The sequence below is a fragment of the Apium graveolens genome, chromosome 10, assembly GCF_009905375.1.
Source record: "Apium graveolens cultivar Ventura chromosome 10, ASM990537v1, whole genome shotgun sequence".
Classification (NCBI taxonomy): Eukaryota; Viridiplantae; Streptophyta; class Magnoliopsida; order Apiales; family Apiaceae; genus Apium; species Apium graveolens.
The window spans coordinates 159,149,809-159,217,937 of record NC_133656.1 but is presented as its reverse complement, the minus strand read 5'-3'; the positions used below and the strand labels follow the sequence as shown (position 1 = coordinate 159,217,937).

At 36.9% G+C, this 68,129-nt stretch overlaps 3 protein-coding genes across 3 annotated transcripts; all 3 read left to right on the top strand.

The window, feature by feature from the left end:
* The first annotated feature begins 45,205 nt into the window (after nucleotides 1–45,205).
* On the top strand, nucleotides 45,206–47,463 carry LOC141691215 (putative LRR receptor-like serine/threonine-protein kinase At1g07550). The gene is made up of 3 exons (XM_074495953.1): nucleotides 45,206–45,272; nucleotides 45,913–46,465; nucleotides 46,905–47,463. Exons 1-3 carry the CDS (start codon nucleotides 45,206–45,208, stop codon nucleotides 47,461–47,463), a joined length of 1,179 nt encoding a protein of 392 aa, XP_074352054.1.
* An 11,012-nt stretch (nucleotides 47,464–58,475) lies between these two features.
* LOC141691214 (putative LRR receptor-like serine/threonine-protein kinase At1g07550) lies at nucleotides 58,476–64,083 on the top strand. Its single transcript, XM_074495952.1, has 3 exons — nucleotides 58,476–58,671; nucleotides 62,176–62,725; nucleotides 63,531–64,083. The coding sequence occupies exons 1-3, from the start codon at nucleotides 58,476–58,478 to the stop codon at nucleotides 64,081–64,083; spliced, it is 1,299 nt and encodes a 432-aa protein (XP_074352053.1).
* A 1,878-nt stretch (nucleotides 64,084–65,961) lies between these two features.
* On the top strand, nucleotides 65,962–67,706 carry LOC141691213 (putative LRR receptor-like serine/threonine-protein kinase At1g07550). Its single transcript, XM_074495950.1, has 3 exons — nucleotides 65,962–66,028; nucleotides 66,343–66,892; nucleotides 67,139–67,706. The coding sequence occupies exons 1-3, from the start codon at nucleotides 65,962–65,964 to the stop codon at nucleotides 67,704–67,706; spliced, it is 1,185 nt and encodes a 394-aa protein (XP_074352051.1).
* Nucleotides 67,707–68,129: the final 423 nt, after the last annotated feature.

Here is a 68,129-nt window from a genome sequence, read left to right as displayed (position 1 = left end):
ACCAATTTTGATGACACTGTTCTCAACTCTAAGAAGATAGTCAATGTATTTCAATATAAAGCTCTTTACTTTACCATCCCTGAAAAAGTACAGAATCTCTTCTCGGAAATCATTATCATTATCTTTCTATAAAAGATCTTCACAGCTTCAACTTTCTGAAGGTGTGAAGGAGAAATTCTTTCACCAAGATTCTCTGTCAGAGATTTGTATCCAGCAGATCAGATCTTAAAATCTCCATATCAGAATGACCAATGCCTCTTCTGGTTCGAGATTTAACATGTTAGGTCACACACACTGTAGAAGGGGGTTGAATACAGTGTTTATCACAATCAAATCGAAATAAAGAACTCAAGTAACAGAAAACAGACTTTATTCAATATAATAAACTCTGTTACAATATAAAACTGTCCTCTATCAGTGATGAACAAATATCACGAGAGCTGCTAGGGTTACAATGAATATTATTCTCAATAATGATAACACATATAGTGTAAACCCTATGTCTGTGTTTATATACTACACAGTTACAAGATAATAGCTAATTGATATGGAATATAATTTTGCTTCCTAAAATATATCAATCAGTTATCTTTTTTCCAAGTATTCTATTCTTCATAGAATTCCTTCTTCATGCATATCTCTTCTTGCATTTGTCTTGATCTTCTTTCCTTTCAATCAACCGCCTTCCTTATCCGAAAGTCTCCTTAAGTCCTGATATTATCTCCTGATAAATATCTCCTGATAACTTAAGTTCTGACTACTTCAGTTCTGACTTCAGTATAAGTGCTGATTTCGAGTTAAGTACTGATTTGTCCTGTTTAAGTAAGATCTGAAAACTAAACACAAATCATATTAGACATGACATTATCAAATATATCTAACAATCTCCCCCAACCTGTAAATTAGCATAATATACAAGTTTAATCGATATTTGATGATGTCAAAAACATTAAGTACAAATGCATGAGAATTTGACTAGATAATTACAACTTACAGTCCTTAAAGCTTTACTAACTTTAACTTCTGATAACAGCTTCAGTCTGTAAACAAATCAGAATTTGAGCAGTTGTAGATCTTGACTTGGCTTCAATTACTGATCTCTTTGATGTCAGGAGTTGTTCTGAGATAGTTCTTTAACAAACATCTCTCAGCATATTTAAGTTCATCATCATCTCCTTTTAGCATTCTTCAATTCAACTGTATCTTCACCAATTTGAAAGATAGCAGCCCTGAGATCATTTATTCTGGCTTTCCTTATGTCCTGATCCAGTCTGATCAAATATGCCTTGTCAGACTCAAGATTGAATTCTACAGCCTTATATCCCAAAAAGGTAGTTATAATCTTAGCAGAGTTAGGCTTCATCTCAACAATATCACCTTTGTGATCTCTGTACTTGGGACAGTATATGTTGTCTGATTTTACAGAATAAAGCTTCTTCTGTCTCTGAATTTGAGTCTTCAAATAATTTGCAGCACTTTCTGTTAATTTGTTCTTCACTTGAAGTAAGAATAAAACATGTTGTAGTTCCTCAAAATACTTCAGTGGTATAGCATTCTCCCTTATGTGGTAAACCCTTCCATCTATCATGAAATATAACAAGATGTGTTCTTTCAAGAAGGTATGGTAAACCATCTGTACAGATTCAAGCTGATTCAATCTTTCAGGAGTTGCTCCAACACCTGGTTCACTTAAGGAAGTTGGATCATTGGTTGTGTTCTGCACTCTTCTTTCATCAGCACTACCCAATCCAGATTTATCTCTTGCCTTTCCTGTAACCACTCTTGCTTCAAAACCATGTTGGATTTTTAAACACAGCGGGGCGTGGAAAAAACTCTTTTACACATACAAAATCCAAATAAAAGCATATAAATCGTGAATAAAAATTCGAGGGATCGAATCTAACCTTTAAAAATAATTCGGAGACAACGATCAGAGATCCTTAGCAGTTGCTCCTCAAGTCTAACCCAACATTCCGTATAGTTGAATCAGTCCCCAAAGGCCCACGGCTGTAGCACGTATCGACCTTTAGATTTATTTAATGTACACATCTCTATGAAATAGACAAGTATTTCTTATTTCGAAATCAAAGCCCTGGCTGTAGCACGAACCGACAATGATTCAAAAATAAGAACTACTTTCTATCATGTTGGAAGGCTATGACCGACACAAGCCCGTTGTATCATTGGCCAATTACTACTTGATATTATTTAATTTTAGAGGGATTATATTACATTACAATCATAATCATATTATAAAGAAATTCTTCCTTTTAAATTAAATATTTCAAATCAATAATCAATAATCAGATGATTCCCAGATCGGGTGGAGCATTGTCAAGAGGCGTCACTTAATAACCCTTCTTATAGATAGAAATCTGTTGTTGACAGAATCATCCTTTCTCTCATATCAAAAATTCATATTCAATTACGTGTTTCACAAATACAAGAATCTCATGATTGTATTCATAATATATTCTTAAGGTTATGAAACAATTTCACTATACTAGGTTGTCTAACAAACGCCTTATGTTTATTTAAGTTCACCTAAATCTATCATCGCATGATAAACTAAGCATATATCACATATATCAACATGAATAAACATCAAGGTAGGCATGTTACAATCTAGCACATTAGTCTAAGCATTATACATCTCTATGTATCACATGAAGCATTTAAAATCAATTAAAACAATCAAAAATAGCTTTTAAAAACACTTCATGGAAATATAAACAGTTCAAAACTTTTATATAAACTAAAATTGATCACTCCATTAGATCTGTCTCGGAAAAACGAATCCAACGGTATATTGCACGCCTAAAACGGAGTTACAAAACTCCCAGAAAATCAATTTTAAAATCAACAGAAGGGCTGTAACGCATTACAGTGATGCGTTACACCCCTTTTAAGCCATTAAAGGGTGTAACGCATTCCGTGAATGCGCCACAGGTGTGTAACGCATTCCCGGAATGCGTTACACCCGTATAATTTATTTTTTTTGTTTTTCAGCCGCCGCCTGACAGCTCGCCTCGAACTCCGCGCCTGACAGCTGTTCCTCGTCTTCCGTGCATCACAGAACAAGCAGACAACAGCACAGAATACTTGCAGATGTACAGATATATACATACAAACAATTCATATATATATATAATTATTTAATTATGAATTTAATTGATACAACTTCAAAAATTCATAATAAAAAATCTATACATCATAAAATTATGAAAAAAATACCCAGACGATCTACAACACTTGTAGAACCCAGATCAACATTCAAAATTATTCTAAGAAACAATTTCTCATCAGACAAAATTAAACCATGATATAACTTGTAAAAATCATAATTAATTCATACAAGCACATAAAATTCTGAAATTTTTACAACAGATCTATATGCATACAACCTATGCTCTGATACCATTGTTGGATTTTTAAACGCAGCGGGGCGTGGAAAAACTCTTTTACACATACAAAATCCAAATAAAAGCATATAAATCGTGAATAAAAATTCGAGGGATCGAATCTAACCTTTAAAAATAATTTGGAGACAGCGATCAGAGATCCTTAGCAGTTGCTCCTCAAGTGTGATGCACTCCACCGGTATCCACCAAGAAAACGATGTTAAGGAGGAGGAAGGAGGTGGAGAGAATTGGGTTTTCCAAACTTTTTGGGTTTTCGGGTTTGATGTGAGTTCGAATAAAATTAGGGTCTATAATAGTGTATTTATAGGCAAAATTTTCAGCTGAAATTTTCCCATAAATATTATTATATTATCCCATTTATTATTCTCATTAATAATTAAAACACCTTTTAATCATTAATCCTTTTTCTAAACACTTTAGAAATAATTCTCTCTCTTGATTTAATTTCCAAAAATTAAATCCTTTAATTAATAATATTAAGAACTTTTCTTAATTAATTTATAATCAATTAAATCTCATTTAATCAATTATTAAATTTGCCAATTAATTATTTATTTCCTAAATAAATAATTATTAGCCATTATTAATTAATTCCTCCACCATTAAATCATTCTCTTTTTATTGTGACCCTGTAGGTTCAATATTAAGCGGTAGTAGAAATAAATAATAATAAAACTATTTTATCACTATTTATATAAATTCTCTAATTTATTAAATATGATTAATTAATTAATCACATTTATTCTACATCGTGAGTGATGCTTCTCAACATATCGCGACTATCCGGATAATATGAATTCACTGCTTAGAATACCAAGAACCTGTTAGTGAATAGTTACCGTACAATAAACTCCTTCTACCCTACAATGTCCCGATTAAATACAAGGCATGGATCTCGTGTCAAGCCTATCTAATTCAATCACTTGCTTACCATTTACTATGCGTAGTTCTATGCAAATTAGAAACTCCTTTCTAATTTCATTTACTCTGGCCAAAGATTCCTGAACTAGCATAAGTGGATCAGCCTTGAACATTCGCTTCCTTCACTGGAAGGGGTAGATCCTTTATTGATCATACACTATCTTCGTGTACAAATTCCTATACCCAGAAGAGCCCTAATAATTGTCCCTGGAGACTAAGAACTAAACCAAAGCATAGTTCAGTGTACACAAGATGACTATGATGACCTCAAGTCCAAGGATACTTGTACAACTATCACTAAGCGAACAACTGTTGACACGTGAGTGAACTCCATCAGTTGTTCAGCTAGGCGAGTCATGTTCAATGAACTTATTCTATAATAAGCACCTACATACTAGCTATAGTGTCACCACACAAATGTCTATGAGAACAGTCATCCTTCATAATGAAGCAAGCATAGTATGTACCGATCTTTGCGGATTATTAATTACCAGTTAGTAATCCTATGACCAGGAACTATTTAAGTTTAGAGTTATCATCTTTTTAGGTCTCACTATTATGATCTCATAATAATCCATAAAAAGCTTTACTCCAAACTATGGTATATCTTATTTAAACACTTAAATAGATAGAGCCCGTAATAAAAACAAAACAAGTCTTTTATTAATATCAATGAAATCAAAACAGATTACATAAAAGTTATTCCTAAATCCTAATACATGATTGGACTTAGGACATTTTCTTTTCAAACCACTTGTTGCAGTCTTCAAAGATTGAGTTTGTTTGGCTTTAGTGAATCCTGGTAGGAGTAACCTTGAGGATTTAACATGAGCAATTTCAGAGGTTTCCCTTAACTTATCTTCTGATATTAAGCTAACTTGAGCTATGTCAGAGGTTGCTTGCTTCAGTGTCATATCAGAACTTACTATATCTTGACTCTGAACAACTTGAGCCATGTCAGAGGTTGTTTGAGAAATCTTCTTTGAAATCAGAGTAGGATTAGCATCTTCAACAAATATTTCTTCATCCATAGGAGGCACATAAACCTTTACAGGTTCACCAACTTTTTCTTTGCCCTTGGACCTTAGATCTATCTGCATTTGTGATTTGGCCTTGGTTGCCTCAGGATTTGCCCTTTCTTTTATCACAATGCCTTTAGCCTTAGGAATTTTCTTTTCAACAACAGAAGCTTCAAATTTGGAGTTGACTTTTTCTAAGTTAAGTCTAGCTTCTTCTTTTTTTAGACTCTCAAAGTCCATTCCTGGATTTTCTTTTAGAAATAATTGTCTTGAAATCTCCTCATCAAGTTCCAGATGTTTATCAGAACTTATCCTTTTACCAGTATCAGAAGTTATTCTTCTCCCAGTATCAGAACTTGTTATTTGACTTGTAGTTCCAGCTTTACTTGATGAAAGACCTTTACCTTGACCATGATCTCCATCCATTCCAGAGTTTCCCGGGTCATCTTTTCCATCATCCTTTCCCTTCAGTGTCTTAATAGGTTTGCATTTGGACTTAATTACTTTCTCCCCCTTTTTGGCATCAGCAGGTAATAGAAGAGAGACAAGCAATTCCACTGAGGATTGGATCTCATTGAGTTGATTTTGATGAGAAGCTTGATTCTTCAAAATTTCATCAATCTGAGACTGTTGCTTCTCTTGAGTTTTCTCAATGTAGGCAATTCTGTCAAAGATAGGTTGGAAAAACCTTTTCTTTTCAAGTTTCAGATTCATATCTTGCTGGATCAAGTTTTCTTGAATTTTATTCACCTTGTCATGAGTTATTGAGTGTTGACCTTGAAGGTGCCTTGTACTCAATGCAGCAGTAACTCGCAGCTGTGTCTCGAAATCATCATTTATCATCATTTCATTAGCTTTTGCAAGATGCTCAGCAAGAATCTTTTTAGAAGGAACAAAGGTAACTGTGTTCCACTCCTTAGTCCACTCCTGTCCTCTAGGAGTTTTACTCCAAGATACTGGTGCTTCCCCTGTAACAAACTTCTTGACTATCTCAGCTTTGTGAACAGTTTGTTGAGGTGCATGTCCTGATGGACCAACTGCATCAGCATCTACATTTGTAGCAGCAGCTTCACCAGTAACTTCATCACTAGCAGCATCAGAACTTATAGAATCAGCATCAACAGCATCCTCTGATAAAAGAATAGTATGAGAGGCTATGGAGGCTTCAACATCATCCTCTAAGGACTAATCTTCAATTAAGTTTTGATCAACATCCATATTCTGATGGTACCGTGCGCTGGATTATGACTGAACGCCTCTAAGTCAGAATCCGGGCTAGATTTAGATCAGAGCTAAAAAGGTCATCAGAATATGGTTAGTATCAGGATTTAAAATGTCATCAGAATATGAAACGACGCAGAGACAAAATTTTGCAATAAAGTAAAATTTCATTAATATATCAAGTTAATACATTTCATGAAACTTAAATTACATGCATAAAATTACAAGATTGCCCTAGTCTAAAATGCCTAACATCAACAACTTTAGTCCTAAGCTAAGAAGCCTAACGACTAACTCATTCTGCTGCTGACGAAGAGCACTGCAAGACGGATGATCCGTTCTTGCTGACGGAGAGCTTCTCTCCTTTCTTCCCCCAATCTATCAAGATGGAGATGATACTCCATTGATAAAAACAAGAGTTCGGTGTGAACCTCTTGTGGAACCAAATCCAGAGTTCATCAGGAATGGGCAGTGACATGCCACTCCTGCTGCCAGTCAGCACAACTCAACTCAATAGTGAAAGATTCATTGTTAAAGAACATGTTGAAATGAACCATTTTTGGTGATATGAATAAAAAGATAGTGAGTTTGTGAGAAAGTGAATGATGTTTTGGCTGGAATGAATCATTGGTTTAAATAACCAATAGAATACCAAGAGACGCAAGGAATATTAAATAGTTACAGGTAAAAGTAGTGATACCTCATCTCTCTAGACTGATGAGTAATAATGACAGCCATTGGAAGCTTAAAACAGGAGTTAATGAGCACACGAAACCAGTAAAACTTACTATCCATTTACGAGTACCACTAACCCAAATTATGTTGACTGTTAATATCTCACCCAAACATATTCTTATTTTAAATATGAGTATTTCAGATTTTAACCACAAATAAGTCAAGTAAAGAATCAGGATTTAATATCAGAACTTAGACTTATATCAGAACTTAACAGTCATCAGAACATGATTCTTTAACTCGAAAGGTGAATGCCTATTTCTGTAATTCTTCACACAAATTCTAATTTCGTGTCTTCAGAACTTAATCATCAGAATTTCCATCATTACTTGTCCTCAGAATTTATACAACTGACACTTAACCTGTTCATCTAAAACCACATTTATCACCACAGTAATTTTCATCATTCATATGGAGTGTATGTGTGTGCAGTAAGCCAAATATCAGATAAAGATTAAAGTCTGATTCACTTCAGTACATCTTAGAAATAAGGCATAACTAAGAACTTTGCTCAAAATATGTTAGTATTCTGAAGTCTACTTTAGAATGAGTTCATGCATGAGTCTACCTCAACTGTTTTGTGCTCATTTTATGCATCTTTTGAAATTCCATTTTACAGTGGCTTCTCAGTGTAAGTGAGTTACGACTGCTTATCAGAATTTATACTATTATCAGAGTATTTCTCCAGTAATCAGAGTGTGAAAAGTCACCAAGAAAATTTTTATTTTGCTTTTCTAATGCATATTACTTAATACTAGCAATGCACTTGGATCGTCCCTTCCACATTTTTACTCTAGATCTCAAAGGAGTACCTGCTTTTTATTTTTTTTCTTTTCCTTTTTCTTTTGATAAGTGAGGTTTATCAGCACTTAGTACATCCATCAGATTTACTAACATCAGAACTTAATAGATAAGAAACACTATTCTAGTTTTTGACTTACTAATAAGATACACAAATTAAACTTAACTAAGCTTAATATCAGAATTTGCTTGTGTTAAAAGATTTCCACATAAACAATTACTTCAAATATGGGACTTTAGTATATTGAAGACTACTAGGTCAGCATCTAGCACAATTATCCTCATTGGATTGAATAGTCACATAAACATTCATATCACTATCAGAGTTTAGGAATTCACATCAGACAACAATCAGCACTTAAGCAATTTTCAGTTTAAGCACATAATACACAAAGATAGTAATATCTGTAAATACTGATCATAAAATCTGATGTATCAGAACAAAAACTAACCAGATTTAGAGAAAGAACCTGAAACCATTTCAAGTTCATTTACCAATCTTGTAAAAGTAGCTCAACACAGTGGTTTTGTGAAGATATGCTGTTGTTGATCTGTTGGAACAAAGTGCAATTCCACTGTACCTTCATCCACATGTTCCCTTATGAAGTGGTACCTAATGCTGATGTGCTTTGTAATTGAGTGTTGAACTGGATTACCTGTCATAGCAATAGCACTTTGATTATCACAGTAAATAGGGATTTTAAAATATGTTAACCCATAATCCAGTAACTGATTCTTCATCCAAAGAATCTGTGCATAACAGCTTCCTGCAGCAATGTACTCTGCTTTCGCAGTTGATGTGGAAATTGACTTTTTTTCTTGCTAAACCAAGAAACTAATCTGCCTCCAAGAAATTGGCAGCTTCCACTTGTGCTTTTCCTGTCAATTTTGCATTCTGCACAATCTGCATCTGACTAACCTATTAGCTTAAAGTCTGATTCTCTAGGATACCACAATCCCAGATCAGCTGTACCCTTAAGGTACTTGAAAATTCTTTTCACAGCTGTTAAGTGAGGTTCTCTTGGATCTGCTTGAAATCTTGCACAAAGACAGGTAGCATACATGATATCAGGTCTACTTGCAGTTAGATAGAGTAAGGAGCCAATCATACTTATGTAATTAGTAATATCTACTGATGTACCAGTATCCTTATCCAATTTTATTGCAGTGGCCATGGGAGTGGATGCACTTGAACAATCTTGCATTCCAAATTTCTTCAGTAAATTTCTGGTGTACTTGGATTGACAAATAAAAGTGCCTTCTTCATTCTGCTTGACTTCAAGGCCCGGAAAATAGCTAAGTTCCCCCATCATACTCATTTGATATCTTGACTGCATCAGTTTGGCAAACTTTTAAAAAGTCTGTCATTTGTAGAACCAAAAATGATATCATCAACATATATCTGCACCAAAAGTAAGTCCTTTCCATGGTTGAGGTAGAACATTGTTTTGTCAATAGTTCCTCTGTTAAATCCACTTTCCAGAAGAAATTGAGCTAAAGTCTCATACCATGCTCTTGGAGCTTGTTTCAGGCCATAAAGTGTTTATCAAGCCTGTAGACATGATTTGGAAGTTTGGAATCTACAAAGCCTGGAGGTTGTTCAACATATACTTCCTTTCAATTCTCCATTGAGAAAAGCACTTTTCACATCCATTTGAAAGACAGTAAACTTTTTGTGAGCAACATAAGCCCAAAATATCCTTATGGCTTCCAATCTAGCAACGGTGCATATGTTTCATCATAATCAATTCCCTCCTGTTGAGAATATCCTTTTGCAACCACCCTTGCTTTATTCCTTGTAATTATGCCATCACTTTAGTTTTGTTTCTGAACACCCACTTTGTACCAACAACAGATCTGTTCTTTGGTCTTGGCTCTAGGGTCCAGACTTTGTTTCTTTCAAATTCATTTAACTCTTCCTGCATTGCTCGCACCCAATCAGCATCTTGAAGAGCTTCTTCCACTTTTTTGGTTCAGTCTGAGAAAGAAAAGAATTATAAAGACATTCATTTGATGTAGCTGTTCTAGTTCTGACACCTGCATCGGGATTTCCAATAATTAAGTCAGGTTATGTGATTTAGTCCACTTTCTTGCAGATGGAAGGTTTTCTCTAGAACTGGATGCTCATCCATGCTGTCTTCATCAACATTTTTGATGCTCCCCCTGAAATTATGCTCTCTGAGTTGGATCCTACAGAATTTGAGTTTCCAGAATTATCAGAACTTGGCTCATCAGAACTTGATGAATCAGAACTTGAAGAGCCAGTTGTATGTTCTGATGCTTCTTGAGATGTGGTTGTATCTTCAGTATGCTACCCCTGCATAGGTGCATCTTCCTTTGGCGTAGTCACCACAGTTTCAATAACATCAGAGTTTAATCCATCAGAGTTTGCAATATCAGGATTTAGACTGTCAGGATTTACAGTGTCAGAATTTAAATCTTCATTTTCAAATCTCGGCTGATCATGATCATTGAAATCTTCAAGTCCAGTAATCTTCTTATCATCAAAAGAGACATTGATAGATTCCATGACAACCCTTGTTCTTAAATTGTAGACTCTGAAGGCTTTTGTGGAAAGTGGATATCCAACAAAAATTCCTTCATCAACGTTTAGATCAAATTTGGATAGCTGTTCAGGATTAGTCTTAAGAACAAAACACTTGCATCCAAATACATGAAAATACTTCAGATTTGGCTTCTTTTTCTTCACCATCTCATATGGTGTCTTTCCTTGCTTGTTAATGAGTGTTGCATTCTGAGTGAAACAAGCAGTCTGCAACTTCAGCCCAAAAATAGGTTGGTAGCTTTGCTTCATCAAGAATTCGTGCAGCTTCTATAAGAGTTCTATTCTTTCTTTCAACAACTCCATTTTGTTGTGGAGTTCCGGGAGCAGAAAAGTTCTGCTTTATTCCATGGTCTTTGCAGAACTCTTCCATGATCAAATTCTTGAACTCAATGCCATTTCATTTTTATAATCTTCACAGAATCTTTGACCAATTTATCCAGTTGCTTGATATGATCAATCAAAATAGATGCAGTTTCACTTTTTGTGTGCAAGGAATACACCCATGTGTATCTGGTGAACTCATCCACTATGACCATAGCATATTTCTTCTTTGCAATAGACATGACATTCACTGAACCAAATAGATCAACATGTAGTAGGTGATAAGGCTCAAGAATTGATGATTCAGTCTTGCTCTTGAATGAAGATTTTCTTTGTTTAGCCTTCTAACATGAATCACAAAGGCCATCAGGAGCAAATACTGATTTTGGCAGTCCTCTCACAAGATCTTTCTTGACTAGTTCATTTATATTGTTGAAATTTAAATGAGAGAATTTCTTGTGCCAATTCCAGCTTTCTTCAATTGATGCTCTACTTAACAGACAGATTGCAGAACCATCAGTACTTGTTGAAAGCTTGGCTTCATCAATGTTACCATGCCTGAATCCTTTCAGAACAGCTTTGCCTGTAGATTTGCTTACAACTTCACAATGTTCTTCAAAGAAATCCACATGATAACCTCTGTCACAGATTTGACTAACACTCAACAGATTGTGTTTAAGTCCTGAGACCAAAGCTACTTTTTCAATGATGACATTCCCCAGATTGATATTGCCATATCCCAAGGTTTTTCCAATGTTGCCATCTCCGTAAGAAACACTAGGGCCAGCTTTCTCCACAAAGTCTGATAGCAGGGCTTTTTTCCAGTCATATGTCCTGAACATCCACTGTCCAGAACTAGGATGTTTTTCTGTTGCCCTGCAATCACAAAGACCATTAATGATTAGTTTTAAGAACCCCCAGACTTCTTGGATCCTTGGGCCTTATTAAGTTTGTTAACATTTGCAACGGATTTAGCATCAGAGTTTATGTTAACATTTTTCTTATCAGCATTTACACTATCAGACTTTGTATCAGAACTTACACTAGAAGGAACAATGCTAACTTTATTTAAAGAAGATTTTATTTGATAATAATCATAGTACAAACTATGATATTCCTTACAAGTATAAATGGAATGCCATAAATTACCACAATGAAAACAAGGATTTTGTGGCTTATATCTAACAGACTGACTCTTAACTCCTGACTTTGAAGGTAAGGAGTTTATGTTCTTATTTTCCTGCAAAAAGAAGCCAGATGGTTAGAATTTCCACAGTTATGACATGTTTTTCTAGGAGCATTAGGAACACGCTTGTAATCATTAGTTTTAATCACACCTTCCTTTCCATTCCTATTTTTCCTAGGTGACTTTACCTTGTTTACATTCTTAACATCTTTCAGCTTATGCTTAAGCTGCTTCTTTGTCATTAAGCCTATGTTTACCTCAGCTGGCTTATCCTTTTGGTTTGTCAGAAGTTTCTCTTTAACTTCTGATTTATCAGTATCAGACTTTACAACTACAAACTTAACAGGTTTTACCTTTGGCTTTTGTTTAATAACTATAGGCTCAATTTCTACAGTTCCTTTATCATTCTTGTCATCTCCATAACCTAAGCCCTCTTTCCAGTTTCCACTACTTAACAAATTCTGAGTTGTTCTGCCAGAGGTAGTCCAAGTTCTGATAATCTCTCTTTCCTTTTGTAACTCGGTTTTTAGAGATTCATTCATTTTAAGTACTTCATCCCTAACATAAAAAGCATCATCTCTATCTTTCTGAGTTTGATGGAACATAACTAACTTTTTCTAAATAATCATTCCTCTTTTTACAAGCAAGATTTTCAGAAGTTAATCTTTCACATGTTAAAGTTTAATCTCTATAACTAATGAACATGGTTTTAAGATATCTTCTCAACTCATTAATATCATCAGTATGAAAGGCATAAGTAGTTTGAGGTACCTTTAACTCAGCAGCATCAGAACTGCTATCAGTATTTGCCATCAAGGCATAGTTCTCCTCACTTTCAGAATCTGAAGTGTATGTCCAGCTTTTTTCTTTGTGACAAGAGCCTTGCCTTTGTCACTCTTCACTTTCTTGCAATCAGGAGATATGTGGCCTTTCTCACCACAGTTGTAGCATTTGACATTTGTGTAATCTCCTCTATCAGACTTCCCTCATTTGCCTTCAGATTTTCTGAAACTCTTCTTATCAGAACTTGCACCTTTCCTCGAAAATTTCTTTCCCTTCCTGAATTTTCTGTATGCAATTCTTGTGATTTCTTTCACCATAAGAGCACACAGCTTCATCATCTCTTCATCAGCATCCCTCTCAGGCAAGCTTTCAGTTTCTGAGTCATCATCACTATCATAACTTGATGACTCAGTATCAGACTTTGTGATGAGAGCTTTTCCCTTGCCTTTCCTTGAGGTAGCTGCTTTGGGAGATTCCTCCTTAGCCTTAAGAGCAACTATCCTTGACTTTCCTCCTTTCCTCTTGTTTTTGTTCCATCTCAAGTTCATGAGTCTTGAGCATCCCATAAATTTCATCAAGAGTTGTTTCTTCAAGATTATAGTTGTCTCTTATAGTGGTGGCCTTCAAATCCCATCTTTCAGGAAGTGCTAATAGGAATTTAAGATTTGAATCCTCAAGATCATATTCCTTGTCGACTAATGACAAATCATTCAAGAGTTTAACAAATCTGTCATATAAACCAGTTAATGACTCATAAGGCTTTGAGTCAAAGTGTTCATACTCTTGAGTAAGTATAGTCTTCATGTTCTTCTTAATTGATTCGGTTCCCTGGCATCTTGTCTCCAAAGCATCCCATATCTCTTTTGCAGTCTTGCAGTTGATTACTCTGTTTGACATTACATTATCAATAGCACTATGCAGCAAGTGTCGTACCTTAGCATCCTTAGCAATTGATGAGATATCTTCAGCAGTATAATCACTCTTCTCCTTTGGTACAGATTTTGCTGGTTGACCTGCAACTACAACATAGAGTTTGGTTCGCTTGTGTGGTCCTTCATTGATTCTGTCAAGGTATTCTGGATCAGTAGCTTCCAGAAACATAGACATCCTCACCTTCCATATGGAATATTCAGATGGTTTCAGTATGGGAACTCTAATAGTCTCATATCGACTATGGATTTGAGTCTTTGGAGGTTCTTTACTTTTGGTGGGTTTGGTTGGAGTTTCTTCTTCAGACATGATTGTTTTTGGATCTTAAACTGTTTGTATGTTAACAGATCAGCTCTGATACCACTTGTTAGGTCACACACACTGTAGAAGGGGGTTGAATACAGTGTTTATCACAATCAAATCGAATTAAAGAACTCAAGTAACAGAAAATAGACTTTATTTAATATAATAAACTCTGTTACAATATAGAACTGTCCTCTCTCAGTGATGAACAAATATCACGAGAGCTGCTAGGTTACAATGAATATTATTCTCGATAATGATAACACATATAGTGTTGTTAGGTCACACACACACTGTAGAGGGGGTGAATACAGTGTATAGTACAATCAAATCAAACTTTAATAACTCAAGTAACAAAAAACAAACTTTATTGAAACAATAAACTTTGTTACAGTATGAAACTGTTACCTCTCAGTGATGAACAAATATCACGAGAGCTGCTAGGGTTACAATGAATAAACTTCTCGAATATGATAACACTTATAGTGTAAACCCTATGTCTGTGTTTATATACTACACAGTTACAAGATAATCGCTAATTGATATGGAATATAATTCTGCTTCCTAAAATATATCAATCAGATATCTTTTCTTCCAAGTATTCTATTATTCATAGAATTCCTTCTTCATGCATATCTCTTCTTATGTTTGTCTCGATCTTCTTTCCTTTAATCAGCTGTTGTCCTTATCTGAATGTCCTTCAGTACTTAAGTTCCGATATCCATCTTCTGATGATTATCTCCTGATAATATAAGTACTGATATCCTTAAGTCCTGACTTCCAGTATGTACTGATTTATCCTGTTTAAGTAAGATCTGAAAACTAAACATAAATCATAATAGCCATGACATTATCAAATATATCTAACAATCTCCCCCAACTTGTAGATTAGCATAATATACAAGTTTAACAAATATTTGATAATGTCAAAAACATTAAGTACAAATGAATGAGAATTAGACTAGATAACTACAACTTACAGTCTTTAAAGCTTTACCAGTCTTTAACTTCTGATAACAACTTCAGTCTGTATTCATATCAGAATTTAAGAAGTTGTAGATCTTGACTTGGCTTCATCTTCTGATCTCTCTGATGGGAGTTGTTCTGAGATAGTTCTTCAACAAACATCTCTCAGCATATCTGAGTTCATCAATCATCATCCTTTTAGCATCTTTAAGTTTTGCAGTATCTTCACAAATTTGAAAGATTACAGACCTGAGATCATTAATTCTAGCTTTTCTTATATCCTGATCCAGTCTGATCAAATATGCCTTATCAGACTCAAGATTGAATTCCACAACCCTGTAACCCAGAAAGGTAGTTATAATCTTAGCAGTGTTGGGCTTCATTTCAACTATATCACCCTTGTGATCTCTGTACTTTGGAAGATATGTGATGTCAGACTTAACAGAATAAAGCCTTTTATGTCTCTGAATCTGATTCTTCAAATAGTTTGCAGCACTTTCTGTTATTTTGTCATTCACTTGAAGTAAGAATAATACATGCTCTAGTTCTTCAAAATATTTCAATGGAATGGCATTTTCCCTTATATGATAAACCCTACCATCTGTCATGAAGTACAACAAGATGTGTTCTTTCAAGTAGGTATGGTAAACCATTTGTACAGATTCCAGTTGATTCAATCTCTCAGGAGTTGCTCCAATACCTGGTTCACTCAAGGAAGTTGGATCATTGGTAGTGTTCTGTATTTTTCTTTCATCAGCACTTCCCAATCCAGTTTTATCTCTTGCTTCCTTTCCAGTAACCACTCTTTCTTCAAAACCACTTGCAGCAGTCTTCAAAGGTTGAGTCTGTTTTGCTTTAGTGAATCCTGGTAGGAGTGTCTTTGATTTATCTTCTGATATCAAGTTAACTTGAGCTATGTCAGAGGTTACTTGCTTCTTTGAAATATCAGAACTTACTATCTCTTGACTCTGAACAACTTGAGCCATGTCAGAGGTTGTCTTAAAAACTTTTCTTGAAGTCAGAGCAAGATCTGCATCTTTATCAGTAATTTCTTCATTCACAGGAGGCACATAAACCTTGATAGGTTCAACAACTTTTTCTTTACCCTTGGACCTTGGATCTATCTGCGGTTGTGATTTAGCCATGGTTGCTTCAGTATTTTTCCTTTCTTTTATCACAATGCCTTTGAGTTTTGGAAGTTTCTTTTTACCAGAAGCTTCAGATTTAGACTTGACTTTTTCTGATTAAAGTCTGGCTTCTTCTTCCATTAAACTCCCCAAGTCCATTCCTGGATTTTCTTGAAGAAATAATTGTCTTGACATTTCTTCATCAAGATCTAAAAGTTCATCAGAACTTATCCTTTTACCAGTAGTAGAAGTGATTCTTTTTCCAGTATCAGGACTTGTCATGTGACTTGTGATTTCAGCTTTTCTTGATGAGAAACCTCTACCTTGACTATGACCTCTACCCATTCCAGGGTTTCCATGGTCATCTTTTCATCATCCTTCCCTTCAGTGTCTTATCAGTTTTGCATTTGGACTTAATTACTTTCTCCCCCTTTTTGGCATCAGCAAGTAAGAGAAGAGAGACAAGCAATTCCACTGAGGCTTGGATTTCATTAAGTTGAGATTGCTGAGAAGCTTGATTTTTCAGAATATCATCAATCTGAGCTTGTTGTTCTCTTGAGTCTTCTAATATAAGCAACTCTGTCAAATGTAGGTTGGAAGAATTTTTTTTATCAATCTTCTGAATTTGTTCTTGCTTCATTAATTCTTCCTGAATCTTATGTATCTCTGCATGAGTAGTTGAATGAAGTCCTTGTAGTTTTTAGTACTCAATGCAGTGACTCTAAGCTGTGTTTTGAAATCATCAGTGATTAACATCTCATCAACTTTTGTCAAGTGCTCAGCAAGATTCTTTGCAGATGGAACACAGGTAACCGAGTTCCATTCCTTAGTCCACTCCTGTCCTGCAGGAGTTTCACTCCAAGGCACTGGTGCTTCTCTGATGACAAACTTCTTAATTAGTTCAGATTTAAGAACAGTTTGTTGAGGTGCATGTCCTGAAGGACCTGCTTCATCAGCATCTGCATTTGGAGCAGCATCACCAGTATCTCCAGCATTTGCAGCATCAGAACTTACATAATCAGTATCTTCTGATAAAACAACAGTATGAGAAGCAATTGAGGCTTCAGCATCATCCCCTAATTGCTGATCTGGTTCCAAGTTCTGATCAACAGCCATATCCTGATGCTCACCTATATTTTGATCATCAGCATCTAGATGCAGAGAAGGTGTAGTAGATAGTTCTGGAGTTTGAGCAACATCAGTAACATGTGTTGTCGATGGATGAGTTGCTGTTTGTAATAACTCCAAAATTTTGAACTTTTGTAAACCCTCATGAATAGTGTTTTTGCTGAATAAGAAAATTGTTCATGCCACACTATGTAGGATTTCTTTTATGGATATTCTGAGATTTTATTAGTACTATATATGGTATAAGTGTATGTAAAGATCGTCAGAATCCAATTCCGAACACTTTGATTTTTTCCCGGAAATCCACTAGATACGGAAAGAATTGAGTATAAGGTAACAAGATAAAAAGGATTTAAATAAAGGATTTTAAGAGAGGATCATAAAAGGAATAAATATTGAGAAAGGCTAAGGAAACCCAAGTAATAAGATCCTGGGTATGATCCCTCAAACGAGAAACGAGAACGAAAGTAAAGCGAACCGTATAACAGATCAGCGGTCATTAGGCAAACAATTAGGAAGTTAATCAAGGAGGTTAGGGATGATGAGGTCATCCAACCAATAAGAAGAGGGCAAGTAAGGGATGATGACATCATAAGCATGACATAAGGGGAAGGAGGTGTGGTTGATTTAAAACCACATAAAGTTCAAGGTTAGAAAGGTAATTAACCAAAAACAAAACAAAAACAACCAAGCTAAGCTAAACAAATCAAAAACACAAAAATCATTTCATTTCTCCCACATTGCTCTCGGCTTTTCTCCATTTCAAGAAGAAAATTTTTCAAAATTCATGTTCCAAGCTTCCTTAATTGGTAAGTTAATTATCTAGTACTCCTTATGCATATATAGCTATCCTATGAGTTTAAGCCTCCAAATCATTCACAATCTTCTCCAAGAAATCAATGAAGAAGATCAATGAATAGTGATTTCAAGAGTTTTAAACTTGATTTTTCTTGTTTTTCCTTTAAGATCCAAGCATCCCTAAGACATCTCAAGCTTCTTAAGGCTTCCTAGCTACTCACATCACTTCAAGGAAGGTATATCATCTCCAAACCCTAGCTTTACTTTGTATATTAGGATGATTTTGATAGTTATGGTAAAAGAGTAGCTGATGCTTGCATAATTAGAGTTTGGGTTTGAGTTGTGGTAAATTGGAATGGTTGAAATCTTATTGATTGGTTAAAGGACTTAAGTATAGTTTAAATTCAAGTTTAAGAATAAGTATAAATTGTTAATGTGAGTTGATTGGGGCTGTTATGATGTTAGTGTGGATGGATGTTGGTTGTATGAATGAATTGGGATTGATTGGTGGTTGTTTTGGAATGGTATAAATTTGGGAAATCGCGTAAACATAGCCGTCGTAATGTCCGATTTACTTTAGACTGCTTTTGTTCATAACATTAGGACCCGAGAACTCCCTGCTAGGTTTTGACCATTACCATTTTTAGATAGTTCATGTTACGAGCTTCGTTTTGATATGTGGTTCGTTTGATTCCGATGTACGGTTTAGGAGAAACGACCGTTTTAAGTAACGACGTTTCGCTGAACGAACCATTACCCCTCGCCTTACTTTGAAACATATGAAAGAGCAAAAGGGTTAATTAGGTACGAAACAATTAGTTAAGTGTGTTAGGCAGTTGGTAAGACACTCGCAAAAGAATTGCCTTAAAACTCGTAATGGTTAATTATTAAAAATGGTGATGCCGAGGGTACTCGAGCGACTTAAGAAAATCATTAAGCGCAAAGCGAGCGTTAGAGTCTAAATTTGGTTAAAGTATAGATTTACAAGTGACTTTGGTTTAATTCCAACTTACATGTTGTTTATAGGTTACCAGACTCGTCCCAAGCCATTTATAACCCCAGTCGCTCAGGCAAGTGTTCTACCGGATAAACTGTTGTTGTGATGTATATGTGTATAGCATGATCTTGTGATAAATGCATATTTGTTATTAGCAATTCTTGCGATATATTGTAGCATGTGTTATGGAATATACACATGCCTGGTTCATATTCTGATTTATAATCTGTTGGTTCAAATGCTTATAGTTGCATAATACCTATGCTAGAGATAAGCGGTATTTGAGTTACCTTTAGTACAGGGGATCAAAAGGTGAACTTTTTCTAAAACCGGGAGTCGATGTTCCCGAGTATATTATATATATATATTTATTATATATGGATATAGTTTTCAAACTATTGATCGAATAAGGTTATTCGATAACTTTATTTTATTTAATGAATATTATTTGAATATTCATTCGAGGACTTATGACTCTGTTATTTATTTAATGATTATATTAGATATTCAGTGAGGATGTATGACTCGTTTATTTATTTAATGATATTATTTTGAATATTCATCGAGGTTTTTGTTTTTTTTTTTTATTTTTGTTTTGTTTTTTTTTTTTTTATTTTTATAATATTCATTCGAGGTATTATGACCGCTTATTATTTAATAATATTCTTTATTTTATTAAAGAATAATGTTTCGATAATCAAACTTATTTTCGATTATTCAAATAAAGATAGTACTTTCGTATAAGTATATCTTTGGTTATTTAATATCATTTCAAGTATGAGTTTTAAAACTTCTACTTCGATTATTTTATAAGGATTATCTTTATGAGAATATTATTTAAATAATAATATTCAGATATTTCTAATATATCGGGACTGATTTATTTTAATAAATCAGCAGTACTCCAAACATTCTTAAAAATGTTTTCGAGTCTTCAAAATGATTTTAAAGTTAGGTGGACCCCAAAACTCATTTTTATATTTAAGATCTTCCTTTCAAAGGGGATTTAAATACTCGCTCAAAACCTGGGGGATCCGGCTCTGTGGTGTATTTTACATTCGCAACGTGGTTGCTGTTTTGAGAAAACAATTTGATTACTTGCCCAACGTTCGGGAAGTAAGTCCCTAATTGAGTCGGCATAAGCGACAGGCCGGGGTACGGTCTATCAAAGTGTAAGTGGCTGGGTGGCAGTCCATCAACGCGTAAGAGGCCGGGTGGCGGTCCAGCACAAGGTCCTTATGTGGCCAGGGTGATGACCGGTGGGGGATTCATCCATCTACTAGTAGAAAAGGTTACTTATTGGTATCTTTGCCTGATCAGCAAGATATCGGGTTTATGCCAAAATTCTTTTCCTTTCCAAAATTCATTGGATGTTACAAACTCTGTTCATACTTTACATAACAGAGGTTCCAGGAAATGTTTAAGAGATATATATGTGGATATATATCGGGAAATAAAGTATCTCGTAACTTTATTTCATTCAATAATATTTCAAAGATTGAATCTATTCAAGTCTTAACTTGTGGTCTCATCTATGGGATGACCTTTTGAAACCTATAATACTTTGAACAGTGGTAGTTCAAGTAGCTTATAAATGATATAAGTATAGTGAAGTATTGGTAACTTCATCCCTTTTTTTGCTTATATCCAGTAAGTAATTATCTTCACTGATAAAGGTTTCCAGCAAGTTATCCATTTAGATACTTGCATTATTGTTTACACTATATATTATCTTGCGAGCTGTAATGCTCACTCTTGCTTTATTTCTTCATCACACAACAACAGTTAGGAAAGATGGCCAGACTCAAGCAGACCCAGCGCAAGAGCGTGGGAAGCGCCCCGCGCCTTCCCGTTGAGATCATAGCTGCTATAGCTGCAGAGGTAGATCTATTGTAGATCAGACCTTCTACTTTTGGGAATCAATTATGTATAATTATAACTTGTGGCAGATAATGGCAATTAATTGTAAACTTATCAAGTAATCATTTTGGGTTGTAATAACTTTTAAATTGTGGATTCAAAGACTTGTACTTATTTCAATTTCATCTCTGAGACTATAACGGTGTGTGTGTGTGTGTGTTGTGGGGTCACAGCATGAGGTTATTATTGTTAATTAAGTGAAGTGATATTGTGGAAAGAAAGACCGTGACGACCCGGATCCCTGACCCCGGATCTGGGGGTGTTACAGAAATGGTATCAGAGCTAAGCGTTATAAACCTCAGAGATGATGCGACGATATAATAAACTCACAAAGATAATAAGAACTCTTGCCAAGTTCATGGTCGGACTACTTAAAGTAGCGCTGACAGTTAAAACCCTTACGGGAACCCTTATAAGTATCATGATAGTAACTTAGCTCGTTTAATGTGTAGGCCATGAGATAGAGGACCCTGAGATGTTCGAGCGTGAGCATGATGAGGCACTGCTAGATGTCGAGGATCAGGAGGAGCCTGAGATGGAGGAGGATGAGGAGGACCCCTCAGAGGAGTCAGAGACAGAGGTCATTGCTATTTCAGATGAGGAGGACCCGGATGAGGTCCCAGTAGCTGAGGAGCGTGTCGGACCTATGGTAGTGTACACTGGTACCCCTTTACCCACACTCCGGTGGTCAGAGCTCCTACCCCTCCACCACATCTGGACCCTATGATGACAGCTCAGAGACCCATACTCCGAGCCTAGGCAGACCGAGGAGGCACCCCCAGCGGCTCCGGATTCACCACCTCTCGACCCTGCCCATAGGCAGTCTTTGTTAGCCCACGGCTATGTTCAGGATGTACTGAGGACCCGAGTGGCTGTTGCTGAGGCCCGGCTGGATGAGGCCAGGAGGGAGTTGGATGCGGAGAGGGCGGGTAGGCGTACCCGAGCTTATGAGACTAGGGCTGCTATACCCCGATCCTTGAGGAGGGAGCTGACGGGGATAGAGCTCACGTCCCGAGCGAGACTCAGATCGCTCCAGGGGGACAGGCATGGTAGGATCTCCAGGCGGCAGGCCGACTATATCTTCCGTCGTGCGATGGAAAGGGTATGGGAGCTGACCCGCTCCGGTGTGTGATTCAGGACTGACGATGGGATAGTCTAGTTGTCTAGTTAGTCGAGGCCTTAGTAAGAGCCAATTTTCCGGGATAGTTGACTTGTATATAGCATCCCTTTTTCTGACTAGACAGATAGACTTGTGTATCACTTTTGGGACAGATGGCTGTAGCACTGTTGTACTTTTGACCAGATCAAACTATGTATTTCTCGCATTATGTAATATTTGTTTCCTTTCGGTTCAGTTCCTTAGTGACGAGATCACTGTTTTTATCATTATTATTACTGCACTTCTTATTAGAACTGTCAAAAATTAGAATTGCGAGATACATTCTCCCCATTATAGAGCTGTGCAAGGCACAATGTTGTATGATTGTGACCTAACGTTGAATTTCCCAATAATTTTTTTTATCAGTATCATGCCGCCAAGAAAGATTGGAACTAGGGCGAACCCTGGATCTGAGGACCAGGGAAGCCATAACCAGGACGATAGGAACCAGGAACACAGTGAAGAGGAAGACGAGGATTATGTTGAACAGGATGACTCCCTGTATGAAGAGGAAGAGGACATATGATGTTGAGGGATTTGAGATAGAGGCTGAGGAAGGAGAAACTGAGGTTGAGCAACCAATACCAAACCCAGGCATGGATCCCATGGGCCAGTTCATGCAACTACTAAGGAAGAACTTGGAACGTCAACCCAACCCACCCCCTCAAGGAAATAACAATGCTGTGGCAAACTCTTTCAGGGCTTTTAAGTCCCTTAAGCCCCCCTGAGTTCCACGGATCAGCCGACCCAGTTGAGGCAAGGGCATGGTTAAAGGAAAATGGAGAAAATCCTTGAGATTCTGAGTATCGATGAGGCACAGAAGACTGCATTTGCTACCTACCTTCTGAAAGGAGAGGCTAACTACTGGTGGGAGGCCAAGAAAAACATGGAGACAGATGCTATTATAAACCTGGGAAAGATTCAGTCAGTTGTTTCTGGAAAAATATTTCCCGAGGTTTATGGAAAACCAGATGGAGCTCAAGTTCTTGGAGCTAAAGCAGAATAACTTATCTATAGCAGAGTACGAAGCGAAATTTACTGAGTTATCAAGGTTTGTGCCGGAGTTTGTGAGCACCGAGGAAAAGAAAGCTAGGAGGTTTCAGTAGGGACTGAAACCGTGGATTCAGAATAGGGGGGCAATCCTTGAGCTTACTGATTATGCAACTCTGGTGCAAAAGACAACAATTGTAGAAGCCGGAAGTGAACAGATGTAGAAGGAAAGAGAGAAGAAGGGAATAAAGAGGAAAAGTATGAGTATGGGTGGAGGTTTCCGCATGAAGGAACTTCCCAACTAGAGTTAATAGGGGAGCAGTGTCCCTACCGGGAAAGGACATTGGGTTTAGCGGCCAATGAGTGTAAATGTGAGCCAGAGCGGCCAGAAGTCAAGAATGTCCTATTCCAACCAGTCTCGACCCCCATTGCCCGCCTGTAACACTTGTGGAAGGATGCATTCTGGGGAGTGTAAAGGAAAGCCGATAATCTGCTTCAAGTGTGGTCGAGAGGGTCACTATTCGGACAAGTGCACTTCGCCAACCCCCATTACCCGCCCAACCACCACTTGTCATCAGTGTGGACGCCCAGGTCATTGGAAGAGGGAATGCCCAATGAACAAACCAGCAGCTTCGGGAGCAAGCAGGGCTGCTTCTAATAAGCCACCTACTGCAAGGACTTTCAACATGACAGTCCAGGATGCTATGAAAGATTCAGATGTGATAGCAGGTACCCTTTCTCTAAATTCAGTCAGTGCAAACGTTTTATTTGATTCAGGAGCAACTAATCTTTTATATCAAGGGACTTTGCGCGTAAATTAAGACTTAAAGCTGAACCCTTGATAGAGCCCTTACAAGTAGAAATAGCCAACCATGAAGTTATTCTTGTTAATCTGATTCACCCCGCCTGTGAGTTAGGCATAGGGGAACAATCTTTCAGTGTTGATCTGATTCCTTTTAAGTTAGGGGAATTTGATATAATTTTGGGAATGGACTGGCTATCTAGTAATGATGCTCAGATAGACAATAAGGGGAAGAAAGTTAAGTTAAATATCTCAGGAAAGAAAGAAGTTATATTTAGAGGAAAGAGGCAGACGCAGAAATTTTTGACTATGGCCCAGGCCAGAAGGATGCTACGAAAGGAAACGAGGCTTACCTAGCCTATGTGGTAGACACACAAAAGGAGGTGCCCAACTTACCAGATATTCCAGTAGTCAACGAATTGAAGATGTATTCCTACAAGATCTTCCGGGATTACCACCCGATAGAGTGATTGAATTGCGATTGAGTTGGCCCCAGGGACGGCGCCAGTTTCAAAAGCACCTTACCGGTTAGCCCCGTTAGAAATGAAGGAATTAGCTACCTAATTAAAGGAACTCTTGGATAAGGGTATGATAAGACCCGGTGTGTCTCTGTGGGGAGCACCAGTGTTATTTGTTAAGAAGAAAGATGGGAGCATGAGGCTGTGCATCGACTATCGAGAGTTGAACAAGCTAACCATAAAGAACAGGTACCCGTTACCTAGAATAGACGATCTGTTCGACCAGCTAAAGGATGCTGTTTATTTTTCCAAGATTGACCTGAGAACTGGATATCACCAACTAAAGATTAAACCCGAAGATATTTCCAAGACAGCGTTCCGTACCAGGTATGGGCACTATGAGTTCTTGGTAATGTCCTTTGGATTAACTAACGCCCCAGCGGCTTTCATGGATTTAATGAATAGAGTATTTAAGAAGTACTTGGACAAGTGTGTGATAGATTTTATCGATGATATTTGATCTACTCAAGGACTGAGGCAGAACATGCAGAACATTTGAGGATAGCTCTAGGAATACTCAGAGAGGAACAGTTATATGCCAAATTCTCGAAGTGTGAATTCCGGCAGAATGAAGTACAGTTTTTAGGACATGTGATCAATAAAGAAGGAGTATTGGTCGACCCCTCCAAGATAGAGGCGGTCTCAAATTGGGAAAGGCCAACCACACCCACAGAGGTAAGGAGTTTCATAGGATTGGTCGGCTACTATCGTAGATTTGTACAAGACTTTGCGAAGATCGCAGCCCCTTTGACACGACTTACTCGTAAGACAGAGAAGTTTGAATGGAGGAGAAATGCGAGAACAGTTTTCAGGAATTAAAGAAAAGGTTGGTAACGGCCCCGGTGTTGGCATTGCCAGACGGAAAAGGAGAGTTTGTGATATATAGTGACGCGTCACACAAAGGATTAGGGTGTGTGCTTATGCAGCACGGTAAAGTGATTGCGTATGCGTCGAGACAACTGAAGGAATACGAGATTAGATATCCTACTCATGACCTTGAGCTTGCGGCTATAGTTTTTTGCCCTAAAAATTTGGAGGGCACTACTTGTATGGAGAGAAGCGCGAGATTTTCACAGACCATAAGAGCCTCAAGTACATATTTACGCAGAAAGAGCTCAACATGCGCCAGAGGAGATGGTTAGAACTAATCAAGGACTATGATTGTGAGATTCTCTATCATCCGGGGAAAGCCAATGTGGTGGCTGATGCCCTCAGTAGGAAGGAAAGGCTCAGAATGATAATGACTTCGGAGGAATTAATCAGGGATTTTGAAAGAATGGAAATAGAAGTAAAGGTAACCGAACCGGAACTGAAAAGCTGTTTGAGATCTCAATGCAGCCAGAGTTATTAGAAAAGATCAGATTGTGCCAAGAGAAAATAATGAATGAGGGCAGAGAGTCAATGACTGGAGAAAAGATCCATACTGAGAGAGACAATAAGGGGATAATGAGGTATTCCTACAAGATTTGGGTTCCGAATGTTCAAGAACTTAAAGACGAGATTTTGGATGAAAGTCATAGTTCAAGGTATTCCATTCACCCGGGAAGCACCAAGATGTATAGGGATTTGAAGGAATATTACTGGTGGCCCAACATGAAGAGGGACGTAGCAGAATGGGTAAGCAAATGTTTGACTTGCCAAAGAGTAAAGGCAGAGCACCAGAGACCCAGTGGACTTTTACGACCCCTGGAGATTCCCGAGTGGAAATGGGAACAGATAGCGATGGATTTTGTTGTAGGCTTGCCAAGGACGAAAGCCAATCATGACGCCATATGGGTAATTATAGACCGACTGACAAAGTCAGCTCATTTCATTCCTATCAATGAGAGATACACAGTCGATAGACTGGTGGACATTTACCTTAAGGAGATAGTGACGCGACATGGAGTCCCAGCGTCCATTATCTCAGACCGAGACCCCAGATTCAACTCCAGATTTTGGAGGAGCTTTCAAGAATGTGCGGGGACCAAGTTAAATATGAGTACCGCGTACCATCCCCATACGGATGGGCAGAGTGAAAGGACCATCCAGACACTAGAGGATATGTTGAGAGTCTGTACAATAGACTTTAAAGGAAGTTGGGATGATCACTTGCCGTTGATCGAGTTTTCTTATAACAATAGCTTTCATGCTAGCATCGGAATGCCGCCTTATGAGGCCCTGTACGAAGAAGGTGTCGATCTCCCTTATACTGGGATGAAGTAGGAGAGCGGAAGATGCTCGGACCAGAGGTGGTCCAAAGGACCAAAGACATAGTGGATCTCATCAGAGGACGGCTGGTAGCAGCCCAAGACAGACAGAAGAAATATGCGGACCTAGCCCGAAAGGACAAGGAGTATGAAGTAGGGGACTTAGTACTACTAAAAGTATCCCCTTGGAAGGGGTTAATGAGATTCGGAAAGAAAGAAAAACTAAGCCCAAGATACATTGGACCTTTTGAGATACTAAGACGGATTGGGAAGTTGGCTTACGAGCTAGCCTTACCCCCGAACCTACAACAAGTTCATAATGTGTTCCATGTATCAATGCTAAGGAAGTATCATCGGGATGCCAGACACATAGTGGAGTACGAGCATGTGGATATGCAACCAGATCTGACTTACGTGGAGAAACCAGTAAGGATTATAGATAGAAGGAGCAGGTGCTTCGGAACAAAGTGATCAAGCTAGTCAGCAGAGTGCTATGGCATAATCATAATGTGGAAGAATCAACTTGGAAACTAGAGAGCGCAATGCTAGAGAAGTACCCCCATTTGTTTTCTATTTGATTCCGGGACGGAATCCTTTTAAGGAGGGGAGACTGTAATAACCCCAAAATTTTGAACTTTTTGTAACCCATATGAATAGTGTTTTTTGCTGATATTGCTGAATAAGAAACTGTTCATTGCCACACTAAGTAGGGTTTCTTTTATGGATATTCTGAGATTTTATTAGTACTCTATATGGTATATAAGTGTATGTAAAGATCGTCAGAATCCAATTCCGAACACTTTGATTTTTCCCGGAAATCCACTAGATACGGAAAGAATTGAGTATAAGGTAACAGGATAAAAAGGATTTAAAAAAAAGGATTATAAGAGAGGATCATAAAAGGAATATAATGTATTGAGAAAGGCTAAGGAAAACCCAAGTAATAAGATCCCGGGTATGATCCCTCAAACGAGAAACGAGAACGAAAGTTAAGCGAACCGTATAACAGATCAGCGGTCATTAGGCAAACAATTAGGAAGTTAATCAAGGAGGTTAGGGATGATGAGGTCATCCAACCAATAAGAAGAGGGCAAGTAAGGGATGATGACATCATAAGCATGACATAAGCATGACATAAGGGGAAGGAGGTGTGGGTTGATTTAAAACCACACAAAGTTCAAGGTTAGAAAGGTAATTAACCAAAAACAAAACAAAAACAACCAAGCTAAGCTAAACAAATCAAAAACACAAAATCATTTCATTTCTCCCATATTTGCTCTCGGCTTTTCTCCATTTCAAGAAGAAAAATTTTCAAAATTCAAGTTCCAAGCTTCCTAAATTAGTAAGGTAATTATCTAATACTCCTTATGCATAGATATGGCTATCCTATAAGTTTAAGCCTCCAATTCATTCTCAATCTTCTCCAAGAAATCAATGAAGAAGATAATGAATAGTGATTTCAAGATTTTTAACTTGATTTTTTCTTGTTTTTCCTTTAAGATCCAAGCATCCCTAAGACATCTCAAGGCTTCTTAAGGCTTCCTAACTACTCACATCACTTCAAGGAAGGTATATCATCTCCAAACCCTAGATTTACTTTGTATATTAGGATGATTTTGATAGTTATGGTAAAAGAGTAGCTTGATGCTTGCATAATTAGAGTTTGGGTTGGAGTTGTGGTAAATTGGATGTTGAAATCTTATTGATTGGTTAAAGGACTTAAGTATAGTTTAAATTCAAGTTTAAAAATAAGTATAAATTATTAATGTTGAGTTGATTGGGGCTGTTATGATGTAGTGTGGATGGATGTTGGTTGTGTGAATGAATTGGGATTGATTGGTGGTTGTTTTGAAATGGTATAAATTTGGGAAATCGCGTAAACATAGCCGTCGTAATGTCCGTTTTACTTTAGACTGCTTTTGTTCATAACATTAGGACCCAAGAACTCCCTGCTAGGTTTTGACCATTGCCATGTTTAGATAGTTCATGTTACGAGCTTCGTTTTGATATGTGGTTCGTTTGATTCCGATGTACGGTTTAGGAGAAACGGCCGTTTTAAGTAACGACGTTTCGCGAACGAACCATTACCCCTCGCCTTACTTTGAAACATAGGATAAAGACATTAAAGGACTAATTCGAGTATGAAACATTTATGTAAAGTGTAATAGGCAGTTTGTAAGACACTCGCGAAGGAATCGCCTTAAAACTCGTAATGGTTAAATTATTAAAAATGGTGGAGCCGAGGGTACTCGAATGACTTAAGAGAATCAGTAAGCGCAAAGCGAGCGTTAGAGTCTAATTTGGTTAAAGTATAGATTTACAAGTGACTTTGGTTTAATTCCAACTTACATGTTGTTTATAGGTTACCAGACTCGTCCCAAGCCATTTATAACCCCCAGTCGCTCAGGCAAGTTTTCTACCCGTATAAACTGTTGTTGTGATGTATATGTGTATATGCATGATCTTGTGATAAATGCATATTTGTTATTAGCAAATTCTTGCGATATATTGTAGCATGTGTTATGGTATATACGCATGCCTGTTTCGTATTCTTGATGCATATATCTGTTGATTCAGTTGATAATACCTATGCTAGAGATAAGCGGTATTTGAGTATACCCTTGGTATAGGGGACCCAAAGGTGAACATATTTCTAAACTGGGAGTCGATGTTCCCGAGTATATTATATATATATATTTATATATATATATGGATATAGTTTTCAAAACTATTGATCGAATAAGGTTTATTCGATTACTTTATTTTATTTAATGAATATTATTTGAATATTAATTCGAGGACTTATGACACTATTTATTCTATTTAGTGATTATTAATTGGATATTCATTTGAGGATGTATGACTCCGTTTATTTTATTTAATGAATATTATTTATAATATTCATTCGAGGTATTATGAATCCGCTTATTATTTAATAATATTCTTTATTTTATTAAAGAATAATGTTTCGATAATTAAACTTATTTTCGATTATTCAAATAAAGATCGTACTTTTGTATAAGTATATCTTTGGTTAATTATTATTCATTTCAAGTATAAGTTTTAAAACTTCTACTTCGATTATTTTTATAAGGATTATCTTTATGAGAATATCATTTAAATAATAATATTCAGATATTTCTAATATATCGGGACTGATTTATTTTAATAAATCAGCAGTACTCCAAACATTCTTAAAAATGTTTTCGAGTCTTCAAAATGATTTCTAAAAGTTAGGGCGGATCCCAAAACTCATTCTTTTATATTTAAGATCCTCCTTTCGAAGGGGATTTAAATACTCGCTCAAAACCTGGGGGATCCGGCTCTGTGGTGTATTTTACATTCGCAACGTGGTTGCTGTTTTGAGAAAACAATTTGATTACTTGCCCAACGTTCGGGAAGTAAGTCCCTCTATTTGAGTCGGCATAAGCGACAGACCGGGGTACGGTCTATCAAAGTGTAAGTGGCTGGGTGGCAGTCCATCAACGCGTAAGAGGCCGGGTGGCGGTCCAGCACAAGGTCCTTATGTGGCCAGGGTGATGACCGGTGGGGGATTCATCCATCTACTAGTAGAAAAGGTTACTTATTGGTATCTTTGCCTGATCAGCAAGATATCGGGTTTATGCCAAAATTCTTTTCCTTTCCAAAATTCATTGGATGTTACAAACTCTGTTCATACTTTACATAACAGAGGTTCCAGGAAATGTTTAAGAGATATATATGTGGATATATATCGGGACTAAATAAAGTATCTCGTAACTTTATTTCATTCAATAATATTTCAAAGATTGAATCTATTCAAGTCTTAACTTGTGGTCTCATCTATGGGATGACCTTTTGAAACCTATAATACTTTGAACAGTGGTAGTTCAAGTAGCCTTATAAATGATATAAGTATAGTGAAGTAATTGGTAACTTCATCCCTTGTTTTTGCTTATATCCAGTAAGTAATTATCTTTCACCTGATAAAGGTTTCCAGCAAGTTATCCATTTAGATGCTTGCGTTATTGTTTACACTATATATTATCTTGCGAGTTGTAATGCTCACTCTTGCTTTATTTCTTCATCACACAACAACAGTTAGGAAAGATGGCCAGACCCAGCGCAAGAGCGTGGGAAGCGCCCCGCGCCTTCCCGTTGAGATCATAGCTGCTATAGCTGTAGAGGTAGATCTATTTGTAGATCAGACCTTCTACTTTTGGGAATTCATTTATGTATAATTATAACTTGTGGCAGATAATGACAATTAATTGTAAACTTATCAAGTAATCATTTTTGGGTTGTAATAACTTTTAAATTGTGGATTTAAAGACTTGTACTTATTTCAATTTCATCTCTGAGACTATAACGGGTTGTGGTGTGTGTTAGTGTGGGGTCACAGCATGAGGTTATTTATTGTTAATTAAGTGAAGTGATATTATGGAAAGAAAGACCGTGACGACCCGGATCCCTGACCCCGGATCTGGGGGTGTTACAACTGGGCCAAATGGGCTGTTACTTTAATTGGGTCTTCAGAACAATATACCACTAAAATACTGATAAATATTAAGTTAAGATAACAGAGGTAACTATTTTTAGTTACTCTGTTACATTGCCTCCTCCATAAAATGATCCTTGACCTTAAGGATCGAAGTCCGAATACTGTTGTTGAATTTGCAAAGCATTTTCCCAAGTTGCATCCTCCGAAATTGAATCTGACCATTAAACTAGCCACCGAATAACAACAACATTCCCTTATTTCACCATTTTCCTGTCCAGGACCTTCACTGGTAGGCAAACATTTGGCCTTCATGGCCTACCTATGGCAACTCAGCAGTAACAATTATATTATTTCCCATATTCTTTTTAAATAAGCTCACATGGAACACTGGATGTATCATGCTGCCAGCAAGTAATTGAAGTTTGTAAGCCACTGGACCTATACGAGCTAGAATCTGGTACGAACTAAAGTATTTGTGTGCCATCTTCAAGTGCGTTCTTGTGGTAACTGACAATTGTTTATAAGGATGGATCTTTAAGAAAACCAAGTCCCCCACCTCAAACTCCACCTCCCTTCGCTTAGTGTAAGCGTACTGGTTTATACTTATGTTGGTCTGTATGAATAGATTCCCGCAAGATCTTATTCATGGCTTCTCTCTGAACTTGAAATTCTGCTACAACATCCACATGTGACCTATGACCATATAGTATGCAAATCTGTCAAGGACAAACCTCGTAGAGAGCTTCATAAGGGCTTCGATATATGGCTGAGTGATATGTGATATTGTACTACCACTGGGCTAATAGCAGCCATTTGTACTAGTTTTTTGGCCTCGAACCTGCCATTGCCCTCAAGTAATGCTCTAAACAGTGATTTAAACGCTCTGTTTGTCCGTTAGTCTGTGGGTGGTACGCAGAACTCATACGCAAATTGTTGCCTATGATGTTGAACAATTCTTTCTAGAACACACTAGTAAAAATCTTGTCACGATCAAAAACTATGGATTTGGGCATTCCGTGCAGCTTGAAAATGTTATCCAAAAATAACCGGGCTACCTGAGCACCTGTAAATGGATGGGCAAGTGCTAAAAAATGGCCTACCTTGGTGAATCGATCGATAATGACCATAATGTAATCTTTGTTATGGGATTTGGGTTGGCCTTCCAAAAAGTCAATTAAAATGTCCTCCCAAATTAGTGTTGGGACATGTAATGGTTGAAGTAAGCCCCCTGGAAATTGATGTCCCATTTTAACACGTTGACAAGTGTCACACTCTTGGATGTACAATGTTATGTCATGTTTCATAGCTGGCCAGAAGAAGAACTGTTTGACCTTTCTCAGTGTTACTTCCTGACCAGAATGTCGACCCATTACGCCATCATGTAACTCTTATAGCACTTTAATTCACATGCTCCTTGTGCTACCCACATAAATCTTGCCTTGATATTTTAACAACTATTTTGCATATAGCCACTCATCCCCCTTTTCTTCACCTGTATACAAATTATTGATAACCCATTGGAAAAATAGATCATTGTCATAACTAGCCATCACCTCATGTAGCCAATTAAGTTAAATTGTAGACACAGAATTAAGTTGAGCTTCATTGTTGAGCCAGGTAACCTGGACAGGGCACCCACTACTTTATTTTTTTGTCCTTTTTTATAAACAATCTCATAGTTCATTCCAAGCAATTTGGCTGACAATTTTTGTTGTAATATGGTTGATAATCGTTGTTCCGGTAGATATTTAAGGCTCTGATAGTCCGTCTTGACAATGAAGTGATGACCCTACAAATAGTGATGCCATTTTGTGGTAGCCATTACCAAAACAAGTAGTTCTTTTTCATATGTCGCGTATGTTTGATGCCTAGGAGATAAACCCTTTCTAGGAAAGGAAATTTGACGTCCTTGTTGCATAAGAACATCCCCTAAACCTACATCACTAGCATCAGTCTCGACTGTGAAGGGTAGTGAAAAGTCAGGCAACGTTAAAACTGGTGTGGTGGTCTTGGCCAACTTCAGGTTTTAAAATGTTGTGTCTGCCTCAAAATCCCAACAATAAGCTCCCTTCTTTAATCATCTGGTGAGTGGTCTACTGAGTAGCCCAAAATTCTTCACGAATTCATGGTAATACACTGTTAAACCGAGAAACTCGCGAAGTTGCTTGACATTTTTAGAGGTCAGCCACTCTTGCATAACTTTAATCTTCGAAGGGCCATAGACACACCAACACTAGATATGAAATGGCCCAAATAGTCAAGTTGTTGCCCAAACGTACACTTGCTCCATTCAGCGTAGAGCTGATGCTCTCACATTCGTTCCAAGACCTTTTGTAAATGCTACACATGGTCTTACAAATTACGATTATAGCAAGTATGTCGTTGAGAAAACCAACACAGTCTTTCTCAATTCTTCTTGAATACTGAGTTCATTAAGCCCTGAAAGGTAACAGGTGCATTATTCATCCCAAAGGGCATTACCTTGAATTCGTACAAGCCCTGATGCATACGAAATGCAGTCTTGATGAATATGTCTTTATCAGCCACCCTGATTTGGAGGTAACCAGAATGCAAATCCAACTTCGTAAATCAGCAGGTTATATTTAACTCGTCAAAAAACTCGTCAATGATGGGTATTAGGTATTTATTCTTTATTTTAGCATCATTTAAGCGCCTATAATTCACGCGCATATGCCACGTTTCGTCTTTCTTTTTCATCAAAATCACTGAAGATGTGAACGGGCTGGTGCTTTCTTGAAATATACCCGATTGTAACATTTCTTTGACTTGTTTTTCGATCTCCATTTTTTGTATATAAGGAACCTTATAGCTTCATTGGTTGATGGGTTGTGTACCTTCAAATAGGGGAATTTGGTGATCCTGTTTTCTCAAGGGAGACAAACCCTTGGGTTCAGTTAATACGTCCTTGTAACTATCAATTACTTGTTGTATTACAGGATCCGTAGAAGAATTATTAGGTTCAGCTTGTATGTCTGACATACCATTCAGAAGGCAAATGGGTGGAGGTTTTACTCTTAAACAACTTTTGGAGTTGTTTACCACTTATTGATTGGATGCCTCATATAGGTAAATTCCCTTGAAGTTCAATCCTTCGCCCCTCTTTCTCAATAATGATTCGATACTTCTTGAAGTTAAACGTAACAGGGTTAACCTGTTTTAACCAGTCTACACCAAGGATGATGTCAGCACCTCCTAAAGGGTACAATCGTAGGTCAGTAACAAATGAATGCCCTTGCATGGAATATGGAAAGGCCTTACAAACTATATTAATCAATTTAGTATTACCAAATGTTATATCCTGGATTTTCAGGATTAATTATTATTATTATTATTATTATTATTATTATTAAGTTAGTGTTTTATGTCATTTTCTATATTAAAGGAATAAAATTGTGGATATTTTATTTCTGTTTAATGAGTTCGTGACTTTAAATGGTTAATGTGCTAATTGATGGTTTGTGTTGATCTTAGTCAGCGTTGTGAAAGTATTTAAATACTTTTACTATGTTCAAAACTTTTATTTAAAAGCTGATTGTTTTATTGTTATCGGTAAATTGAGTTTATTTTACTATCTTGGAGATCAAGTGAATATTTTACTCGCCTTAATATTTTATCCGTGATCACCCGAGTATAGGGTGAGTTGTGAAAATATTCAAAAATAGTAATTAACAGCTATTTTGTTACGTGTTAAATGAATTATTATGTGTTTATTATTATTTGAAATACTTCTTGCCATGATTTAGCATGCAGTAAATATTAGCTGCGGTCCCGCAAGGATCAGATTAATTTTCGAATATTTGTTATGTGTTTAAAATAAAATTGTAGGAAATTACTGGATGTGTTCTAGATTGCGTTTATTACGTGTTACGTATTAATATTGCTTTGCGTGCATTTGTATAGGTTATATTTAACATTGGGGTTTATTTTTAATTTTGAAAATACTTTATTTTTCAAAAAGTTATCGGACCGGGCCCCTACGGGACGTCATAACCTTCTTCACCCATGCCGCCGTTTGATCCGACGGGGAAGGCAACCCCAGACCCCAAACCCCAAACATGTTTCTCACCCTTTTACTTTTAAAATAAATCAAAAATTCTATTTTAATTCCAAAAATAGATTCTAATTCAAAATTTAATTTGGTTAATTATTTTAAATAATTAATAGAGTTAATTTAATTCCCCAAAAATATTTTTCTTTTTTATTTTCAAAAATCCAAATTTGATTTATTATTCATAAATAATTTTAATTAATTATTTATTCATTTAATTAATCGATTAATTCATTGAATCGATTAATTTTATTTATAATTAGTTAAATAATATAAAAATATTTCTAATTAAGTCAAATAATATTTTAAAATTATTTTAAGCTTTTATAAATATATAAAGGTATCGAATAATTAATTAATATTAATATTAATTGAATTATTCTTATTTTATTCGTAATAAATAGGTCGTTTGTCCGTTTAATACGAAACGAAAGCGTCCAGACTCAGAAAAATATTCTGCTTCTATTAAAAATACTTTCGAGACATAAACCCTTTTTGTATCTAAAATTTGCTTAATTTGTAAATGATTTTAAGTCGCATATTGACTGCAAAGTTGTATATTTAACTGATTTTAGTTTTAAATACACTGAGCTAAATCTTTTGTCGTACTGAGTAATATGATACGTGAACTTTGTGTTTACGTGCTATGTGAACTATGTGTCTACGTGTTGTCAGATTCTTGTGTTAATTGATGTAATTATGTGTGGGTTATCGTATGGGTAGACGATAAACTTTTATACGCGCAATTCGTTAGATAATTATCATGTAGACGATTTCAAATGTTATCTTCTAATTATAAATGCGGATCATTGAGACGATTAAGACAATACATTGAAATCAAGGGTAAAGTTAAATGGTATTGTGTATTAGGTTTACAACCATCATAAAAGCAATAAATTAAAGGATTATTGAAATAAGAGTTGGTGATGTCATGAGATGCCATAATGAGATTGTTGTGTTAGATGCGAGTGTGCATAACTGCTAAAATTGAAGGTAAGTTTTCTCCCCTATTCTAATTTCAGAATAGTGAAATGTTTATCTTGATTATGCAAGTATTTATTCTCTATTCTAAGCTCGAAATAGATAAATATTTTATATATCACTATGTTAAATATTGAGTGCAAAGAATATAACACGGAGGGGGATGTGTTTCTTGAATAATTTTCTTTTAAAACTTATTGGATTTTGGTGAACAAAGCAGTTAACAATTTGTAGAGGTATTGAAGTAAACATAAATAACACAAACATAAAATATCAAAAACTCACTTAATTGTATTAATTAAATTTGTCTTGCTACAAATTCCGTGTTCTTGTAAATTAAGTACTCGAATTCTATCTTGAGAGAGAATACAAGAAAATCTAGATCTGTTTTGTTACTTGTGAACTAAGGACCCATGCATGCTTTGTAGACTAGCAGCACATGTTTACAAAACTTGTACTAAAATGTACTAAATCAATTTCTAAAACAACCTTTTTCTCTTTCCATTTATGGCTTAGCAAATCTGTGCAGAATCTTGCAGGTCTGTGATCACCCTTTGTCCAGTTATTCTTGGCCCTTGATCTTTTATTCTTCAAGCTGCTTTGTAGACTTTTTAATTCAGTGAATGAATTGTTTGTTGACTGATAATCTTGAATCTTTAACTTGACTGCATTCTGAATTTAAGAAGTATGTCGAGATCTGCAATTTGTTCTATAGATAAGTGACATCTCGATAAGTATAATGACTTATCGAGATCTCTGAGTTTTCTATGGGTATATTTGACTTTTCGAGGTCTCTAGTTCCTTGCGTGTGAAATGACTTGTCGATATGTCTGAGATCTCTACATAGTAGAAATGACTTATCGATATCTCTGAGATATCTATATACACAATTTGACTTATCGATATCTCTGAGATCTCTATATGAGAAATTGACTTGTCGATATCTCCAATTCTTCACATCTTCATTTGACTTGTCGATATCTCTGAGATCTCTACATGCAGAAATGACTTGTCAATATCTCCAGTTCTCTACATCTTCATTTGACTTGTCGATATCTCTGAGACTTCTCTATAAGCCATTTTGGACTTCTCGAATGACTTCTCGATATAACTTGATCTGTGACTTGTCGATATCTTGACTTAGAACATTTTTCATAGAACAACTTTATTCAACTCCTAGCTTCTACGTCTTTTCTCTGAGGCATGATCATGGCCTGATCTTTTACCAGAGTATATTCCTTAGCTTGATTCTGTTCACCGAAAAATCCCCCAATCTAATCTTCTAACCATGTTTACAGACTCAAGAAATACAATATAAAATACAGATTTAGATTATCATACAACTTAATTTTAGGGTTGTCGATGTGACTTAGTCTTGTTATTATACATGAATGTCTTGCACAATACGCTGAATTAAATTCTGATTATGCAAGTACTCTTCTGTTATTCTATGTTTAGAATAGTTAAGGGTTTTTACATATCCAATCGCTGGATTTATAAATGTTTTAGACTTTAAGAAAATGATTTCATTTTAGAATTATTCATGACCATTTGATATGGGGAATGGAATTTTTAAAGATGTCGATTAATTCGACTCTTTTCATAATTCTTTTTAAGATTGCATGGTTACTGGTTAGCGTAAGTGGCCGAGACACTGGTCCAGCGCGAACTATTATATGAAAATATAATAACTTTCAAGGTAAATATATATATTTTGGGATGCCCTCTAATTACGGTATGGTCACGGGATACCAGTGCTGTTTCGGGACGTATCATCAGGAACAACATAGTGTATAATTGTTTCTAATCTAAATTTGGTGTTAACACCTATATTGCTGTTGACATCTAAACCGTCATTGATAATCATAAAATAGATGATTTATCATAAACTATTATTGTGTGGATTATATCATATATTGATATTGATATTTAATTTGTTGTTAATATTAAAAATTGGTATTAATATCTAAGTTGTTGTTGACTTCAGTATGGGATGTTGTTAGCATCAAAATTAATATTGATATCTAAGTTGATGTTGACATCAAAATGAGTATTAATATCATGATTGGGATTTTGAATAAAATTAATTTAAAGTTTATGATTCAGTCCATAATCACTGTTTCATAGTGTTATTTACGATATTTCCGTAAATACTTTTTACAAGTTCTAATCCTCAATGAGATTCAAATTATTGCTAAAGCATTTTGCGCAAATATGACAAAATAATTTTTAATACAGTTGAGGAAACAATTATTGGATTCCTTAACTATTTTTTTGTTCAACAATTATTGTTATAAATGTTCTGCTTCATTGCAGATGTCGGTTTTCTATCAAAAGGTCATAAATATGTTATACTGAACTTGCTGAGCATTTCTTTTGCTTATACTTGCATGTTTTAAATTTAACCTTCTAGTGAGGAATAACTTGCGTGGTTTAGCCGCGTAATTCGAGAAAGGCATAGAAATAAGCTTTTATGAAGATGGATCCAGGGTTTGCAGAATTTAAGTAAGCATTATCGTGTAAAGTTGTTTTATATATATTATAGTTGTATTATCGTATAATTGGGTCTAATATACTTCTTTTCGAAGTTATACTAAAGGGTCAAGTTTTGAGATTGGAAATTATTAGAAAGATTTTTAAAAGAAAAAAAAAATTATATATGAAATTTGGAATTCTTGTTTCTAGAACTGTAACCTAAACAGATCTTGATTTAGTTTAGGGTCGCAAATACTATATTTCGACTATTGGTCATTGTTTATTATTAAACAGGTTGTTTTGGATTGAGATTTCATCGTGACGACCAAATTCTCTGACCCCGGATTTGGGGGCGTGACACCATCAGCAACGGTAACCGACAAGGGTGAAATAATCTCGGCAGTAACCTTAATTTCTTGACTAGTGACTGGTCTATGAAGCTGTGCGTCGACCCGCTATCAATCAAAATATTTACCAGCTTGTTTTTCACCTTTCCGTGCATACGTATAGTGCTCAAAGTTTGGTTTCCCGCCAGAGCATTATGTATATCTCACCAGGTGCACACTTCTCATTCAACAATTCCTCCATCTCATTGAGTACCTAGTCCATTTCGTGTGAATCTTCCCGGAATACATCCTCCATTTTACCAATCATCATATAGAGCTTTGTTTTATAATCTTTCCCTAGGTGATACATCTCATCACAATGGAAATACTGGCCCTCCTATCAAGCAGTTCGTTAGGACTAAGTGTAGATCATGCCTTTTTTGGTCTCTGCAAGAAGTGGCGTTTTGACCGGAATTGGGATTGCCTGCTTAAAATCAGTAGTACCAGCCAAAAGAGTTTTAGAAAACTGTCTTGGTAGTGTGGCTTCTACGTGATTTACTTGTCTTACTTTCCTCTTGTTTGGCTAACAACACTGCATAATACAAGCTCTGAGGTTTATACATTTTAACTGACCCCTTGACGTGGTCCTTCAACCCACTAATGAAGCTAGATGTGGAGTATTTTTCGTTAAATCCCTTTTTCTTTGACAAGACAAGAGCCCGTAATTCCTCGAATTTATCCTCATAATCATCCACCGTTCCTACTTGCTTCAGTTTATTAAATTGGTCATGCACGTCCATAGTCTCAAAATCCTCAAACCTGGATATCACATATATCTGAAAACTTTTCCAATTGTTTAGTATTCGGCCCACCTGGTAGTATCAAAATTAAACACTCGTTTTCCCTTCGAAATACAGCCCAACCAATTTATTTTTTCTCTGATCTTCCATAGGAATGAACTCGAAATACTGCTCTGCCTTCAACACGCAACTCTTCGGATCAGTTCTGCTAAATTTTGGAAACTCGATTTTTGGAACATGGTTGAAATTTTGGGTTTGTGTGTTAGGGCTCGTAGGTGGGTTATGACTGGGATGGATAAAGGTGGTGTGTGGTTATAGTATGTGTATTGATTCCGGGGAGGAATATATAGTTGATAGTTATACCCACTCCCATTATTGCCAACATGATTAGTAGTGTGAGAATATGCAAATTGGGGGTGAACAGTGGTAGCCGTAGAGTTTTGATACCGATACTGGGGAGAGTGATATTTTTGGTTACTTTACTGAGAAGAGGGAAATGGAAGGGTGTAAGTGGTAAACTGATGAGGCACATATGGTGGTTGTGTGTGTGACATTAAACATAGCAGAAGTATGCATACTTCCCGGTTCTTTCTCCGGTAGGGTTTCATGGTGAGTTGTAGAACTACCTCCCTCGCCTCTAGATATATCTTCATCAATTTGAATCATTACAGAACCCTTATCTTTATTCGAATTTTGTAACTACATCAACAACTGCTTCAATTCTGCAATACTTCCCTAAATTCCTTCAAATTTAATATTAAACTCATCTTTTGTTTTTGTCAAACCAGTATAATTTCCTAGAGTTTCGTATCATATACTCCCAACCTTTCATCAATCGTTTTCAATCTAGTGCCCTCCGTAGGGTTTTGATAACGGTGACAACAAGGACTACGAGGTCTGATGGTCGACTACTCTGATACCAATTGCAGTAAGCAAGCTAAACTCAACAATAAAAAATAAAGTAACAATCTAAAGTGCAAGCAAGTAAAAGCCAGGAATGGAAATGACTTGAATTAATTGATAAAACAAAGCGTAGTTACTGGACAAGAAGAGAAACTGAAATATTGAGAAAATACATAGTTCATTCGCATCCCCCCCCCCTCTCTCTCTCTCTTCTATGGTCTTCAGTTATCAGAGTCCCTCCTTACTCAACTGGGTCAAATGGGTTGTTACTTTAATTGGGCATTCATAACAATATAAATGCACTAATATACTTAAGAATATTAAGTTAAGATAACATAGGTAACTATTATTAGTTACTCACTTACTCTGTTATAATTTATCTATTATATATATAATACTGCAACATCAAGTTTTTGGAGAAATATTTTATTCATAATTACTATTTTGTCTCTGTATTTTATTAAATTATTAAAAATTATTATTTTGGATGAGAATTGAACCCATGTCAACTGATTGTAAATCTACAATATCAATCACTTGAGCTAGAGACACATTTGTTTAAGTCTTGGTAACATCAAGTGTTGAGGTAGATCTTACTTATTTACACAGGGTGTGTCTTAGTCTATATTTAATTTGATATTTATTTTAATATATCTATAAAATATAATGATTTGAGACTTGATTAAATAACTCATTTCTATATACTAGCTTTATACTTGGGCAAAACAACAAGAGTATATATTTTTTAATTCTACAACTTTTTATTTATAGTTAAATTTAGAGTTCACATACAACTTTAATAAAAAAAATCATTTTTAAACCCAAATTTCTTGTGTAACATAACCAACTTTATCTAATCCAGGAACCGAAGCATGATCTACTAATCATAGTAATTTTAAAAATATATTTTTCTCTGTAACCATTAAACCATGTTAGTCTCTTTATACTAATTTTATAAAATAATAATGTAGGATATTCATAAGCATAAAATATACAGTATCGATAGACGAACATTCGATAAATAAATAAACTCATCAAATAAATAAATAATCTCGATAAATAAAAAAAATCACATTACCGAATGTATTCATTCTTCGAAATTTTACTATACATGTTTGTGACTGTTCTAGGGATGAGCAAAACCGAACCAAAAATCGAAACCGAAACCAAAATCGAACAAAACTGCACCATTTAAAATCGAACAAATTAATAACCAAACCGAATAAAAACTGAACCGATAATATGGTTGTGGTTTGGTTTTAATAATTTTTAAACCGAATACAAACCGAATCGAACCAAATCTTTCACAAATTTTCAACACATCTGTGTTTCACAAGTCATTTGATTATCCTCCATTTTCATTACTTTGGTAATTTGGCTGATTATTTTTTTACCATTAAAACTGACGTCTAATTTATATATGTCTTACGACACAATCAAATAGTCAGGTTTATCCCAACATGAGCAAAATGTCAATGTCAAGGGGGTATGCCGATACAAAAATAACTCGGTACTTTTTTTAGTCATCTATGGAAGGAGGTCGTAAAGAAATAGATTTGATAAAAAGATTTAAAGAAGAAGATTATTCTCTTTACCAAAATATATGTATATCCATTCACGATCTTATAATAAGAGCAGAGGATCATTCCCTATGGATCGATAATTATTTAAAAATTATGAACGTAAAATCATATTTATGAATAAATAATTTAGAATTAATCTATACCCCGTAAGCACATAATATGTGATGTCGAGTATGTCCATGAATTGCATGGGGGAAGTAGCTACTACCGCTAATATTTGAACATGACGAGAAAATAAAAAACCATCGTCCATTTCACGATAATTTTTAAATTTTCATTACCTTTAAAAACTAAAAACGTTTAAAAACTAAAAACGTCTCGATATGAAATGTTTAGCTACCATTATCAATAATAATCATGCTCTATTTCAATGATTTGGATCAATTCTTATTGCGTAATTAATTCAAATCATTTATTTTAAAGAGAAAAATATTCGGTAAAGAAAATTAAAATAGTGTTTTCCTTTATATTACAATCACTCTGAATATTATACGTTTTTACATTTTTTTTATAAATATACCCATATACGTATATCAAAATACTTAAAAATTAATATATAAGAATTGTCCGTGCCTTGCACGGGTTTAGGAGCTAGTTACAAGTAATGGAACAATGGACCAAAATGTCATTTATGAGTGTTAAATGACCCAAAATGTTACTTTTGAGAATAATGGCCCGAAATATCACTTCATAACGGCACTTCGTCTTCCGTTGTGTTTTTTTTCCAAAAATGCAAAACGGTACATAGTGTACCGTTTTGACACTTTATTTTTTTTTAATTTTTTTTATAATGTGCAAAACGTTAGTTGAAGTAGCGTTTTGGCCCAAAATGGTAAATCATATAGCGTCTTGTACCAAGACGTTACTTTATCTACCGTTTTGCGCATAAAAAAAATTTAAAATGCCAAAATACTACACGAAGTACTGTTTTAGGTATTTTGCATAAACGTTATACGATGTACCGTTTTGAAATGACATTTAGGGCCATTTTCAACCCCAAAGTGACATTTAGGGCCACCCATAATAATGCCACATATAATCTTATCAATAGGACCAACTCTGGAGGGTGAGAAATCAGGTAAATGGTTCTGAGATTCTATATCTAATTTGCACAAATTTATTTAATATGCTCGTCGCTCGGACTTGTCTAACGATGCAATATGCAAAGAGCAAAACACAAGTTATAGTACAAATTTGAGACAGACATTTTATGTATGTCTTGTTGTAGATTATGGAACTTTATGATACGTTTCAGGTTTGACCCTATAGCCAAGGATGAAATGTACAATCGTATATGGAGCAAAGGAGTTACATCATCTACTTGCTCCAGCGTTATTGATTACACAGATGTGACTTCATCATTTGAGAATTACCCTCCTTATCTCGTACCAATGAGTTCTATTGAATCTGACTTGGATTAAATCTTTCTGACAATTAAACTTCCTGAATATTCGCAATCAGCTTACTTTGTTTTCTATATTATAGAACTAGTTTATAGACGTTCTAGTGAAACCAGGACCACAAATATCAAGTACCACTGACAGTATTAGGCCCATTAATTAGTATAATACTGACACGCAGCTGTGAAGGGTTTCGTTTGCCACCAATGCTCGCTGCCATGGAAGTATTCACAAAACAGGATAAAAATATGCATTACACAACTCAGTTATCAGCAGCTGCATCGTTTGCCTATTCGTTGATAATTCCTCTTATCGTTCTATTGCTAGCATGAAAGCGAGGATAAAATTTTGTAGTATTATAAAGGTTGCATTACATTACATATGTATGATGGTAAGATTAACCTGGACTGAATACTTAATTTGAGAACACATAAAGTACTGATGAGAAGGACAAAAAATCTAAGGTGTGAGCTGAACTCTGCAGATAAGGAACATTGTGGCCAAAATCTAGCCTCATGACATGATATCTCTGAAAAGGGATAGTGATCTGATTTGGTGGATCATCTGCCTTATTTTCTGAAATATATCCTTGTGTAAGACCCTAGGCACACATCAAAAGTTAGAAAGCTAAAGTAACATTGTCAAATGCTCAAGGTCACAAACAAATTATGATCTTTTGAAGGTATTTGTTGGGCTTACGGATCACTACAACTTGTTGCATTTGTTGGACTCAGATTTGGGATAGACAGATTTTGGATGAAGACTCGGGATTGACTAATATTTAGATTTTGGATTGACTCGGGTTAGTGCTTCGAATTTTCTAAGGTTCCCAGTGTCAAAATAAAATTATGAAGGTTAAATTACTAAAATTAACTGAAGTGATTACGGAGTCCGCCACTCTCAACCAGTCTGCTTACGATAATTCTTCTTTATAATAAGAAGGAAAAATGTAGTAAAATTATAAAACACTGTATAATCTAAACATGAAAGAACTCTGTCAGGGATCCATACCTAGATTTGTACTCTACATCTTTGTTCCATACTTCCATGCATGATCCCAGTGTCTCCCTATGCTTTTGTATTATATAAACTGTTACAGACAATGTTGTTATGTATGCTATATAAAAAAATTGTTGTCAAGAATTTCCTCGGACACTTCATTGGCCTCATCGAATAATTTGTTTAGGCAATTATATTCCATAGATGCAGAAGCTGTTTATTGAATACTACAGAAAAGAGTATTGTTTTGTTTGCTTCCTTGTTTACTTCAATTTACCCCTAGCCCCTCCCTCCCCAGAACTATATAACAAACCATTTTTCTTGTTTCATATAACTCTTGGGATATCAATAACCTCTTTTTAGCTCTTTTTAAAGAACTTGCATGCGATGGTGAAAGTTGGATGGATATATCTGGCATTCTTAGCCCTACAATTGCTTAGATCTTATTCCCAGAGTAATTTTCTTTTTGCATGCATATCACTAGTTCAAGTTTGCATGTGTACTTGATTGGGAGCTATGGATTGTTGTATTGTCTATTTATCTGAGTTGAATTAGCAATAATGCTTATGCCCCCCTGGTATTAGTGGATTGCAGATATTTTAATCTGACCACCTTTTTTTGGCTATATTAAATTCAACCTCTTTTGCTTCCCCTAAAACTTAGACACTTACTTTTTTACCCTCTCCCCCCACTGGCCTGTTCAACTTCTCTGTATATTTCTTGCTCAGCTAAAACGTAGATAATGTGTCTCTGAGAACTGATCCATAGCAAACCTGCTGTGAACTGACTGCCTCGTCACGAAGTGATGCTGTCATTTACGAAGAAAATACACTTTGATTTTATAAAGCTGAATTCTAGTACTCAAAATCAATAAACTAACTCAAATTCTCTTAAAACATCTGAGAGATAAACTGTATTTTTTAAACTTGGTTTGTTAATGTTGCATTGTATGAGTAGTGTTATTATCTCATTAGAGCAGCATTGTTTTTAATTAGTCTACTCCAGGGACTTGTCAGCATACATGAAGATCATTTTCATTTTTTTAAGAGAGAGTTGATCTAAATATGCTCATCATACACTCGAACTATATGCAGATAAAAATTTGGATATATCTGGCTGGAAGAGTATTGATTGTGGATCAACTGTTACACGATGGGAAGGCATGCTTAAGTGGGATGTTGATTTAAATTACACTCAAACAGGATCAAATAAAGTAGTTCAGAATGGAACAGCCAGCAGGGAGGAGTTGAGCACCCTCCGATTCTTCCCAAACAACACCCAAGAAAACTGTTACATTGTGCCTGCTGAGACACAAATTATTCGATACATTATCCGGGCTGGATTTTACTATGCCAACTATGACGGTCTCTCAAGCCCTCCCACGTTCAATCTCTTCATTAATGATGTAAAATGGACAACTATTAACACGTCAAAGAAGAATGGTGAACCATTTTACGAAGAAATCATGTATGAAAACAATGGATCAGGGTTTTTTAAAATTTGTTTAGTGCAGATTAAAGACGGAGGAGTTCCATTTATCAATTCTATTGAAGCTGTGGTTTTATGGGACAAATTGTATTCCCAGATGGAGAATAATGCCACATATAATCTTGTCACCAGGACCAACCTTGGAGGGGATGAAATCAGGTATGTTCTTCCTTCTGTTAGCTCAGCCTATTACTCATGTTCCCTTATATTTAGAAGTTACAACCAACACATAGCCTGCTAACGACCAAGGCACTAAGTACACCTAAATATTAGGCTTCTTTAGCCCAGAACCAGAACTAATCCACATGCAGCTCAATTATTTTTATCCTAGTAAACTATACATGCTCTGTAGTCTGTATGTCACACTTATATTGAGAGTGTGAAATCATTTGGTTCCTTAAATCACTTTAATAGTTATAAGTGCTGCTTATTGTTTGCTATCTGCCACAAACCCCCAGAGCCATGCAGATTGGTCCAAGTCTGAGCACGCAATATCGAAATAGCTCAAGAACATATATGATCAATTTTGTTATACAATTTATATGTATTGGTATGGAGTCTATTGAATTTATAAGTAACTCTAGAACATATATTTCAGATTCGACCCTTTGAAATTTGACGAAATGTACAACCGTATATGGAGCAAGGGAGTTTCACAATCTAATTTCACCAGGCTCATTGGATTTACAGATGGTGTTGCCACGGTTGAGAATTACCCTCCTTATCTTGTGCTTATGGATTCTGTTCAACCTACTAGCGCAGATGCAATCACTCTGACGGTCGATCTTCCTCAATCAACTCCACAATCAGCTTACTTTGTTTTCTATATAACAGAACTAGTTGATAAAAATATTAATGAAAGAAGGATCATGAAACTAGCGATTGATGGTCAAGATCAAGGAACAGTAGAAGCACCATCTAATGGAGAGACTACTGTAATAACCAAGTATCCAGTGATAGTATCAGGGCCAACTATTCATATTACATTGACACGTAGCGAAGAGTCTTCTTTACCACCGATGATCGCTGGGATGGAAGTATTCACAAAATGGGATACAGTCGTGAATCACACAGGTTCATCATCTGCAGCTGCGGGGTTATATGAATCAGTTGCATTTTCGCTGATGATTCCTTTTGCTTTTTTATTAGTAGCATGAAGCTGGTAAAAGAAATTGTTAAGCACAATTATATCTTCATAAATTACAATTAAGGTCACATATATTTCTGTTAAGTAAAACCTGGAAATAAAATTTTCATTTGACAATTAATATGATTGAGTTGTTTTGTACTTGAATTTTTCATTTAAATATGGTTAACAATTCTATCAGCACGTCTCAGACTCTTTCAATATAGTAGTTGATGCACCTTAGTAGATATATGTGTGTCAGATTTTGAATTTAGATATTCGGAACAAAGTGACAAGATGTTTTAGTGATGCAATGTGGGGAATACTAGTAACCAATCACTGGTTACGCAGATGTGACTTCCACATTTGAGAATTACCCTCCTTATATTGTACTTGATAGCCTATAATAATTCAGGCCCAATAACAAACGCCCATGGCCCAATTACAAGAGCCCAGGGAGTACTCAGCATTGATCTTGGGAAGCCCAGGACACGTGGCAACATCACCATCGTCCAGGTACCCGGGATCCAGAACGTTCCTACGGTCCGGATCAGATAGTATCCTGACGCATTCAGCTTTGACCTTGAGGAGACTAGGACACGTGGCGACATGTTAGGTCACACACACTGTAGAGGGGGTGAATACAGTGTATAATACAATCAAATCGAACTTTAATATCTTAAGTAACAGAAAACAAACTTTATTGAAACAATAAACTCTGTTACAGTATGGAACTGTTACCTCTCAGTGATGAACAAATATCACGAGAGCTGCTAGGGTTACAATGAATAATCTTCTTGAATATGATAACACTTATAGTGTAAACCCTATGTCTGTGATTATATACTACACAGTTACAAGATAATCGCTAATTGATATGGAATATAATTCTGCTTCCTAAAATATATCAATCAGATATCTTTTCTTCCAAGTATTCCATTCTTCACAGAACTCCTTCTTCATGCATATCTCTTCTTATGTTTATCTCGATCTTCTTTCCTTTAATCAGCTACTATCCTTATCTGAACGTCCTTCAGCACTTAAGTTCTGATATCTAACTTCTGATGATTATCTCCTGATAATATAAGTACTGATATCCTTAAGTCCTGACTTCCAGTATAAGTACTGATTAATGGTTAAGTACTGACTTGTCCTGTTAAGTAAGATCTGAAATCTAAACATAAATCATATTAGCCATGACATTATCAAATATATCTAACAATCTCCCCCAACTTGTAAATTAGCATAATATACAAGTTTAACAGATATTTGATGATGTCAAAAACATTAAGTACAAATGCATGAGAATTAGACTAGATAACTACAACTTACAGTACTTAAAACTTTACCAATATTTAACTTCTGATAACAACTTCAGTCTGTTCAAATATCAGAATTTAAGCAGTTGTAGATCTTTGACTTTGATTCATTATCTGATCTCTCTGATGTCAGGAGTTGTTCTGAGATAGTTCTTCAACAAACATCTTTTAGCATATCTAAGTTCATCAATCATTCCCTTTTGGCATCTTTAAGCTCTGCAGTATCTTCACCAATTTGAAAGATTGCAGCTCTGAGATCATTGATCTTTGCTTTTCTTATATCCTGATCCAGTCTGATCAAATAAGCTTTATCAGACTCAAGATTGAATTCCACAGCCCTGTACCCTAGAAAGGTAGTTACAATTTGAGCAGAATTGGGCTTCATTTCAACTATATCACTCTTGTGATCTCTGTACTTTGGAACGTATGTGCTGTCAAACTTAACAGAATAAAGCCTTTTCTGTCTCTGAATCTGATCCTTCAAATAGTTTGCAGCAGTCCCTGTCAATCTGTCATCCACTTGAAGTAAGAATAGTACATGCTCCAATTCTTCAAAATACTTCAACGAAATAGCATTTTGTCTTATATGATAAACCCTACCATCTGTCATGAAATACAACAAGATGTATTCTTTTAAGTAGGTATGGTAAACCATTTGTACAGATTCCAGTTGATCCAATCTCTCAGGAGTTGCTCCAATACCTGGTTCACTCAAGGAAGTTGGATCATTGGTAGTATTCTGTATTCTTCTTTCATCAGCACTTCCCAATCCAGTTTTATCTCTTGCTTCCTTTCCAGTAACTACTCTTGCTTCAAAACCACTTGCAGCAGTCTTTAAAGATTGAGTCTGTTTTGCTTTAGTGAATCCTGGTAGGAGTGTCTTTGGTCTAACTTCTGATATCAAGTTAACTTGAGCTGCGTCAGAGGTTACTTGCTTCTTCAAAATATCAGAACTTACAGCTTCTTGACTCTGAACAACTTTAGCCATGTCAGAGGTTGTTTTAAACTTTTCTTGAAGTCAGAGCAAGATCATCCTTTTCATCAGTAATTTCTTCATTCTCAGGAGGCACATAAATCTTGATAGGTTCACCAACCTTTTCTTTACCCTTGGATCTTGGATCTATCTGCGGTTGTGATTTAGCCAATGTTGCTTCAGTATGTGTCCTTTCTTTGATCACAATGCCTTTGAGTTTTGGAAGTGGTTTTTTACCAGAAGCTTCAGATTTAGATGCCACTTTCTCTGATTTAAGTCTGGCTTCTTCTTCCATTAAACTCTCCAAGTCCATTCCTGGATTTTCCTGAAGAAATAACTGTATTGACATTTCCTCATCAAGATCTAAAAGTTCATCAGAACTTATCCTTTTACCAGTAGCAGAACTTATTCTTTTCCCAGTATCAGAACTTGTCCTGTGACTAGCTTGCCTTGATGTGAATCCTCTACCTTGACTATGACCTCTACCCATTCCAGAGCTTTCTCGATCATCTTTTCCATCATCCTTACCTTTCAGTGTCTTGTCAGTCTTACATTTGGACTTAATTACTTTCTCCCCCTTTTTGGCATCAGCAGGTAAGAGAAGAGAGACAAGCAATTCCACTGAAGATTGGATGTCATTAAGTTGTGATTGCTGAGAAGCTTGATTTTTCAGAATATCACCAAACTGAGCTTGTTGATGGTCTTGAGTCTTCTCAATAGAAGCAATCCTGTCAAAGGTAGGTTGGAAGAACTTTTTCTTAACAATTTTCCAAACTTCTCCTTGCTTAATAAATTCTTCCTGAATCTTGTGTAGCTCTGCACGAGTAGTTGAATGAAGACCTTGTAGATGTTTAGTACTCAATGCAGTGACTCTAAGCTGGGTTTTGAAATCATCAGAATTTAACATTTCATCAGCTTTAGTCAAGTGCTCAGCAAGATGAATATCATTTGGAACACATGAAACTGAGTTTCATTCCTTAGTCCACTCCCGTCCTGCAGGAGTTTCACTCCAAGGCACTGGTGCTTCTCGGGTAACAAACTTCTTAATAAGTTCAGACTTAAGAATAGTTTATTGAGTAGCATGTCCTGAAGGACCTGCTGCATCAGCATCTGCAGTTGGAGCAGCATCACCAGTATCTCCAGCATTTGCAGCATCGGAACTTAAGGAATCAGTATCTTCTGATAAGAAAACAGTGAGTGTAGCAAGGGAGGCTTCAACATCCTCTAATTGCTGATCTGGTTCTAAGTTCTGATCAACAGCCATATCCTGATGCTCACCTAAAGTCTGATCATCAGCATCATGATGCAGAGAAGGTGTTGTAGATAACTCTGGAGTTTGAATAGCATCAGTAACAGGTGTTGTTGAAGGATTAGTTGTTGTTGGAGCTTCTAAGAGAATTATTTCAAGCACAACCAAGGTTTGAACATCAATATCAGCACTTGTGCCTGGATCAACAGGAGACACAGATGGTGTGTTAGCCTTTTCAGAAACAGCTTCCTTAGATGGAGTTGATGGAGAAGAAATGACTGTAGCAAATTCCATGTCTTGTGAGATCAGAGATTCCTGATCCCCTTCCTTAGGTGCTTCCTCTTCATCATCTGAAACTGGCCTTTTTGCCCTCTGTTTCTTGTATCTCTTTATTGATTTGGATTCCTTGGGAGTTTCAGGAACTGTCATTCTTCTAAGCCTTTTGAGAAGCCTAGATCCCCCAATTCCAGAATCCTTCTGAGAAGTCTCTTTCTCAGCTTCACCTACAACAGGTTCTGAAGAAGGAACCTGGTCCTCAGTATCAGATTCATATCTCTCAAGGCAATCCTCCTTCTCTTTTGAGGTGTTTGAGGAACAGTCTTTGTCCTCTTTGACTTGGAGGATAAAGGCTTCACAGTAGGTGCTGAGGATGAGGGTTGAACAGTCTGTGAAGTGGAGAGATAGGATTTGAGATATTTCCTGAGGGTAGGTTGAGTAGAATGAGTGGTAGGTGCTGAGGATGATGGTTTTTGAGTGTTTGTTGTTGGTTGGACATCAGAGTAAACAGATCTATAAGTATCAGGATCAGCATTTACTAGGATCTATTTTACAGACTGAGGAATCTGTAATGATCTAACCACTGATTTCTTAGTGTCAGCATTTACCAGGTCATTAAAGTAGCGTTTTGCAACTTTAAAAGGTGGGGTTGAGGAACTGACTAATTAAGGTTCATCAGTACAAAAAGTATAAATAAGTTGACAAAATCTAGCAAAATAGACAACATTCCTATCCTCTGTCATCCTATCCCCAATAAAACCAATTATACCAGTTGCAAAATCAAAATGAGTTTGATTTATAATAGCATACCCGATGTGCTGACTCAGAATTGGGATAACATCAAAATTAGAACATTTGTTCCCAAAAACTTTAGTGATGCAGTCGAAGAAGAAGCTCCATTCTCTTCTGATATGAGCCCGTTTCAACTGCCCAAGTTTTGCCAAACTCTTTTCATACCCCAAATTTGCCATTAACTCCTGAAGAGCTGATTCTTTTGGAATTGAAAAGGTACAACCTTCTGGGAGATGTAGAGCCTTGCGTATTGTACCAGGAGTGACTGCATAAGAAGAATCACCCACTTCGAAAATAATACTAGGAGTGCCATGTCTACCACCATCATCAAAGTGCCCAGTTCGCCAAAATGTCAGAACTTGTTGGCTCGAAAAGACTGAAGGCTGGGTTAATGCATACCCAATCTCACTGTGTGCAAGAAGATCTTGCACAAAATACAATTCAGATGGAGCTTCAGCATGATCAAGAATTGCAGCATAGTTGTTTGGAACAAACTTAGCTCCATCAATGATTAAATCCTTAGGTGCCATGTGAAAAATTGAGATTTAAAAGTGCCTGTTAGGTGTTTGATAAAATGTCTGTATGAAAAACCAACGTGAGAAGAAGAGAGAAAGAGAGAGTAAAAGCAAGTAGAGAGAAAAAGTATGAAGGAAATAAAAGATTAAAGAAATCCTCTCTCTGTCGTACTTATACTCTGAAAAAAAATGTTACCGTTGGACACCTGTCAGACATGCAGTAATAACGGATAGTTACTGGGTGCGAGAAAACAGTAATCATTACTTGCCCACTTGCCTGTTTTCAAGGAAAAACCGTTCCAATTACCCAGATATTCCATTAATCAAGGTGAAACAGTTTTAATTCAAAATTGAAACCGTTCCCACTGATTTAATTATTTTTCACTGCATCATTAATATTCTGAAAATAAATCAAGTGAAAATGACCAAGATAAATCAGATGAGTAAGTGCTGATAAAGAAAAATCAGAACTTAAATTAAAACAGAATTTATATGGTCATCAGAATATGAATAATTATCAGGTTTTATCAATGCATTACAAAATAACTTAGAGACAAAATCTTGAAACAAAAACAAATTTCATTAATATATCAAGAGAATACATTCATGAAATTGAAATTACATTCGTACTTATACAAGATTTCCCTAAGCTACTAAACCTAACATCAACAGCCTTAGTCCTAGCTAAGAAGCCTGACAAAGCTGATGATGAAGAAAAACAGGAAGAAGACGAGATTATATCATTTCTTCTTCCTACTCTCGACAAACAGAATGGCGAGTCGGATGATTCGCTCTTGCTGGTGGAGAGCTTCCAGCCTTTCCTCCTCCAATCGCTCCAGATGACGATGGTAATCCATATAGAAGAACAGGAGGTGGGTCAGTACCTCCTGTGGGACAGAGTCCCATATCTCCTCAGGAATGGTCGTGACGTGCCATTCCTGCTGCCAGTCGGCACAGCTTAGCTCCATATTGAAGTTTTGGTAGTTCAAAAACATGTTGTATCTGACCATTGTGTTTTTGAAAGAAAAAGTATGAAGGTAAGTTTGTGAGAAAGAATTTGATGGGAAGGCTGATGTGAAGTGGCTGCTTATATAGGCAAGTGAATGCCAGGAGACGCAAAGGAATTTAATGCTGACGGGTAGAATTAATTCTACTTCGTCTCCCCAGACTTGGAAAAGGAATAACATTCATTGGAAAGAGAAAATATGGTTTAATGCGCACAATTAACAAGTAAAAGTAGACTGTTCAAGTACGAATACCATTAACCCTAACCATAGTGACTATTAATCTTCCACTTCAACATATTCTAGTTTGAACCGAGACTGTTATCAAATTTTATCCACAGATAAGTCAAGTAAAGAATTTAGACTGTAATATCAGAACTTAGACTTATATCAGAACTTAACAGTCATCAGAACATAATTTCTTAACTCGAAAAAGGAATGCTTATCTGAGTAAATCCGCATACAAGTTCTGAGTTATACTCTTCAGAACTTAATCTTCAGAATATGCAACCAGAACTTGTCCTCAGAATTAATGCAAGGTGACACAATGACTGTTTATCTAAAACAACATAGACCACCACAGTAATTTTCATCATTCAGATGGAGTGATTAGTGTGTGCATCAAGCTAAATAGCAGACAAAGAGTTAAGTCTGATTCTCTTCAGTACATCTTAGAAATAAGGCATAACTAAAATTTTGCTAAAGAGCTGTCATTAGTCTGAAACCTACTGATGAATGAGTTCATGCTTGAGTCCACCTCAACTGTTTTGTGCTAATTTTATGCATCTTTTTAAATTCTATTTTACAGTGGCTTCTCAGTGTAAGTGAGTCACGACTGCTTATCAGAATTTATGCTATTATCAGAGTATTTCTCCAGTAATCATAGAGTGTGAAAAGTCACCAAGAAAATATTTTGTTTTTCTAATGCATATTTACTTAATACCAGCAATGCACTTGGGTCGTCCCTTCCACATTTTTACTCTAGATCTCAAAGGAGTACCTGATTTTATTCTTTGATCCTTTTGGTTTTTCTTTTGATAAGTGAGGTTTATCAGCACTTAGTACATTCAGCAGTTTTACTAGTATCAGAACTTAACAGATAAGTAGCATTATTCTAATTTGTGACTTAGTAATAAGATAAACAAAGTAAACTCAACTAAGCTCAATTATCAGAATTTGCTTGTGTCATAAAATTTCCACAGAAATAATTACTTCTTACATGGGATCATTTGTTTATTGAAGACTACTAGGTCAGTATCTAGCACAGTTATCCTCATAGGATTGAATATTTACTTAAACATATATATCACGTATCAGAGTTTAGAAATATATATCAGATACCAGTCAGTACTTAAACGCATATTTCAATTAATCACAGAATACACAAAGAGATTACATTCTGTAAATACTGATCATAAAGTCTGATGCATCCGAACAAAACTAGGCAGATTTAGAAAAAGAACCTGAAACCATTCCAAGCTCATTTACCAATCTTGTAAAAGTGGCTTCACACAGTGGTTTTGTGAAGATATCTGCTAGTTGTTGATCTGTTGGAACAAAGTGCAATTCCACTGTACCTTCATCCACATGTTCCCTTATGAAGTGGTACCTGATGCTGATGTGCTTTGTCATAGAGTGTTGAACTGGATTACCTGTCATAGCAATAGCACTTTGATTATCACAGTAAATAGGGATTTTGAAATATGTTAACCCATAATCCAGTAACTGATTCTTCATCCAAAGAATCTGTGCACAACAGCTTCCTGCAGCAATATACTCTGCTTCTGCAGTTGATGTGGAAATTGACTTTTGTTTCTTGCTGAACCAAGAAACCAATCTTCCTCCAAGGAATTGGCAGCTTCCACTTGTGCTTTTCCTGTCAATTTTGCAACCTGCAAAATCTGCATCTGAGTAACCTATTAGTTTAAAATCTGATTCTCTAGGATACCACAATCCCAGATCAGCTGTTCCTTTAAGATACTTAAAAATTCTTTTCACAGCTGTTAAGTGAGGTTCTCTTGGATCTGCTTGAAATCTTGCACAAAGACAGGTAGCATACATGATATCAGGTCTACTAGCAGTTAGATAGAGTAGAGAGCCAATCATACCTCTGTAATTAGTAATATCTACTGATTTACCAGTATCCTTATCCAGTTTTGTTGCAGTGGCCATGAGAGTGGATGCACATGAACAATCTTGGATTCCAAATTTCTTTAGCAAGTTTCTGGTGTACTCAGTTTGACAAATAAAAGTGCCTTCTTCATTCTGCTTGACTTGAAGGCCCAAAAAATAGCTAAGTTCCCCCATCATACTCATCTGATATCTTGACTGCATCAGTTTGGCAAACTTCTTGCAAAGTCTGTCATTTATAGACCCAAAAATGATATCCTCAATGTACTTCTCCAGGAAGACATAAATGGTACCCTAAGGCTCTTCAACAAGATACTTAGAAGCAACATTCCAGCAGATCTGGATCTTCTCCAGGGCCTTGTCGTTCAGTTCTTCGAAGTATGCAGGAGTGCCCCGGAACCCCGCCAGAACCTCCTCGGGAGTGGGCCGGGCGGCAAGATCATCCTTCAACTTCTGATTTTCAGCCCTTATCTCCCGGACAGAAGCCTCAGCCCGATCCTGCCTCTCCCGGATCTCGTCCAAAAGCTTCTTATGAGCAGCAGCCTCCCTTGCACTCGCCTCCTTCAACTCCTGCATCTCCCGGGACAGCCGCTCGGATTCAGTCTTGTAGACCTCGGCAGCATCAGCCTTCGCCTGAAGGCTCCGGGTTATGCAAACCAGTCCAACAACCCGGGAGTTAGCCTGAAAACATTATAAATCGCGATTAGGTAACACAAATACAAGAACAAGAAGAAGGCAAGTAAGAAAAAGGCTTACAGCAGTGATATCCTCCTGAAGCCCGACCAGGAAGTCGTCGAGAGGCTGCATCATGTACTTCTTCCTCTTCGCCGTGCTAGCATAGTTCTCAAACAGCTCCCTCCGGCGAGTCTCCGGGGTGAAACTAGCAAGCAGGGCCTTCAAAGTTTCCGGAGTATCCGGGGCTAGGTCAACAGCAGCTTTCTTCGAAACTGGGCCCTCGGATACATCATCACCCTTGTCCCCGGAACTCGCAGGAGCACTCTTCCTCTTTCGGGGTGCCGAAACCCTTATCACATCCCCTTGCTGCACGTCCTCGGCCCGGGGCTCGTTGATCACGATCGTTGTCCTCCCCGAACGAGACGACGCCACATTCCGGGCTGCTTCATCACCCTCACCAACCTTCTTCTTCCCGGAGTCTAAGCTCGTCATCCCTCCAATCCTTCGCAATTTGGCCGACATATCTTTAAGTTGGGCAGACATATTGGGGGGGATAGGGAATTAACTTCGGAATACCTGAAAAGGAAAACAAAAAAATATCAGTCCCAGATACAAGCAATCAATAAAGGTTACAGTAACAAAATAAAGCTAAGGCAAAAGACTTACATCCGGCAGCATGCATATTTTCATTGCTAGTAAAATAGTCCCGGGTCCACTGCGTCCCAAGTGCCCCACAGAAGGCATAAACCATCGCGAGAGCTGTTTGCCCGAGCCACTGGACCGGAAACCTATCTGTTTTAATTTCAAGTTTATGGAGCGGCATGAACTCCAAATCCCCACCCCGGACAAAAATGAACTCCCGGTGCCATCCCTTAAGCGACGTCAACATACTAACCGGGAGAACCATCTTATCAGAAGGATACCCACAGTCCTCTATCCTAAACATGAACTCATAAATCGGCCGAGCGGTGGACCTCTTAATTTTAAAAATATGATGGAAAAGTTTGAAGGTGGGGAGGTAGTTTTTGGCATGACAGCAAGCTAAAAACCAACTTATCCATTTCACCGAATTCGGGGCTAGCTGTGTGAAAGGAATCCCATAAACATCCCGGCATTGGGATTTGGTGAACTGATGTAATCCGAGGCGCATGCCCCGGAGATGCTCTAATGGAATACCGACCCATCCCCCCTCCGGTCTGTGATATACCCTTTCATGCTCCTCGGGCCATCTCCACTGGTATGTATCATCAAGGTTAAAGGCGAGCCTAAGGGCGCCATCTACCTCAGCGTCCGTATATTTCTCCTGGACCTCTTTATGAACCGCCCCACACTCATACCTAGTCCCCGGGGCGGTGAAGAACTTCCTATTCAAGTCATCTTCATCATAGGGCTCCCTGCCTCCCAAACCATCCGGGCCCCCATATGCCTCGGATAAATCTCTGTAATAAAAGCCCAAGGGCTTAGGATTCACGCGGCATTGGACAAAGTATTTGTCCACATCTTCCCAAGACCCATCCGGGTTGGACAGGGTACCCCCGGGGCCTAAAACTAAGGTCTGGGCTAAAACTTGTTGAGGCTGGTCAACCCGGGGAGGCATCTCTACTGAACTACTGCTAGAAGAGGAAGAAGGGTAGAAGGAGTTAAGTTCGCCTAATCCGACAGGACGCTCGGGATACCCGTTCCTAAGAGTAGCAGTACGCTTAAAACGGCTACCTGACATATACTATGTGTGTCTATATAAACGCACCCCGGAGTCAATGCCAGACCCGCACCCAACAACAACAAAAACAAAATAAAAACATAGAAAGTTTAGAAATAAATCGTATACGTATCTTACCCCAAAAACAAGATCTATAATATATACATACACGTGCAACCAAGACCACATATCAAGAACACACCCCTGGCCCTTCAACTTTTTACGCTACTAAAAACCCACTTACCCGCATACAAAACTACCAAAATTCACGATATTTACACAAACCAAACACAAAATCATCGAAGAAGCCATGAAAAATCTACACAACTACACATATTTAAGGTCAAGGCAACAACACAGCGGTGGAAATCGAAAAAGGGATATGAAAGGGCGAATCAAAACTCGCATAAAATGACTGCATGCATTGCAAGAACGAACGAAAAAGAAATGAAACAAGAAAGCAAATGTTCAAGACACTTACAAAGTAGCAGGAGAAAGAAATGCGGCTTCAAAAAATCTCTGCAAGATTTCTCAGGTCTCTCTCTCTTTCTCTCTTTATCGCTCCGTGGAAGTTTCTGCGTAAAAGAAAAAAGAAAGGGGGAAGGAGGTATTTATAAAGAAAAGAAAGACAGGTGAAAGGTTTTTTGAAGAGAAATTACCTCAACCACGTGGCAGAAACCAATTGGTCCCAAAAAGTAACTGCACAACAGTTATTACATAAACTGTCACGTAATCATTACGTGGGCGCGCCTTTTTAGGCGAAAAAGGGGGAAATAAATAACCGGCAAACTCAAAAGATACGGATAAAACGTATCTATCTTTGACCCCGGCTGGAATCCCAACAGTCGTTTGACATCCCGGATTTGCAGTGTTGACTTTTCAGAGTCCGGTCAAATCAAATGTCAGGAGTGTACTTGCCCACCAAACCGTGCCCAAAATTCAAATTCAAAATCAAATGACTAACCAAGTCAACCCCGAAATCTCATCCCCTTTTGACCCCGGGGTTAGAGGGCAACAAATCAAAAAACCCCCAAAACTTTTTCTAAGTGCTTCAAGGAATCCCACCTTGAACTGAAGTCAAATGACTAACCAAGCCAACCCCGGAGTCTCATCCCCATCTGACCCCGGGGTTAGAGGGCAACAAATTAAAAAACCCCCAAAACTTTTTCTAAGTGGTTCAAGGAATCCCACCTTGAACTGAAATCAAATGACTAACCAAGCCAACCACGGAGTCTCATCCCCATTTGACCCCGGGGTTAGAGGGCATCAAATCAAAAAACCCCCAAAACTTTTTCTAAGTGCTTCAAGGAATCCCACCTTGAACTGAAATCAAATGACTAACCAAGCCAAGCCCGGAGTCTCATCCCCATTTGACCCCGGGGTTAGAGGGCAGCAAATCAAATAACCCTCAAAATTTTTCAAAAGCGTCGCGACACAATGGTAATTACTCTACTCCCCCATCCGGGTAAACCCGCATAAGGGAGTGAGGGGAAAATGATAGCCTATAATAATTCAAGCCCAATAACAAAGGCCCAGAGCCCAATTACAAGAGCCCAGGGAGTACTCAGCATTGACCTTGGGAAGCCCAGGACACGTGGCAACATCACCACCGTCCAGGTACCCGGGATCCAGAACGTTCCTACGGTCTGGATCAGATAGTACCCTGACGCATTCAACTTTGACCTTGAGGAGACTAGGACACGTGGCGACATCACCACCGTCGAGGTACCCGGGATCCAGAATACTCCTACGGTCCGGATCCGACAGTACTCTGACGCATCCCAGACGTCCAGATGCCCTACAGTCCAAAAGGCCAACCTACGGTCCAGATTAAAGGAGATAAACCCCTAAACCCTAGTAGGAGGCCTATAAAAGGTAGAACAGAAGGAAGGTTACAGGTTACAATCTTACATACTCTCTCTCTCCTATACTTACATGCACACACGTACTCCCCATAAATATGTTCGCATAATCCCCACTTTGCCCTTCTTCTCCTTAAAAACCCTTTCTCATTCTCACGCCGGAGGTGCCGCAAGGACGCCACCCCCCTCCGGTTCTGTTTTATAGGTTCCCACCCTACAGCTACACCGCACGCCGCTGCCGTCGCCGTCCAAAAGGAGTTTGAGTCCGGGCCCGACCAGGAGAAAGCTCCGGGGTGATTTGGGATTATCAGTACTCGTGAGTTCTACTGAATATCCTTGTTTTTTATATAACAGAACTAGCTTATAGACATGAAACCAAACCCATGATTATCTAAATCGTTGGAAAAGCATGGTAACCAAGTACCGAGTGGTAGTATCAGGTCCAGTTGTTAGTATAATATTGACATACAGTGAAGGGTCTCGTTTGCCACCAACGATCGCTACGATGAAAGTATCTACAAAACAGGATATGAATGTGAATTACAAACCTCAGTTATCAGCAGCTGCAGGGGAATATATATCGTTTTCCTAGTCGTAGCATGATGGTGAGGATGACATTGTGAAGTATAATTGTATCTTAATAACACATGTTGCATTACATTTGTACAATTGTAAGATAATTAAACCTGGAATGAATAAATCCCCTTCATATTCTTAACTGCATATTTGAAGAAGACTTACAAGCTATTTAGAATATCAAGACTTACAAGCTATTTAGAATATCAACAACATATTCTAATTACAATATTAGCAATTAATCATAGATTAATGAAAAAAGAGGGCTTGCAGTACTTAGGCCATACTTCTTGATATACATTAGTCTCATGGTGTCGCAAGTTCAAGGAAAGCGTTAGTGCTTTGCAGTTTAAGGTTCTTAGTGTCAAAATAAAATTACTACTAAAACTAACCCAGGATTCATCTATGTGTAAACAGGGCATGGTAGAAAAAAAATCATTGATTGATTATATGCTTGTGAGAGGGCATATTCCAATATTGCGTATATAGTACAGTTAAATCTACACATAAAAGAACTTCATAAAGGATCCGCACCTTGATTTGTTCTCCATATCTTTGTTCCAGGAATGATCCCAGTGTCTGCCTATGCTTTCGTATTATTTAAACCGGTAATGACAATGTTGTTATGCATACTATATAAAACTGTCAAAAAATTTCCTCGGACACTTCACTAGCCGCATTCAAATAATTTGTTCAGGCAATTATATTCTGAAGTTACATAAGCTGTTTAATGAATGCTACAAAAGAGTATATAATTCAATTGACCCCTAGCCCCCTTAATTCCCCAGTCTATATAACAAACCAATTATCTTCTGTTTCAAGTAGATATTGAGAAATATTAATAAACTCTTTCAGTTCTTTAGAGCTTGCATGCAATGAAGAAAGTTGGATGGATATATCTGGCATTCTTAGCCTTACAATTACTTAAATCTTTCTCCCTAGGTAATTTTTTCGATGCCGTTAGCTATTTTTAATTGCCTGAATGTTATGAATTGTTGTATTGTCCATTAATCTGAGTGGAACTAGCAATTTAATGATGCCCATGTTTACGTTCCCCCCTATATTTGTTGGGTTTTGGTAAGCTTGCCTTAACTCTACGTTAGTATGTTATTGTCCGCTCTGGGCACGCTTGTTTTCGGGCTCATCCCAAAAGGCCTCATGCCGATGGGGCAAACTACCCTGCTTCACGCCCCTCTCACAATGTGTGACAACTCCAAACATATTTAGTATTAGTCGATTGCAGAAATTTGAATTAAACTGCTTTTGCTTCCACCGAAACTTGGACAATTTGTTTATCCTTCTCACTGGCCTGCTCAGCTGGTATATACGAAATGTGTCTGTGAGAACTGATCCATAGCAACCTGCTATGGACCATGTGCGCCTTTACGAGGTGATCCTTTAAGTGTACGAAGAAATGCACTTTGATTTCATTAAGTTGAATGTTAGTACTCTATAGCGATAATGAATTTGAATCCTTATAAAACATCTTAGAGATAATGTGTAACTTGGTTTGTTAATGTTACGTTATATGAGTAGTGTAATTATCTCATTAGAACATAATTTGTTTAATTACTCTACTCCGGAAACATGTCAGCACACATGAAGATCATTTTCATCTTTGTAAATGAGAGTTTTATCTAAATATGCTCATCATACATTTGAATTATATACAGATACAGATTGGGAAACATCTGGCTGGACAAGTATTGATTGTGGATTGAATGATACACGATGGGAAGCGGGGCTCCATTGGGATAATGATTTAAATTACATTTCTGCGGGATCAAATAGATTTGTTCAGAATTATACAGCCAGGCAAGAGTTAAATACCCTCCGATGCTTTCCAAACAACACCCGAGATAACTGTTACCTTGTGCGTACTGAGAACCTAATCATTCGATACATAATCCGGGCTGGATTTTACTATGGCAATTATGATGGTCTGTCAAGCCCTCCCGTCTTTGATCTCTTCTTTAATGATGTTAAATGGACAACTATTAACACGTCAAAGAACAATGGTGAACCATTTTACGAAGAAATTGTGTATGAAAGCGATCGATCAGGGTCTTTTAAAATTTGTTTAGTGCAGATCAAAGATGGAGGAGTTCCATTTATCAATTCTATTGAAGTTACAGTTTTATGGCAAACAGTGTATTCGCAGATGGAGAATGGTGCCAGATATAATCTTGTCACTAGGACCAACCTTGGAGGGGACGAGATAAGGTATGAACTTCCTTCTGTTAAGAATCTCAAAAGTTGCAGTCATTTCTCGTGATACTGAATTTTGACTCGATTACAGTCTTAATTTTTGTAAATCCGAAAAGAGGTATTGCGGACTTAATTTTTAATAGCTCAGCCCAGGGGCGGATACATAAATATTTTTTTAGGGGGACATTGAGCAAATTTTGGGAAGACATTCTTATAATTTTGAATTTTACGGGGGCACTTTCACATATTTTAAAAAAAATTAATGGTGAAAAAACGTAAAATTTGATTTTAGGGTGGACACGTGTTCCCCGGTGCCCTTTACCAGATTGGCCCCTGGCTCAACCAACAACTTGAGTTCCTATGTGTGTAGCAGTAACAACCAAGGGAGCAGCTAAATGCTAATGATTCAACACATCTACATCTTCGGCTTCTATAGTTCATTTCTCATTGTAAATAATTTGAACTGTATAAGTATAATCCACATGCAGCACAACCTTTTTTGCACTAAAATGATAACTACACGGTTGTCATACTTTACTTTAATCCTAAAATCAGAGAAAAGTACACATTCATGCCCTTATCTCCTTCGTATTGAGGGTCTGTACTCACTTTTGTTCCACAAATCACCAAATTATTAGAAGGTCTGCTAGTTGTGTGTGATATGCCACTAACCCCCAGAACCCCAATGCAAAGTGCAGATCCAACTCTGAACACACAATTCCAAATAGCTCATGATCAGTTTATGATCAGGTTTGTCAATTTATCTTTTTATGGACTATTGAACTTTTAAGTAACTCCAAAACCAAAACATATATTCCAGGTTTGAGCCTTCCAAATATGATGAAATGTACAACCGTATATGGATCGAGGGAGTCACGCCATCTAATTGTGCCAAACTCAGTGGATTAATAAATGTTTCTGCCATAATTGAGAACTTCCCTCCTTCTCCTGTACTTGTGGATTCTGTTGTACCTAGTGGCACAGATACAATCACTCTGACTGTTGATCTTCCTCAATCATCCCCAAAAGCTTACTTTGTATTCTATATAACAGAACTAATTGAAAAAAAATATAATGAAAGAAGGACCATGAAACTAGAGATCGATGGTCAAAATCAAGGGACTATTGAAGCGCCATCAACTGGAGAGACCACGGTAATAACCAAGTATCCAGTGATAGTTTCAGGGCCAACTATTAATATAACCTTGACACGAGGCCATGACTCTAGTTTGCCGCCAATGATAGCTGGGATGGAAGTATTCACAATTTGGGATGCAGATGTGAACCTCACAGCTCCGTCATCTGCAGCTGCTGGGGTGTACTTTTCATTTGCATATTTGCTGATGATTCCTTTTGTGTTTTATTGTTTTTAAGCACAGTGGTACCTTCATATGTTACAATAAAGATTGCAATATATTTTTGATCAAGTTAAACCTGGAAATGAAAGTGTTCTTTTGTACTTGGATTCGGAATTCCATTTTCCTTTTAGATACGGTTAACAATTTTTATCAACATTTGAATTTGATTTAGGGTTAATTAGGTTGCGTCCACATTCCATCATATTTCTTTTGTGATTTGAATCTGATTAAGGTGGCAAAAACAGTTTATTGCAATGGAATACTTGAGAGAATTGACATATATAATAAGTAACTATTACTTCCAGACAGTGTTATAGAAGTAAAGACTGAATCTGGGGAACACAGCAACTGAATCTGGCGGGATTGCATTATGGAAGCTTTCAGATCAATTTTTAGCTCATCTAAAATTTAAGTCTAGTACTTATTCTACATAAGTTATGACAGATTGAAAGACGGACCACAATTGAGCCCAGAAATTAAGAAATTAAGGAATCACCCATCAGATAGCAGCATGCATACTGTATTGGCCAGTCATTACTCTCCAATAAAGAAATGATTCTTAGTGCAATCTCTTAACATTAACGACTCTTTGTATCCAACACAAGATATCATAAAATTCCTTCTAATGTTAAACCTCAATATTTGAACCAAGACTACAAGCTTTACTAGAAAATTAGCAATTACTTACAGATTCATTAAACTCGAGCAGAAGACTTGAAATGAAAACCTAGGGAATAGAGATGTAAATGAGTCAAACCGTTCGTGAGCTATTCGAGCTTGACTTGTAAAATATTCGAATTGGCTCGGTAATAATCGAGCTGAGTTCGAGCTCGAGCTTTTCGGGTTCTTTGCCTCGTAAGGTTCGCCGGACTTGTCAAGCCTTTACCATTTTTAACTTTTTTTAATATAAATATATTTTTATATCAATATTTAATGTTCTGTTTATAATTTATATATTTAATCGAATCAAACTCCAGCCTAAACGATCATATTTCGAGTTTTTGTCAATAGTTGGTGAAATTGATTCGAGCTTTCGAGCCGAACTCGAGCTTATCTAGCTTTTTACGAGCCCAGCTGCGAGTTGATTTTTAAAGCTCGGTGGAGCTCGAGCCCGAGCCCGAACAGCTTTAATCGAGCTCGAGCCAAGCCTGACAGTGTTCAGCTCGGCTCGATTACACCCTACTAGGGATGTTAGGCCTGTAAGAAAAAATGATTAGTGCTTCGCGATTTCTGAAGTTCCCAATGTCAGGATAAAGATTACTTAAAGGTGAAATCACTAAAACTACCAGAAGTGATTATACACTTTGTGACTCTACCTTGTGATGTATATTTTTTTTTAAGGAAGAGAACAAAGCCGCAGCAATATAGAACATGATTCTTACCAAGGTATCATTTCTCTGGAAACTGGGCATACGACAGAAAATTCTTAAAGTAATATATGCTGTAGAGAGAGCACATTCCAATTGTTTTTGTATATATAGTAAAATTCATACACAGAAAGACCTATATTTGTTTTCTACTTCTTTGTTCCATTCATGATCCCTGTGTCTGCCTGTACTTGTTACTCCTATTATCTAAACCAGTATAGAAAATGCTGTAATATATTATGTAAAACTGTCAGAACCTTTCCTCGGACACTTCATTAGCTTCGTCAAATAATTTTTTAGGGAAATTATTCCACAATATGTAGTTGTTGAATAAATACTGCAAAAACAATGTTCAAAAAATTTTGCTGCCTTGTTTGCTACAATTCATCCTGTGAAGTCCCCCACTATAAATTAAACCCTCTACCTCCTATTTCGAATAAATCCTTGTAAACCATTGAGCTCTCTGACGCCTTCTCAATCGACCCTCCCTTTTGGACAATTACGCTTCTCAGTGGACTTGCAAGCAATGGCCAAAGCTGGATGGATATTTATGCTATTCTTGGCGCTGCAGTTGCTTTTCTGTTTATCCCAAAGTAATTTCCAGTTTACGTACCATTATCTTTAATATTGCATGCATTTTTCAGAAATGCATGATGTAAACGAAAATGAAGAAAATGAATATCCTTTCTCCTCCTGCAAAACATCTGAGACACATTATCTGTAAAATGTCATATTCCCTGCAGGTTTGTTGGTGTTATTTTAAACTACGCAGCACTAACATTGCTATCTTATTAGGACAAGCTGGAGTAGTATGCGAGCATTCATGACGATTTATCTTCATATCTGTATATAGTAGATGAGACTGTCGATCTAATTAATATAATCTTCAAATATTTGAATTCTACAGATGATTATTTAGACAGGACTGGGTGGAGTAGTATTGATTGTGGCATAAACGATATACGAACGGACGGAATGATCATATGGGATGTTGATTCTGATTACACTCAAACAGGATCCAATAAACTAGTTCAGAAAGAAACAAGCAGGGATGAATTTAACACCCTCCGGTTTTTCCCAAACAGCACCCAAGAAAATTGTTACATTGTGCCTGCTGAGAGGCAAACTATTCGATACATAATTCGGGCTGGTTTTTACTATGGAAACTATGATGGTCTCTCCAGCCCTCCCACATTCGATCTCTTCATTAATGATCTAAAATGGACAACTGTTAACACGTCAAAAAATAACGGTGAACCATTTTACGAAGAAATTATGTATGAAAACAATGGATCAGGATTTTTTAAAATTTGCTTAAAGGAGATTAAAGATGGAGGAGTGCCATTTATCAGTTTATTAGAAGCTGTGGTTTTATGGAACAAAATGTATTCCCAGATGGAGAGCAATGTCACGTATAATCTTGTCACTCGGACCAACCTTGGAGGGGAAGAACTCAGGTATGATCTTTCTTTTCTTATGAAACTCGATGATAGTCTTAGATTTTTTAAAAAAGAAAAGAGGTACTTCCGGTTAGAAATGAAAATTTTGAAGTTCTGCTAGTTGTACGTTTGCAAAATGCATCACACTTCTGCCTCTAGGCAAAGTGCACATTGGTCCAAGTCTATTCGGATAGCTCAAAAACATTGTATTATGACCAAGTTTGTTACACATATCATTTATATTGCTATGGACATATGTTTTAGGTTTGATCCTTTAAACTTCGAAGAAATGTACAACCGTATATGGAGCAAGGGAGCTGCACCATCAAATTGCACGACCTCTAGTGGTTTCATCGACGTGACTGCCACATACGAGAATTATCCTCCTAATTTGTTACTAAAGGATTCTGTGGAATCAAATGGCTCTCATCCAATCATTCTGACCGTTGATCTTCCTCAATCGAACTCACAATCAGCTTACTTCGTTTTCTATATAACAGAGCTAGTTGAAAAAAATTCTAGTGAAAGCAGAAGCATGAAAATTGAAATAAATGGTCAAGATCAGGGGACAGTGGAAGCTCCAAATAATGGCGAAACCTCAGTAATAACCAAGTATCCAGTGACGGTATCAGGGCCAAGTATTAATATAACATTCACACGTAGCAATGAATCTAGTTTACCACCAATGATCTCGGGGATGGAAGTATTTACAAAATGGGATCCAAATGTGAATCAGAATCAGAATCAACCTCCGCCATCGACAGCTGCAGGAGGACATGTATCATTTGCATATACATTGATGATTCCTCTGGTGTTTTTATTGGTGGCATGAAGGTGGCAAAAGACATTGTCAAGTACAATGGTATCTTCCTTAATTACAATGAAGTTGGCATATCAAAACCTGGAAATAACAAATACTGTAATATTTGAGAATAATTTGCTTGTGGTCTTTTGTATTCGGAATTTGAACTCCAATTTCTGTTTGAATATGGGTAATAATCTTATTAACATGTTGTAGACTCATATTCCTTGTCTGCTGCTTGACTTTATGGTTTGAAAATGTATGTGAGTATTTAAATTTCAGTAATTAAGCTTAGCGAGAATATTAGAAATGAGTTTCAGAGTCTCTACCAAAACACTGGTTTTCCTAACAATTGTTTTAGGTACGTTGAACAAGCTAAAGAATAAGCTGCAAATTTTCTCAAGAAAAATCTTTCCCAAGTAAGAAGCCATCTAAAATCCAAAAAAGTGGGAA

Bases quoted from the DNA above. Each gene is read 5' to 3' on its own strand.
- LOC141691214 (XM_074495952.1), top strand. From the start codon at position 58,476: ATGACTGCATGCATTGCAAGAACGAACGAAAAAGAAATGAAACAAGAA. The intron at 58,672-62,175 runs GTATTTATAAAG...AATTATATACAG, and splicing joins AAAAAGAAAGGGGGAAGGAG to ATACAGATTGGGAAACATCT. The intron at 62,726-63,530 runs GTATGAACTTCC...CATATATTCCAG, and splicing joins CTTGGAGGGGACGAGATAAG to GTTTGAGCCTTCCAAATATG.
- LOC141691215 (XM_074495953.1), top strand. From the start codon at position 45,206: ATGGTGAAAGTTGGATGGATATATCTGGCATTCTTAGCCCTACAATTG. The intron at 45,273-45,912 runs GTAATTTTCTTT...AACTATATGCAG, and splicing joins GCTTAGATCTTATTCCCAGA to ATAAAAATTTGGATATATCT. The intron at 46,466-46,904 runs GTATGTTCTTCC...CATATATTTCAG, and splicing joins CTTGGAGGGGATGAAATCAG to ATTCGACCCTTTGAAATTTG.
- LOC141691213 (XM_074495950.1), top strand. From the start codon at position 65,962: ATGGCCAAAGCTGGATGGATATTTATGCTATTCTTGGCGCTGCAGTTG. The intron at 66,029-66,342 runs GTAATTTCCAGT...TGAATTCTACAG, and splicing joins GCTTTTCTGTTTATCCCAAA to ATGATTATTTAGACAGGACT. The intron at 66,893-67,138 runs GTATGATCTTTC...CATATGTTTTAG, and splicing joins CTTGGAGGGGAAGAACTCAG to GTTTGATCCTTTAAACTTCG.